The 72,089-nt window shown below is 32.7% G+C and overlaps 2 protein-coding genes and 1 long non-coding RNA gene across 4 annotated transcripts; all 3 read right to left on the bottom strand.

The window, feature by feature from the left end:
* Positions 1-33,011: 33,011 nt before the first annotated feature.
* LOC143076782 (uncharacterized) lies at positions 33,012-36,304 on the bottom strand. Its single transcript, XR_012978786.1, has 2 exons — positions 36,197-36,304; positions 33,012-33,148 (listed from the first exon to the last, which is right to left on the bottom strand). It is a non-coding gene; the product is annotated as an uncharacterized LOC143076782 (long non-coding RNA).
* Positions 36,305-42,608: 6,304 nt separating this feature from the next.
* LOC143076781 (uncharacterized) lies at positions 42,609-61,685 on the bottom strand. Its single transcript, XM_076252655.1, has 4 exons — positions 61,146-61,685; positions 45,332-45,647; positions 44,538-44,666; positions 42,609-43,267 (listed from the first exon to the last, which is right to left on the bottom strand). Exons 1-4 carry the CDS (start codon positions 61,241-61,243, stop codon positions 43,226-43,228), a joined length of 585 nt encoding a protein of 194 aa, XP_076108770.1. The 5' UTR covers positions 61,244-61,685; the 3' UTR covers positions 42,609-43,225.
* LOC143076780 (uncharacterized) lies at positions 47,613-58,644 on the bottom strand. Of its 2 annotated transcripts, XM_076252654.1 has the most exons (7): positions 57,708-58,641; positions 55,626-55,734; positions 54,376-54,498; positions 53,362-53,491; positions 50,581-50,676; positions 49,948-50,043; positions 47,613-49,111 (listed from the first exon to the last, which is right to left on the bottom strand). In XM_076252654.1, exons 5-7 carry the CDS (start codon positions 50,665-50,667, stop codon positions 48,551-48,553), a joined length of 744 nt encoding a protein of 247 aa, XP_076108769.1. In that variant the 5' UTR covers positions 50,668-50,676; positions 53,362-53,491; positions 54,376-54,498; positions 55,626-55,734; positions 57,708-58,641; the 3' UTR covers positions 47,613-48,550. The 2 variants fall into 2 exon arrangements, with proteins under 2 accessions (XP_076108769.1, XP_076108768.1); XM_076252653.1 differs by lacking the exon at positions 53,362-53,491 and having other exon boundaries at positions 57,708-58,644.
* Positions 61,686-72,089: the final 10,404 nt, after the last annotated feature.

Genomic DNA, 72,089 nt, shown 5'->3' with positions numbered 1-72,089 from the left:
ATATATATACAATTCACCAAAATTGCATACGAATTGGTTAAATCGTTTTATGAGTTATTGTCCGACATGTATACGATGGACGGACAGACTAACCACCACGGATGGACATACAGACGAACAAAGGTATAGCATAATACGTCCCAAAAACGGCCGTATAAAAACTCTCACAGTAGTAAGTTCAAGATGGCTTTAGCATGGGTTTAGCAGAATTGATGGCAAGGAATATTGATCATACTTGTTTTTTCTGTATGCCTTTTTGTGTGTTTTGGTCTATGATAATTTCTGTATTTTTGTCTTTCGTTCTTTCTAATGTGCTTTGTCCGTGTTACTTGTTGTGTCTTTTTTTTTGTAACGTGGCTCTGTACTTATTCATCCCGCCATTGTGTTATTATTTCATGGTAAATGTTTGTTTATACATCTGTTTGTTTTATAGTGATTAAGATATTAACACAAAGTTGACGGCTGTTTCCCTGTTATTGACATTTTTACCTATTATGTATGTTTGTTTTGTTCACACATGGTTGTCAATGTAATTGACTTTTATACAACTGTCATACATGTTAGAGGTTTAGCTATCTGTAAACCCATGTTAAATCCAACATTTTATACATAAGAAAAGAAAATGCCTTTATCGAGTCCGGAATGTGATAGTTCTTGTTCATTCGTTTAGTGTGTTTGAGCTTCTGAATATTGCCATTTTATTAGAGATTTTCTGTTTTGAAAATTCCTTGGAGCTCAGTATTTTTGTGTTTTACTATGCACTTTATATTCAACATAGGATTGTTGTTGGGGTTTTTGCGTTCATATATATTTACAGTTTTTTTACAAACTATATGTTTTCCTTAAAAGTCAATTTAAACATACCATTTGTTGGAAACAAAAGATTCCACTGAGTCTCGTTTAAAACTCTCCTGAATTTCAAGTTATCAAGAGTATCGAAGTTAGTATTGAGCGTTGAAGGTAGGTAGGTAGGTGGAAATGATCTGTCAAAATAAGTACGAATTGCTCTTGGTGCCACTCCTTTCAATAACAAAGCTAATCGTACATAATTCTCTTCTTCTCCCGAGAGTGGTGCCATCATTTAAAAATCTTAGTTTTTACAATTGCAATTAATTACATTCTCGAGTTATGGTCCATCCCTTCCTGTAAAACATTAATGTTTTTCTATACATAATTTGTTTAACTACACAAAATAGCCTTGAGAGTGCTTAAGGTTCATGTGGACCCTTTGTCTAAAACGCCTGCATTTTCAACTCAAATTTACTCTGAGTACAAACTGACCTGTACATAAAGGCATAGCATGCCCTAGATATATACAATACAAATGCATTTTATGGTTTATAATATATAAAACTAAACTGAATTGTGCTTTGCACTTTTATTCGTCCCTGCAGAAGAAAGTAAACTAAACAAACAGTTGCGTCTCACTTGATATAGTTCATTCAGGTACAAAGTTCAAATTATTGTCCTTCTATTGTCCCTCTCACTCAATAGAGTTCACTTAAAGTATTACTAAAGGGGAAGTTCTGAAACCTCTTCCCAAGTTTTGTTCATTTTGGCACCTTCTGGAGAAATGAAAATAATGCCATTGAATGCCCTGCAAAATCCAGTTTAGTTTTAAATTTAAAAAAAGAGAAACATTTATTTTGATTTTCTTTATATAGAGCATGCTACGCTTTAACATTTTCCAGATAATTAGGTTTGTCTGTACTCAGAGGAAATTTTGAGATGAAAATGCAGTCATTTTAGTCGAAGGGTCCAAATAAACCTTAAAGCTATGTTACCTTATTTTTATATTGGTTATTTTTTTTTACTCGTAAAGTCAAGATGTAGAAAAACGTTGTTTATTTATGTGCTTAAACCGTAGTCATACTTTTGTTAAGGTTGATAATATTGTCCCAAACCAAATCTCTTTGTTTTGATCCTGAGAATATAAGACGCGTGATGTTATTGATCAAATAATAATATATAAATTTATTGGATGGAGAGTTGTTTCATTGGCACTCACACCGCATCGTCTTGTATCTATATATGAAATCTGATATCAAATAGAAAACAAACGTTCTAGCCAAATAAACAGAAGCCAAAAAAAGACATGTTCCAATATCATTTACTGGGAGTTTTCTTTCAAGGTCAATGCTTTAGAATAGAGATATATTACTGGTATCAAAATTTTTACCTTCATACAAAGGAATATTTCAAGGGTTATTTTTAATCGAAATAAATGCTCAATATTTTTTTTCGCTACACGAATTTTATAAAATGTGTTTTTCTCATATTTAGAAACATCTTGTAGTGAACACTATTAGTAATTACTTATGTTCATGCTCTTGAAAAAATAATCAATTTCTATTGTTATGAACTCGTCATATCCTGTGGTCACAATCCATTGTTATTCGTGACCATAGATCCATGTAATTAACCCTTGTTTCAGAAATAGAAACTATGACTTTGTTCATTGTTGAAGGTCGTACGGTGACCTATAGTTGTTAATGTCAGTGTCATTTTGATCTCTTGTGGACAGTTGTCTCATTAGCAATCAAACCACATCTTCTTTTTTATATGAGTATAACAAGTAAAACTGTGGTGTAAGGATCAGAGCATCCCTGGTAGAACAAAGGAGCTGAGATGTAATAAATGTTCTCAGAAGGATTGGTGATTATTATTTCAATATATATTACGTTTATTTGAATTGAAAATTTTGTTTAATACAACTTTCTCCAACAATTAATGGTAATCTAATTTAAAACCAAAATTCGAATATTGTTTACTTGTATTCATTTTTAGTCTTATCAACATTTTTAGGGTTCTTGTGGACCTTTTTGCTAAAATAGATTTGTTTGCGCCTCAACATTTTAATGATACTGTGAGTGTAGACAAACCTGTGCATTAGGATATATTTGGATGTATTGGCTGTACTTAATATATAAAACTCAAAAGAATTTTAAATTTAAGATAATTAAAACATAAACAAGATTATACTCAGAAATTTGATGATTCGATATGACATGCTTGTGTACTTACCTCCAAAACAGGGTGCTGATTATATATATTGTGTTCTGTATGGGTTTAAAATGTCTCACAGGCAAGACAAAAACCGACAAGAATCTCCAATCGCACATGACACCATACGTACCTATTACAGCTTACAATGAAAACTTGTAGCATCCAAATATCGTGACAGAAGTCATTAGATCTATTAAGGTTTCAAGTTACCATAATCTAAACAATTCCTAGCTTTCAACATACTTATCATGTGCAGTCAACCAGAGTTTCTAAATACCGATAAAGACTCATGAGAGGGTACTAATGCTAGGATGGATCCTCTTCCATGTGTAGCTAAAAGACGGTTATTAACAAATGAAGAACTGGACCAGGTACTGGTGTTTATAATTTTTCATAGATACAATTAAAACCTGGATTACGAAACGGGTTATATTAGTTTTTTTTTAAATACAGGCGAAATAATAAGGGGTAATAAGGGTTAAATAAGTAAACAAAGAAAAAAAAGTAACAAAATTAGTGGGGCTATGGGGATATCATATCTGCTCAACACTACCTAAAATATCCTATACGAAATTCCCTTGTTTTCAGTTTAATATAGTGCATGATTTTCAGTTGTCTTAACAAGTAATACCTTGTTTGCTCTTTGATTCATTTTTTTTTTGTTTCTTGATTAATGTATATATCATTTTCTTGATACTGATTTTCATTATACTTATTTTATCACTTTTGTACTCCAGGGTTGGCTAAAACGGTTACCTTTAACTCCAGTAGCACTGATGAGTCGAGGATGTCAATAAGCCCGGTTCTGATGTCTAGTCACATTTCTTTTACAGACGACTGTATAGTCTAGGAATTTTCATTGGAATTATGTACAACATTTTTTCAATTTTCGATTATCTGCTCTTTTCCATAGAAGTGTTTTTTGTTTTACTGTTTCCATTGGTTTGAAGCTGCTGGTGATACAACGTAGACTACTGTGTCATGGTCTGATAAAACTTGTAATAGGGTAATGAAAGGCATCAATTTATGAGGTTTGACGGTTTGAAATGGACACATCTATAGTGTATTGTCGAGACGGCTGGAGAAATGTGACAATTGTTGATCATTACATATTCTATAAGGACAATGAAGGAGACCGACCAATTTTGTCTAACCCCTCCACCTTTTCCCAGGAGATTAAGAAAGAAGACATCTGGCCTGTAAATTGTGTGAAATCGAAAGTAAACTTTCTTTGTAAATAATACTTGTCATTGGGTGGGTAGGATAAATCTGATAGTTGTTGATCATTATATACTAGTACTATATAAAGACAGAAAATGTAGTTTTACTCCTACATTCCCTCTCTCCCATAATATAAAGAAAGAATACATCTTGCTTGTGAAGTCATAATAAATAATAGTAAATAATCCTTGTCATCTGTTTCGATTTTTTTTTTAGATAAAACTGTACATTAACCGCTCCTATTGTAAATATTTCAAGTGTGACTGAATATACTTTGCTAAAAATCAAACGAATTGACTGTTGACAGTCAACTTATCTCTCCAATAATACTGCGCCCTCTAGTGGCCTGCCTTCATGACAACGGGGTGTTTAAATACCTTGAATACCTGTAACGTTTTGGAATGTGTAAATCACCTGATCTATTTTTATATTTAACCTCGGTGTTGTACTAAGTTTTTTTGTTTGATTTTTCTTTTTTTTTTGTGCAGATATCTTTTCTTGAGTGATAGTACTGGATGTCCAAAATTCAATATCTAAACATCATTACGACAGTATTTCTTCAAGATTGTGAAACAGTTCGTACTTCAATCTTAGTTTATTCAAGTCCAATGTTTAATTTAGAGTAACTAATTATTTCTTTACAATTAATATATGTTAAAGTTTTCAGTTTAACATTTCTAAATGCATAGTTTCCATACAAAAAAAGTATCTTTGATAAACATATCCGATTCCTTCTGGTGTGTGTGTGTCTTTTTGCAATACATCAATTATTTTAATATCGTTTTTATCCTTATTTCAATGTCATCACTACAAAATCTAGTGTATTGTTGAAACATCTTGGGAAATGTGACAGTTGTTGGTCATTATATACTATATGGAGACAGCAGAACTCATCTTAACGCCTCCCCCGTTTCACAGGAGATAAAGGAAGGGATGTACATGCAATATATGTTGGGGTTTGCATTTCTTATTATTCAGCATGTTTAAACATATGAAATTAGTGATGAGGTAGAGATATCAGCTGTTAATTTCTCTCTTTGCAATATCTTTACCCTAGTACAAAGTTCATCAGCTCATGACACAGTCTATATACGTTGATTCACCAGCGGCTTCAAAGCGATTGAAACAACAAAGCGAAAACTACTATGAAAAAGAGAGGTAATAAAAAACTGATACAAAAGGTGTATTTCAACAAAAATTACTAGACTATACATATGTCGTCTATAAATGAAATGTTGCTACCAAGGCTACAAGTAACCGCTTTGCCCGATCCTGGTGTACAAACAACATCTAAAATCACTATCATGACGAAAGAAAAGGATTTCTAAATACATCAAGGGACAACACGATGAAAATCTGATAATTATAAATATTATATTTAAACTCTGTGCTTTCCTGATTTTTTTTTGCGGAGACAGTTTTTCTCGCTTGATAGGCTCAATGTCCAGACTTCGATATTTTTAAATGGAACCTTCGTAATTGAATGTTATTGTCTGAAATACCTCATAACCGGGTTATTAGGAACAGCATATATTAATGAGGCTTTGAAATTTGAAAGGAACAGATATAGTGTATTGTCTATATGGGTGTGGTGATGTGACAGTTGATGATCATTATACAAAATGGACGATGAAAATTTCGGTCTAACCCCTTTGCCAAGGCGATTAAGAAAGAGGACATCTGACCTGTGAGTCTGTGAATTATATTGAAATTCAGTGTTGTCCAAATTTATTTTCTGTTTTAGTATTTCTCATGAAAAAGAGACTCAATGTACAGACTGCGATACTTAAACATCCTCCATATGGGTCATGGTTTCCTTACAAAAGAAAACATAGTATCTTTAATAGATATATCCGAGCTCTACGGTGTTAGCCTTTTTGCAATACCCAAATTCTTTTAATTTTTTTTTATCCTTATTTACATGCCATTTCTATTACGTTGAAAATCTGAAAAGTATGAAAAATGAACAAACGCACTTTTTTCTCACAAATATATTATAAATACCGTAAATTATTACCTTATGGTGTTTAGAGCACTTTCTCAGAGACAAGTGCTTAAGAAAACTAAACTTAAATATCATGAATACAATGAAACACATAACAACTTGAACAAAACAATACCGATTTAGGAACATGGAAGATATATCAATGATCACTATACACGCAGGAATTTAACACTATGAGACAAAACCCTTTCGGTGTGTATAATAGAGGAACGCCGAATTTAGATGATCAACATAATAGAGATAAGAAGATGTGGTATAAATGACAATGATATAACTCTCCATCTAAGTCACAATGTGTAAAAAGTAAACCATTACAGGCCAAAGTACAGTCTTCAACACGGACCCTTAGCTAACACCAAACAGAAAGCGTTACAAGAACACTAAAATGACTAGTAAAAACCATGCTAACGTGAAAACCCAACATTCTAAACTATGAAAATACGAGAAAAGAGAAACACTTATAAACCACAACCTGTATGACCATATTAAGATATACATTTATAAATAGATATATTTCAAATTTAGTAATTGTTTGATTGGATAAAGTTTCATTTTTATCTTTTGTTTACCAGTTCAGTTATGTCCTGTCAGAAAGTTCAATCAAATAAAAATATGATTGTTCATAACTTTAGATTTGAAGTTAAAATCGTTTAATATATAAAATATAGAATAACTCTTGTTTGTGGTGAAAATTTACATAATTGAAGTTAATGTAAAATTAGGTTAGTGTCAGTTGATTAATGTCAAACATACATGTACTCATTAAAAACACTTTAAAAGCAAATTTATATAAACGTTACTAAGCAATAAATCCAAATCAAGAAAATATTGTCAATATTGGCAGTCTTTGACAGGATGAGGAACGATTTTCGTGTTTCGAACGATTCAACATTTATCATCAAATTTACTTACATTAACATATCAGATAATATTTCACATTTTTACAAATATTTTCTGTTCAATCAAACCAGCATTACAGTCCAATCCTTTAACAAAGACAAAGACATTACACATAACACTTATAATCACTGTTTTGCCTAAGTATTTAAAGTTACAATGGATATGCAAATGTATAAATAAAGGCAACAATAGTAAACCGCTGTTCAAAATTCATAAATCGATTGAGAAAAAATCAAATCTTGGTAAGAAACTAAAACTGAGGGAACACATCAAAATATAAGAGGAGAACTACGACACAACAGAAACACAACACTGAAATGTAACATACACAGAAACGTACTATAATATAACAACCACCTAAATGGGATAAAATATTGATTATTTGAAAAATCAAATATTCCAAAAATGTATCATTTACTATATAAGAGTTTCTTAAATGCTGATTAATGTATTATTTCTTTCAAGTTGTTAGCTACTGAAAATTTTAAGGATCCTTCAATCATTAGGTTCTTCTAAAAACTTGACTTTCCTTTTGGAGAACACTGTCTATACTTAAACGATCATCAATTCTGTCAGTTCGAACTGTCTATTGAAGGTGTTTTATGACAGATTAGCCATGTTGTGGTTTAAGTAGTTTCTGGAAATACATGGTAGTACGATTCTGACACAATAAGATATGTCGATGGTCAACAAATTGGTGTAAATTGGTGCCTGATAGCATCATTGAGACTAAAAGTACAACAGTAGCAATGTTATTACGAGAGGCGTAATTGATATATTTGTTTTTTATTATATGTATTTAAATCAAACTATATAGTGTAAGTACAATTGAATTCTAGCTTTTATTTGTATGAACAATGTCATTGTTAACCAAAACCAAAAGGCTTAAGCGTGTTACACTACTTAACATATGAAATATGTTTATTGACTAAATAATAGTATCCTTTTGGGTTTATTGAATTATTTAATCATATTTATATATGCATTCATAAAATGTAATGCAATAGAAAATACGTCAACTATACACTTTGATATGTTGACAAATTTTGAAACAAAATACAAAGGTCAGAGCTGATCTTTTCTTTGTAATTGACGTCTCTGTTAGTTTTAGACATTTAAAACCATATTTTAAAAGTTAAAATCACACTCGAATAGCGTGAATTCAACTCTATAGGTACCAAGAATGTCAAAGCTTTCAATCTCATTAGTCCACTACAATGAAACAATGGCTGAAGTTATATATCGCTCCGTTGCATTCCAACTGTAACGATCTACATTAAGATATAAAGTTATCAAAAGTACCAGGATTTTAATTTTATACGCCACACGCACGTTTCGTCTACATAAGACTCATCAGTGACGCTCAGATCAAAATAGTTAAAAAGCAAAACAAATACAAAGTTGAAGAGCATTGAGGACCCAAAATTCCAAAAAGTTGTGCCAAATACGGCTAAGGTAATCATCTACTTCTGGGGTAAGAACATCCTTAGTTTTTCGAAAATTCAAAGTTTTGTAAACAGTAAATTTATAAAAATGACCATATAATTAATTGTTTAGATTTCAAAGTTATTGTAAAGATTATTTGTAAATATTTGTTCAGTAATTGGAGCATATTTTATACATTATATACTTTGTTATTTCTTATCACCAAACAATCGAAATAAATTATTGTTAATATTTCATACTGAAGATTGTTTTAAAACGAAACGTTAGGGGTTATTTTTATATTACATTTTATATTAGACCGCCTAACAAAATAGAACAGAATAATCTAAAACGCATATATTCATATGTCATCTAGTTTTGTATGCATAACCATTTTAATAGTAACAAAAATTAGTTCATAGTACACGTATGCCCCACTTGCACTTACATTGTCTATGTTCATTGGACGCGAAATTGTGGCACATGCTCTGTATTTTAATCATGCAAAATGCCTACATTTAATTGTCAAATTTACAACAATTGCAATAATTTGCGATTTATATATTCTCGTCTAATAAAATTTCTTGCTTTTATTTCAGTTGATTTATTACAAATATGTTGAGAATTCTGATTAACAACTAAAATATTTTTTGATAATAGTATATCGGACAAATGGCTGTATATAACTATTATAACGCTAACACATAACAGTTTTAGTTCAACTAAAGCTACAAATGTATTGAGGACAAGTAAGAAACAAAGATTTATTCATATTGTTGTCTACGTTTAACCGGTTTACCGTTGTAAGGACCGATTATAATACACCAAAATCATTAGCTTTTTCATTGAACCTTGTTTTGAACAAATGTATATCCAAATAATAGATTGATTGATTGTTGGTTGCATTACGCCGCATTAACAAAATAATAGAAAATAACAATATTAATATCAGAGATATGTTATATATGTCTCTGCTAGTATTTTAACTTGTGAACAAGGTACAATATGATGTCAATTATTTATAACATATGAAGCTTCATTAACAATTAAAAAAAATACTATCAAATTTCAGCTTAATCAGTTAGAACGAAGACACTTTGTCAATCGGCATGGGACACAATATATGGTAAACATAAGTTATAAACGTGTGTAAAACATTCTTGACTGAATAGTTTCTACATGATCAAATTTCAGTTGTTCAATTCATTTTAACTAAGTATTAACATGAATAAGGGAATGTAAATGTAAACATGCAAATCATCACTTTCACAAACTATACCATGCTTCAAACAAAATACTGATTCAAAAATGGTGAAATGCTAAAAAGATGTATTCTGGTCGTTCTAATATCATATGCATGCAGACTTGAACTATGACATGGGTCGACTGGCATGTAGGTTTGGACATTTGTAATTTTAATGTAAAATGGGGTATATTTGATATGAATAACTGGCAACAGTCCAACTACAGACACCATTAAATTAATTTATTTGAAAACAAGTTGAGTGATGATAAAAGTTCCACAAATCGAACATTGCATATGTAAAAAATTAAACAGTAAAGTTAACACACGATCAGAACACTATCATCTAGCTCACCTTTCTTGACAGTATTGCCAGTTTATCCTACATGACGGATCATAAAAGGTTTAAATTCTATCCAATTATCTGCTGATCTATTCTGTCGAAAAAAACGTTTAAAAGTCAAAATTACAACCAGACCATTTAGTTGTTATCGGTTGAATGTGCAAAAGAATAATTAAAAGGTTTACATTTAAACTGTCACAGCACAAATGATTTAAAAATCAGTCTTATGATTTTAGAATATTAAAATCTTTTGTTATATTATTATATATAAATCAATAGCACATTTCTCGTAACCGGCGTAAAATCATTTCGATTTAAGTTTCATTGCAACAGACTTAGTAACAAAATATTTTTTCTCAATTTAGCATTTTCTTGCTGGCACTTTACATATCAAGTCATTATGTAAAGTTTACGAAGATTCTGATGTGCCAAAAAGACATTCTTACTCATAACATAAAACAAAGGGGACCAAGTTATAGTAAAAGAAGGAAAACATCAAAACACGAACAGTCTACAAAACGCGAATGTTAAGAAAAAAATGATTGTCATTCAACTTAACAGATATTCAGATGCTTTAAATATGTGTTTTCCAACTCTTTTTTGAAAGTACATGTACATGCATCTGCAAAAACGGGTATAGGGAAACAATAAATCGAAATGAATATATAAAATGGACATCGCAGTAACTAATTCGTAACATCCATCTGGAAATTTTGTGATTGAAAAAAAGTATCTTTGTTATAGCAACGTTTTCCAATGTAATTATTGAACAAGTCACAAAAAAGATTGACAGAGAATATTAGATGTTAGATCATCCCATGAAAAACCTATACACAATGTCACGTGGATTTTTTAGGAATATCTGTTTACAGATGATATGGGATTTTATCAAATTGTTCTGATTACAACCCCTTCCTTCTTTTTCTCCCGATTTTGACCTTTCGAATTAGACTTATCACCAAGTTTGAATTTATATTATCACCATGACTGGTTGTGCATATTGAGCTAGACCTACATACCATTCTGAAGTACCTGGTTTTTTTTTAATGCGGTTCGTGTTTCTTTAGTTTTAACTTGTTCTCTGTGTGCTTTTTATTTTTAAATGTGTGTGTTGTTTATACCGGTAATAGTCTCGTACATCCATTGTCATGCAAACACTCTTTGAATTCTTTAATTTTACATTCGGTCAAGTATCAGAAAGGAAAATTTAGCATGACCGATGATGTAGACTTTGGTCGTGTACTATATGCCTACGGTTAGATAAGAGTCGATCAACGATCGGCTATTGCATGCTGTCTAGTCACATGAGTCACCTGATGTAACCTATCAACAAATTTTGAAGTTATAACACGAGAGATGAAAGATACCAGAAAAATTTAACCTCATGATAACCGATAAAGTAAAATGACTAATGGTAAAACGACAGTACATAATACTGTAAAGCTCTAAGAATCGGACTTTCAAAAAAATAGAAGATGTGGTAAGATTGCTACTAAAACAACTCTCCACAAGAACCCAAATGGCTTAGTGATTAACTACAATAGGTCACGGTACGGACTCCAACAATGAGAAAAGCCCATGTCGCATAGTCGTTTTTAAAAGGCCCCAAAATGACAAATCTAACTCATGTACACAATAATGCACGAAAAAAGACATATGTAACGCAGCACTAAACGACAACCAATGCATTACAGATTCCTGATTATTGGCAGGGACATGCAGAATATGGCGTGTTATATAAATAGTTTGAAGGCGCTAATCCTACCCTAACATTGGGAAATGGCGTAATAGTACAAACTATAAAAATCAGTTTAAACGTTTTTAACATAAATGTGTATACATTGGCTAGAGGTATAGGGGGAGGGTTGATCTCATGTTTAACCCCTCCGCACTTTTGCGCCTGTCCCAAGTCAGGAGCCTCTGGCCTTTGTTAGTCTTGTATTATTTTAATTTTAGTTTCTTGTGTACAATTTGGAAATTAGTATGGCGTTCATTATCACTGAATTAGTATATATTTGTTTAGGGGCCAGCTGAAGGACGCCTCCGGGTGCAGGAATTTCTCGCTACATTGAAGACTTGTTGGTGACCTTCTGCTGTTGTTTTTTTTTCTATGGTCGGGTTGTTGTCCCTTTGGCACATTCCCCATTTCCATTTTCAATTTTTTTATACATATTTTTCAAAAATTAAATAGAGTAAAAAATAAACTTTAATGAAGACACGTGTAAGATAATTTAGAATTTTGTGTTAGACCTGCATTTTTTCAGCTGGCATTTCGGATAAAAATATAATCTATTTCTCTTTCAAATGTTATATTTTCACAGTTTCTTTAATTTTAGAATTTGCTTTGTTAATATCAATAAGAACCAAGCTTTGTTTACTAACATATAGAACACTGCTTATTGTAACAGTAACATAGCTATATTTTGTATAATGTCAATTTCATTATGGAACACTTTCTTCACAATCACTGGTCCATTAAGGGATGAAAATAAGTTTGACATTTGTGTCACGATTTAAAAAGCTATCAAAGTATTAATTTAAGTTGCAGTATAAAAACAATGTAAGATCTCAATGTCATGAAAATATAAACTTTGTGTAATCGGCGCAAAACTGGGGAAGAGCTCGATAGAACCTAGCCCTACCCCAATTTCTCAGCCTCATACAAAAAAGTTTATATTTTCCTGACATTGACCTAACATTGTATATGAGTGTAGACTTTCATATGACTTTCATATGACTTACTACAAAAATTAGGCGAGGAAAATTTTCTTGGCATGTTTGTTTTGTTAGATTTTGTAAAAGCTCTCGGATCTCTGGAAAGGAACTTTGTACGCGAACTTTTTAAATTTTCAGGTTTTTGGGGACGGGATGTTGAAATGGTTCACAACCCTAAACTATAACTCAAAAATTGATTTCAAAATAATGACTTTTTATCTTATTTGTAATAGAGAGGGAAAACATTGTTAACCTACCTTTTTATTTTCTGTTTGGAACTGCTTAGTGCATGAATTAGATATGACGACAAAATGACATACCATGAATGGTATAAACTTTTACTCAGCCAGTATGTAAATGATTCAAGCTTATTCGTGGACAATGTTAAAGAATCTCTAAATATATATATATATACATTTAATGCTTTTAATAAGATTTATAGGCTGGTTTCACTCCTGATCTACTCTGGGTGAAAGACTTATTTAAAAAATAAGAAAGAGGCTGTGGCGAGGAACTTACATGTAACACAGATAAAAAAAAATACTATGGAACCATTCAGGAAGTTTCAAACTCCTCTGTATTCAATATTGTTTGTCAATAATCAACAAATATGTGTTGACAATTTTGTGAGAAGAAATCCAAAAAGTAAAGAAATTCTTTCGTAATAGACAACTTCAAAGTTCGATGCATTTTCGTCAAAAACTTTGGTTTTAGTGAACATCACTTGTGCTTTATGGAATTGTCACTACAATTCACATGTTGAGCGAGTGGTTTGAAAACTTTGATGCTATATTGCACGAATTTTTCGGCAAATTGAATTCTCGTAATTGACAACCGGCACTGCTATAAATAAGGAATTGTCCTTAAGTACCTACAAAACAAACATTATTTCTAATTTATCCTGCACAATGACGATCACCGAGACGCTTGATGAACGTTAATAGAGCGGGGATACAGGCAATGACCCCTATCTGGGAAATGACGTCACAACGGTGCGCATGATTGACAAGTTTTTTTCCGCTGACGGACAAACTCGAAAGTGGTCTATTCGTCATTTAAAAATATTACTAGCTACAAACAATGTACTTGTATATATGGAAAAATTTAGTTTTCAAGACCAATTTAATTTAATGTTTAACTGTTTTACCAGATCCATCCACAGATTTAAGGAGGGAGATATAAGCTATGCTATACCAATTTGTGTGGAAGAGTAAAAGAGACAAAATCAAAAGAATTGATATACTTATCTCACATTATGAGGATGGCGGTGTAAAACCGAAACATATAAAATATTCCATGAAATCACTTATATGCTGTTCTGGATAAAACAAAAAAAATCGTCAAATTATGCATCATTGAAGAAGGTGTCATTGGCAGATCATCTTGAAATTCATAGTGGAGAAAATATTTGATATTTACCCAATTAGCGCTCAACAAAGTTATCAATCGGATTTAATCCTTTTTTGGCAAAATATTAAGCAAGTTTGTCATGATCAAATTTTTGTGAACCTCTGTCTACAGCCCAAATGATATCGTGTCTCAACCATGGTTTTTAAAAGATAATGTTATGATCGGTTGGAGAACAGATTTTCATAATAGAGGATAAAGAAACATTTAGTTTCGCAACTGATCTCATAAAGGGAAATGGTTTTCTGAAATGTGATTTTTCAAAGTCCTACAGATTACAGAACCCTAACACATCTATTGGAACCATAATTTCAAAATAATTATGAATTCCATTGAGGACTACGCTAGATCATTGGCTAAACGAGAGAAGTTGAGCTGAATAGGTCAAACCATCAGGTCTCTGATAAAAAGTTGCTTCATAAGTTGAATAACGGTGTGTATGATCGACCAAAGTTCGTTTTCAGATAAAAAGAGGCCGTGAAATGTCTATTATCTCTTCATGATATATATGATGTTGTTTCTGCGGATAAATTATCAAATAATATTATATTTGTATGTAAATCGTATTATTACGAATGTATTATAAAAGAATAAGGAATAAATGAGCACTCAGGTAACTCCACATACAAATACGTATCAGTTAAAGGGACACTAGCTGTCAAATTCATGGTCACCGATTTTACATGTTTGCTCAAATTCTCATATTTGATGTATATCAATGTAAAACATTTATCCAAACTATCAAAAGTCTAAAATAAACAGTTTACAGAGCATGGGGTCGATAATATGTAGGTTCGTTTCGTGTGTATTTTAGTTCAGACGCCATCTAATTGATTATTTATTTGACCTCAGAAGACCATATAAGCGATGTAAACATAAATAAAGATATGAATATATAAAGCCAATACGTGCAATTGGATTTTTAGAGGTCTGTTTAAATTTATTGTATAGATTAAAAATATATTTTTCTCATTGTATAAAAATGAATTTATGTGGATCGAATCAGTTATCAAATGATTTACCTTTGTTTCTCTTTCATTGTTGACATTCTTTTACTTTAAATAACCAGTACACTCAAATGCATGCGTTGTCAATCTTAAGCTAGGGGGTAAAATTGAAGTTCACATCAATACGGATTTAATGATGTTGAATTATTCATTTGCAAGTAAATGATTAATAATCAATGTTTCTCAGCATAATTTAACAAAATTGAACCATTTTGGCTGCTAACAGCGAAATATTATTTTACTATTTCACTTTCATTATTGATTGAACCAAAACAATCTTCCTATATATTTTTTATAGATCTCGTAGCTAGTGCCCCTTTAATAAAGATGAAATTTTGGCAAATCATAAGACCTTCATGACTTCAATGAAAATTACATTGAACAACACATCAGAGGACTTCTTACCTTGTTTGTTTTGGATACTTATGCTTCACAAAATTCCGTACAAACAACGTTACATTGCCGGCTCATCTGCATGTTCCACTAAATAATTGTCCATTAGATTGACTAACATTCTGTTCGCAGTGAAAGAGGGCCTTCAGAAATACTATGTAAACTGTTTACTCGCGTAGTGGACATTATCATATAAGGATTCTAAACATTCCAAAGAACTTTTAGATAATTTTCAATCTCGGTCTTTTTCTGAAATTAGTTTTATCAAAACTTTTGATTTTTCAACCTTGTATTCTACCATTCCCCATGTAAAATTGAAAAATCGCTTAAAGTAGATTCATGGTATACCGCAATCTTTGATTGTATAATTACAGTACAAAATCGGTCTAGTTATTTGCCCAAATCTGCAAATTTGGAGACAGATTTGCAATTTAATGGTTAAACTGTTTCTTTATATAAAGAAAACCTTGCGAGTCACTGTATTATTTAAATTATTTAAACAAATGAATCATTTACTCTTTCAGACACTTGTCAATAACAAGAAGAACAAAGAAGCCAAATTGTTTAATTTCACTTTCAGATATATATTGATTATTTTCTTTCCATTAACAATCCGAACTTTTCTGATTGTGTTCCATTGATATATTCCCCAGGACTAGAAATCAAAGAAACAACGAACACGGCTTCTTCCGTTTCATTTTTAAATTCATACCTCAAAATTGACATACACAATCATCTCAGTACCAGAATATATGACAAACGAGACGTTTTTTAATTTTGAAATTATTAATTTCCCCACCTTAGTAGCAATATATACCAACTTCACCTGCATATTGGATAGACATTCCCAACTTATTCGATATTCAAGAGCTTGCAGCTCCTATTTAGACTTTGTAAAACGTTACTAGTGTCTTTGCAGAATATTACTGTTGATGAACTAGGAGTATGTCAAAGAACGGCAAGTCCTTTTCCATAAAAAGTTCATCGGACGATACCAATACCTTGTTGATAAATATTCCGTATCAACTTCAAAATTAATACAAGTAGTCCATTAAAACTAAGGTTTAACCTCAAACTAATTGCAACAGAAAATATTTTAGTTCTATTCTATAGCATTTATCCCCGTATATATGGAAAAAAGTCCCATAAAATATAACTTGAGAAAAACTCAAAATGAGCATTCTTAAATTCCTGTGGAAATTAACATTGGAAAGGGAAGATTACTCCGCCAAAATGAGTCCTTTTTGTCAGTTATTGGTTGATTCTTTTTTTTAAATTCATGTAAAGCCTGATACTCTAATGGGACTATAAGTTCTTATATTTTATCATTTTCTGCTCATGAAATGTACAAAACCGAGGTGTTTTTTATACGTATTTTTCAATAAAGAAACTGCTAATTTGTGGCTTGGTGATTATTTTGAAAAAATAATATGAAAATTTGGTATTGTTTATATCTGTAAATTATATTTTTTCAGCATCTATCTTGTTTAAGGAAATTTTAAACCACAAAAAGAAGAATATATGCTTAATTATGTTTATTTTATTTGAGATTCTTTACCTTGGCATGTTGAAAAATTAAATAAATGAATTACACAATTTAGGTTGTCGTTTAAAAAACGAAATGAATACACCTTAAGAGTTGTGTGTTATACTCTTAAGACGGCTAAATATCAAGTACTCTGCTGAATAGAAGCTTTAAAGTTATATAATTTTTATCACTTTTTTTGGATATTTCATACTTTTACTGTATGGTCTGTTTTCTGTAACGTGGCTCGGTACTTATACATCCCGTTAATGTGTTGTAAGTATCTTTTTGTGTTTCATCTTTTACTGTACTTTTAACATCCCTCCATTATGTTATTATTTTATTATAGTGTCATATGTTCTTGTTCTTTTATAATTTTGAAAGTACTTTGAACAACACAATTTGTGTATGTCTCTTCCAGTGTGACGTATATAAACTCAGCATAGATATCCGGATTAAATTTTGCATATACGTCAGACGCGTGTTTCATCTACAAAAGACTCATCAGTGACGTAACATTCTAACGTCAAACTCGCGACTCTAGGCTAAAGTTAATGTGATTCTTGCCATGCTATCATACACAGGACTTCAAATATTTGAGTTGACTATACATATATAAGTAAACAATGAAAGTGGTTGTTAAATTCTATATGTCCCTTTTTGTGCCTCTTTGTTAAATATTTGGTTATTTTGGTTCTTATTGGGATTTGACACGGTGATGATTAATGCATCCCTAATTCGACAATTTTACCTATTATGTCTGTCTTGTTCACGCAATGTTATACATATGATGGAATTTGATCATACAAGTGAGAGTTAGCGATATAAAACCAGGTTAAATCCATCATTTTCTAGATTTGAAAATTCCGGTACTTAGTCAGGAATATGACAGTTGTTGTCCATTAGTTTGATGAGTTTTATAATTTAATTTTGCTCTTTGATTAGGGACTTTCCGTTTTAAATTTTCCTCGGATTTTAGTATTTTTTTTTATTTTACTTTTTATTATAGAAACTTATATATTTGAACAAAGTTCTGATAGTTCTACGGACTTATCTTTTCACTTCAAAATAAACTCATCATAGATACTAGAATTGAACTTTTATATTTGCGCAAGACGCGCGTTTCAAAACAAATGACTGATCAGTTGTGCTCGAACAAAACAGAAAGATTAAAAAGCTAAATAAAGTACGAAGTTGAAGAGCATTGAAGAGCCCAAATTCCTCCATGAATTGCCAAAAAAAGCTAAGGTAATATATTACTGAGGTAGAAAAGCATTAAGTATTTAAAAAATTTTAATGGAATGTAAAATGTTATTTAGCTTCAAGTCATTTGAAAATAAAACATGTAAAACACAGTCTGTTAAAAAAAATTGTAACCTCCATTGAAGATTGATTTTCGGGTTGATATGACTGTTGAAACATAATTTGTGAAGGAACATCATATGATGGTGCACTTTTTTTTTGCTATAGCGCTTTGAAAGTACCCTATTGTGATGACATTTCCATTTTTCATCAATTTTAACCTGTTATTGGACGATTTTCGTGAGAGAAAAAAAAACACAGTTCTATTATTAAACTGTTTTTCATACTTTTAATAAAGATAAGGTGGACCAATCTAAAAAAACAATATAACTTACAAAAATTATAGGAAGGTGTAACAAAAGAAAGTTTTATCATGTTTTGATGCTTTTTGTTTTGTCAACTTAACAATGCTGTCAAATATGTTTTTGTGAGTTTTCCATGTTTTAAGATCACAATGTATGATTGTCATTTAATTGGTGACTTTTGTTACATTATCTGACATCGGACTCTGTCTTCTTTTTAACTGAATTTTACTGTGCGTGAGTCTGTGTGTTGTTAATCCTATATTTGCTAGTGTTGAGATCTCACAAAACATGTTTAACATGAAAATAATGGTATAAATTATGAAAATAATGGTATTAACATGAAAATAATGGTATAAATTATTTTTGGAGTGTTAAAAATTCTTTAGAGGTTTTAGATAAAATACATGCTTTCGATGGTTCCTACAATTCTGTTGACAGTTATGACTTTTCTACTCTGTACACTACACTTCCATACATTCTTATAAAGAAAAGGTTTTTGTATTTGATAAAATAGTCTTTCAAAAAATCTCATTGTAATTTTAGTTTATTTGCTGTAACTCGTTTAAAGCCTTTTTCTGTAACGTAAAAAGAAAAGTATGCTAGATACACTAACTTGAAATGTGAGGATATGATTGAAGATTTAAATTGTCTGCTAGATAACATTTATGTACGTTTCGACGATAAAGTGTTTCGTCAGGTAGTAGGTAGGTATTCCTATGGGCACTATCTGTGCCCCTTTAATAGCAGATTTATTTCTATATTGCTGTGAATATCAGTTTATGACCAAACTCAGTAAAGACCCATCATTGTTATATTTCGTTGATACATGTTAACGAACGTAATCAATGCATCACTGGGAAATTGTTGTGTCAGGGATTTCGATACCATAAATTACTTAAAACTATTACTAAATTCTTTCATAGATACAAAGATTTGATTAGTAAATTTGGCTATACCTGTAGAAAACTTGGTATTTCACATCCTAAATTTTATGGTAATATTGTATTTAAAGCGAGGAAATCACTTTGTGATCCGTGTTAACTCATCGAACCTTTAAACAAACTTATAAGTAAGGGTTATCGTACCAATATTGTAATTAGATCTCTGAATATAGTTTAATCAACTTTACTAATATCAATTTTGTCATTAGCAAATTAAAATATAACTAAATTGTATCTTCTTTTGAGGCGGGATGTATAGAGACACAGACACGTTAATTTTTTTCTCTATAGAAGTCAATCGTCACTATCATACTACCTGTCGATACATTAATTTTCGGCATTGCACAAGTCATGTCTTCTCTGACTGTTCATGACGTTAAATACAAAATCCCTGGGATGTGTTTTAGTTGATTTTAGTCTCTGATGCATGATTTTTTATTATTAATTGTTTTTGGCTTTTAACTAGCTGTCAGTAAATGCGAGTACTCTCAAATCGTATTTTCTTGTTAATTCTACCTGTTGATACTGTTTATAATGCTTTTTTGTTATTTTATATTTATATGGATCTTGTCTATATACCAGCTTTGATTATTTGGAATATCTCAAAATTTCACTTTTTCTTACTACATTTGTATAAACTTCAAGATTTACCTGTACTATGAAAACCGTTTTTTTTTCTAAAGTGAATATTTTCGAAGGGTTAAATATTTCGCAATGGTGTTTTGCCATGGCTTTGTTTGGACTCGTTTGTTTGCTTTTTGGCCTTGAATGTTTGTCCCTAATATTTTATTAACTGTGCATTTGCATTCAGATATCGCCGATCAAATTTATTCGTTCATTCAATGTAGTGTATTAATTTACGTTTTTTGATTGAGTTGAGCCTGCCAATTGATATTTTATCGTGTGGTTTTCTATCTTGTGATGTTATGCTATTGTTTCAGAAAAAGGGAGAAGGTTTAGATCCATTAAAACGTTTAATCCCGCTGCAAATGTTTGCACCTGTCCTAAGTCAGGAATCTGATGTACAGTAGTTGTCGTTATTTTATGTAATTTATACGTGTTTCTCTTTTCTCGTTTTTTTTTTTATATAGATAGACCGTTGGTTTTCCCGTTTGAACGGTTTTACACTAGTAATTTTGGGGCCCTTTATAGCCTGTTGTTTGGTGTGAGCCAAGGCTCTGTGTTGAAGGCCGTACATTGACCTATAATGATTTACTTTTTTTTAAACTGTTATTTGGATGGAGAGTTGTCTCATTGGCACTCACACCACATCTTCCTATATCTATTAACCTATTTACATATTGCGCTTGTCCTAAGTCAGAAACCTCTGGCATATGATCGTCATTTATGTTTAATAAAATTGAGAATGGAAATGGGGAATGTGTCAAAGAGACAACAACCCGACCAAATAAAAAACAACAGCAGAGGGTCACCAACAGGTCTTCAATGTAGCGAGAAATTCCCGCACCCGGAGGCGTCCTTCAGCTGGCCCCTAAACAAATATATACTAGTCCAGTGATAATGAACGCCATACTAATTTCCAAATTGTACACAAGAAACTAAAATTAAAATAATACAAGACTAACAAAGGCCAGAGGCTCCTGACTTGGGACAGGCGCAAAAATGCGGCGGGGTTAAGTTCATTTATATTTTTGGAGTATGACATCAAGTTTCACTGAACCAGTGCACATTTTTATTTCAGGACCAGCTGAATCCCGCCTCCAGGTGCGGGACTTTCCTGCTGTATTGAAGACCTATTTGGGGAATTCGGATGGTTTATGCTTTTTGGTCGGGTACGTTGTTGTCTTTTTGACACATTCCTCAATTTCAGTATAAGTTTTATGGACATTTTAAAATCGTTCCGTTTTTGTAAGCAGCCACAGCCTCACAAATTGTCAGGCAAAATGAACATATGACAGCCAGGAAGTGTGTTGCATAACACATCATTATCCGGAGAGAGACCAAAGACATACATGGAAGTAAGTAGAAGACTAATTGACAATATCATGGTAACACAACAATCTTAAAAAAATCCAAACAAATTAATGACAGAGCTAGACAAATTCTACTAAAACCTGGGTTTCTAAAAATTTATGTTCATGTAGTTAGGTAGGCACACCAATTAAGTCCATTGATATTATTTGTTAATTTGTTTTGTTTTGTTTTATAAACTGGAAACATAAAAAATAAGAACATGTGGTATGCTTCCCATTGTGAGACATATCTGTGCAAAAGACCAAGTGACTTACAAATTGAGAACTACATGTATATGTCCCATACGGCCTTCTACAATGAGCAAAGGAAAACACTTAATGTCTAATTTACCCAAAAAGTTAACTAAAAACGAATATGTAACACAACAACAACCAACAACCACTGAATTACATGCTCCACATGATAGGCATGCAGAGTGTGTACAGGTTAGACAAGTTTGACGACACCAAATTGTTTAATAGTGAATGTAATTAGATAAAGTAGGGTTTACACAAAAATGTGATAACTGAGACACCTTTCTTACTTTGAAATTGGATTTTCTTAACTAAGGAAAAGATTACCTTAGCTGTATTTGGCACAACTTTTGGGAATTTTTATTGTTCAAAACAAATGGATTAGACACAAGTTTTTAAACTTAGTTCCGTCTTCTCCATAATATACATGAATATACATTATATTTATATAGCACATTACATAAATTTAAAATTTTCTAATAAGCATGAAGGTGTAACGTGCAGGGGGTCCTACACGCCAGATGGTACTTTATGTACCCGTAGATCCGTACCAAGGTTACTTCCCTGGATTTGTTGTGTATCGTTGGCTAACCTTTACAAATGGTAACGTGTTTCCTGAACTAATTCAACCTTAGATATAAAAGCCTAACAACAAGAAACAAAAGAGTACTTCCGGTAAGTATACAAAATGGAACCCTTAACCTAACAGTGGAGTATAACACAAAGGACGCTTAATTGGAGCTGTGACTTAACCTGACTTAAAATTAGATATATGACTGTTAACCTATTTGCCTTACAGTACTTTAGTTCTTTGATTCAAAGGTAATATGGAATTATGGTTTCCAGTGCGCCCCTGGTCCTTATTCAGGGCCAAGGTGTCACTGGTCCAAAGGGACAGTATCACGTTGTCACCTTAATTATATACCACAGGACAATATGTCACCACCTTATTCAGATAGTACAATTGGCTCTTGCTAATAAAAGTTTAACCAAAGGTCCTTGGTAAGCTACTTCTTATTCAGAAATAGTTATAATTACCTTTTCTTAAGTCTTCACTCTAGGAGCTCTGACGACCGAACTGATTGACATTGCGAGAAACTCTACTTACATACTAGAATAATCTCTAACCAAAATGCATATAATCTCTAAACAGAAATACATATATTCCGTATTACTGTTACGTTTTAATATAACGCCTATAGTAATTTAATATCAAGCACTTACTTTTCAACTAGAAAGGATCGGAACCAGTACCAAACTTCGTTTTCCGTAATACAACCGTAATTAACGTACTTCATTAAGAAACGAAAGTGAAAGTATTTAAACATTTGCCGACTTCCTAACAGATAAACCTAGAACTTCTTAACATAATTAAGGTAACTGAATCATATTCGTCACATTACCCACGCCTCAACAGAAATGCGCCCCGTATTTACAATACTCGAGCTAAATCATCGACCTCTGGCCCTTTTTCAGACCCAAACTCTATCAACTATCTATTCGACAGTAACCACTGAGCATGTTCTCGAAATGCAAAGTACTCTCCATGGTACTAGAGAAAATTAACCGAACAAAATAAATGTCTATCTTATCAGCTCGTAGACATATTATCTACCATATGCTCAGATTTCAACCAGCTCCTACCAATACTACTACCAATGGGTAATGGATTCCTAACAAAACTACTTAACTCAATAACCTACCCTTTCTATATGAAATCTAAATACCGAAGGTATACACCAATTTAAACTGTCACTGGAAACTTAATCTTCTGAAATAATCCAGGTTGCAAAATTTAGACTATGTAGCGGCCCCTAGGAGCCTACTCTTAACGAACTCTACAAAGGGATCTTTAACGTGTACAGAATGTGACATTTCCTGTTCACGGGGCGTCGGATTTTACGTCCCCAGTCCGACCGGACGGTCATACCATAAAATTAAAACAAAAACACAATAATAATATCGGGTATCTTTTACCATATTTCAAATTTAGATCTAAAATAATAGAACATATTTTATATCAAAAATACATATTTACACTGTCTATTTACAACTCAAAACACACAATTTACCGTTCGTAGTCCTTCATCCACGATGGAGGTTTTCTAAACCTCCTTGGCCGATCATTGTCTACATCCTCATGATCATCTAGATCTAATAAGGGCAAAGAGTCAATGATAACTTCTTCGTCATGAATCTCTGATTCTAGCTCTCCTGTTTTCTCAGGACTTTGTTCGTCAATAAGGTTTTCCCCTCTTAGTATTTGTTGGGGGCAAGGGCGCATCCTATCAACATGTTTTACTTGACCCACTCCCTTACGCCCACAATTGACGGTGTATGTGACACTTGAGTTTATCTTAATCACCTTATATGGTCCACGCCACTGGTTATTGAACTTTGGTGACAAACCCGGGGTTCTAAGGGGAAAGTATACATAAACCATGTTGCCAGGTTCAAATTTAGCCCAACTGACATATTTGTCATGGTTTTTCTTTTGTCTTAACATTTGACCAGAGACATGTCTCTGAACAATCTGATGTGCCTCTTCCATGTGTTCTTGTAATTCCCATGCCTACTGATTCTGGGGTATTGCCTTAACTTGGGATGGTAACTTATATATTAAGTCTAGAGGGGTAGACACTTCCCTTCCTAACATTAATCTATTTGGAGTGTAACCAGTGGTCTCATGTTGATAGGACATATAAGCCATCATGACACAAGGTAGTTATACGTCCCAATTGGAGTGATATTCATTTACATACCCCGTGAGCATGGTAGCAAGAGTTTTATTGAATCGTTCAACCATCCCGTCAGATTTCGGGTGATAAGGAGTCGTCCTGGTCTTTTCTACCTGAAGCAACTTGCACATTTCCTTAAACAAGTGGCTCTCGAATTGACTACCTTGATCGGAATGGATAATAGTTGGTACCCCAAACCTAGAAATAACCTCAGTCATAAGAATGTTTGCAACTGTAGTTGCCTCCATGTTGGGCATGGGATGACTCTCTGTCCACTTAGTATAATAGTCACTTATAACTAAGATATATTTGTTGCCTTTTTCACTTACTGGGAGTTCCCCAAGGATATCCATAGCAATTATCTCCATAGGATAACCTGACTCTTTAACTTGCATTGGGGCCTTTCTCTTAGAAATTGGTTTCTTTCTCTTATAACATATTGAACAACCAGCAATGTAACTCCAAGTATCACCTCTAACACCTGGCCAATAAAATCTTTCCTTAATCCTAGATAAAGTTTTCTTAATGCCCAAATGAGCAGCTGTCCTATTATCATGAGCAAACTCAAGAATTTTATGCCTTTCCTTCATTGGTATGACAACTTGTTTCAAGTTTGTTTCCGGGTCTTTCCTAAACAATATACCATCTTGAACCTTCATTGGAACCAAAGGGACTTAACAACATAACTGTGTTTGCCGGTTTGTGAGTATGAAGGTTTTAAACCAGTAGTCAACCATCCAATGACAGTCTGCAAGTCCTTGTCTGTTTTTTGCAATTGTCTTATATCTAGCTCAAGATCATCATCCTGGCCCCCTGAAATTGTACCGTATTGACTAAGCCAGCTGCTTCCCATTTCTCAACAAAGCCACACTGCTTATAAGGGATACGACTCAAAGCATCGGCATTGCGATGTTGGGTACCTGGTCTATGTTTAATAACCATATCGTATGAACTTTTAACTTCCAGCCAACGGGCTAGTTGACCCTCTGGATTTTTTAATCTAATGAGCCATTGTAATGAGCTGTGATCTGTCCTTATAATAAACCGCCTACCGTACAAGAAATGCCGAAAATGTTTAACAAAATGGACCACAGCTAGCAGTTCCTGTGCTGTAACACAATACCGGCGCTCTGTTTTTGAAAGGGTCCGACTCCCATATGCAATAACATGTTCCTCACCATCAATAACCTGTGATAAAACACCACCTATCGCTCTGTTACTTGCATCCGTATCAAGAATAAATGTTTTGGAGAAGTCGGGATGGCTGAGGACTGGAGCACTGACTAATTTGCCTTTCAGGTTTTCAAAGGCTTCCTGACTATCATTTGTCCACAGAAATTCGCGACCCTTTTTAGGTCATTTGGTGTAAGCTCTTAGCCGTATCTGAGAAATTTATTATGTACCGGCGATAATAACCACACAAACCCAAGAAGGATCTGAGTTCTGTCACGTTCTGGGGTACTGGCCATTCCTTTATACACTTAATTTTATCGAGGTCGGTAGCAACACCCGATTCTGAAACAATATATCCGAGAAAAGTAACCTTTTGAGCAAACAAATGACACTTTTTGGGTTTGAGTTTAAGTCCTACCCCTTGTAACTTTACAAAAACCTTGCGTAAATTATGTATCATTTCGTCAAAATTCTTAGCCATAACTATGATGTCATCTAGATATATTAGACAAATGTCCCATTAGAGCCCTGCCATAACATTCTCCATTAGACGCTCAAAGGTGGCAGGGGCGTTTACCAGACCAAATGGCATACAACGAAATTGATAAAGACCCTTCCGTGTGGCAAAGGCTGTTTTAGGGCGATCTGATGGCTCTACTTCTACCTGCCAATATCCAGAACATAAATCCAAAGTTGAAAACCACTTGTTTCCTGACAACTGCTCCAGCGAATCATCAATTCGTGGTAAAGGATATGCGTCTTTGATAGTACATGCAAAACCTAGTGGTCCCATCTTTCTTTCTTACCAAAACTATTCCGGAGGACCATGGTCCTTCCGAGGGCTCAATAATGTTTCTTTCCAACATATCGTTAATATGTTGATCTACCTCTTCCCTAAGACCTATTGGGGTGCGCCGTGATGGCTGCTTGATTGACCCCCAGCACCAGTGTCAATCCTGTGTTTAACAATATTTGTTTGTCCAAGATCCGAATCTGAAGCGGCAAAAAGATGCTTAAATTCCAATAAAAACTCTGTGACCTTGTCTGTTTGTCCATGTCCAAGATTCTCACTAGACCTATCTAATAATTTTTCCAATTTATTATTAAGAGCATAATCCTTGTGATTGTCTACCTGACTAACCACTTCCGCTCCACTGAGATTTCCGACCACAGTACCGACATTTAATACTTGGACACTGTCACTTATATTCAACAGCCTAACAGGAACTGATTTATCAGACATTACAATAGACTTCCCTACAAGAGCCTTTCCTCTATCAAGAAATTCTTCACTGGGTTCAATAATGCCAGTCACCTGAACAGCTGAATCATAGTTCAGTACTTCACCCTGGATTACTACCTCGGACCTTGGGGCTATGCTAACTTTATTTTTGACTGCCACCAGATAAACGCCTAACTTTCCCTGTAGTAACAAAGGTATATATTGATTATCCCTTTCCATTACTTTATTTCCTAAATCAACTTTAAAACCGTTTGTTTGCAGAAAATCTAGTCCAAGAATACCTTCCACTGACAAACCTGCTATAACACCTTCAATGACAGTGTGAAAACTACCAAGCTTAAGAGAAAACAGTGCCGTACCAATGATTTTTAAAGACTCTCCATTAGCTGCTATTATTTCCTTGACCTGCCGTACACTTGGCCTATCACGGGACTTCAATTTCTCAAAAAGGATATCCGACACCAAACTAACTGTAGCTCCTGTATCAATAAGAAACTTGGCAGGGATTCCATTTATAAATAACTCTACAAAGAGCCCTGCCTCATTGTTAAGAGTATTAGAGCCGAGGTACAAAGATTTACGTTTCCGTTTACCACTACGGTTGTTCGTATGCCTAACCTAAGGTCCTTGTGATCCTTGGTTGTTCTGTCTCCTATTTCTAGGAGCATTACAATTTCTAGCCATATGGCCGGGTTAACCACAATTATAGCAAAGAAATTTTGACCTATCAACAGGCCCAGACATGTTGGCTTTATTCTTAAATTCATCTAACTCTTTACGCATATTTGCCAATTGGTCATTAAATGCTGCTAACATACCCTCTATTTTGTCCGACAACCTATCATGAGACTCCTACTCTCTAACCACCTGTTCATTATTGTCTACAACTCTTAAATGGGCTTTCCCTAATTCAAATTGCTTTTCTGCCTTGTAAAACGTTTCTAACTCTACAGCTAAACATATAGCGGAATTAAGGTCAGGGGCCGTGATTGTTTTATTTCTATACGCATTTCCGTATTAATCAATGCATCCAAAAAGAGTTCTTTAGCCAATGTTTCTTTGACTTCTCCTGGGGCAGTGGGGTACGCCTTATTCACCTGCCGGCGTATCGTTTGTCCTAACTCAAGAAGCGTCTCTGAGCCCTCTGCTTCCTTTCTTTCAATTGTACCCGGTACAACTCTGACTAATTTGGGGGAGCAAACCTCTCTTCTAGAGATCGAACCAACTGGTCAAAATGATTTTCTTGTCATCTCATAAATCCCCAAGAACACCTTGAGCTTGACTTCTAAGGGAAGCCGCTAAGTACAACCCTTTCGCTAGGTTATCTCAACCGTTAATAGAGGAACAAGCCTCAAAATGTGATCGGTAGTCATTCCAATCACCTGACCCATCGTACGTTGCAACCTTAATATCTCTACGCTTACTCAGGCTTGTATCTGGGGCTTTCCCTGGTGACTTCTTATTGGAAAAGTTGACGGGGTTTTGCCTAACAATTTTAATGTCATGAGGTTTCAACTAGGGATGGCAACGAGTACTCGAGTACTCGGGTACTCAGTCGGAAGGCCGAGTACTCGACTACAGTTTTAGTACTCTGATACTCGTTTGCCTGTTATACATCTTGAGATATTTCTCATCATATTTCCACTTACTTTAGTTCCGTTTAGATATCCCCTTCGTAATACTAAATAAAGTCAATCATGAAACAAATTAAATATGTTTATCATGAGGCTACTATTTGTTAAAGTAGTACCCGCGACGTCCTTCTCTTCCGAGGGAGTGTTTCATGTGCACTACTTGTAACAAAAAATAGCAAGTCAAACCGTCTTTCGTCTGAAATTGTTGACCAGATCATATTTCTAAACAAGAACAAAGTCAAAGTGACCTGTTGTGAACCCTATGCAACTGATTAAAGATGTTTTAAACAGTGTTTGTACATGGATCAACACTTTTATGGATTAATAATTAACTCATCACAAGCCTTAAAAAGTTACCTTTGTTTGTTAATCAAGACTTCTATATAAACGTGATTGGTTTGAGATGTGCATTTAAATTAATAGTTGTTTAATTTACAATTTAAAGATAGACGAAAGTACTAGAGCGACATTCAAACCCAAAAGTCGAAAATACACAGACAACGCCATGGCAAAAAAAAAGAAAATCAGACAAAAATAGGGCAATAAAACAAAGCACAGAAAAAGTAAGACCGATCAACACGGAAAAGCACAAGCAATTTAGAGTCCACTATTGTTTTTGACAAATTAATTGACAAGTCGTATTATAAAAATACCAACTCATCAGGAACAGAATGAGATGATACATATATTGTTTACTTTGTCGGACTTTATATTGAAATCTTTTTGATTTTATTGGAATTTGGTTCATGAACACGTACACACACAATAATTGCTATTAACGAAAGGTAATAACAAACATACTGCATCCCACCTAAAATCTAAACCTTTCAATATACATTTAAAATTCATCCGAGTACTCGCGAGTACTCGAGTATCATGACCGAGTATCAAATTTCAGATCTTTTGACATCCCTAGTTTCAACGGATTCGAGACTTCTATATCTTTGAAGACCTTTGGTCTTGCGCCAATGCCTATATGATGTGGACCAACTGGGGTACTATGAATCGGAGTTGTTTTGTCAACATACGTTTTGTCATTACGTTGTGTAGTAATAATCTCTGAGTCACTTGCAAACCCAGGAATTGGTGTAGAATATGCATGACAACTCCTTGACAAGGTGTCCTGAAGATCTTTGACAAGAAATAAATTTTCGGCTTTATCCATATTTATCAAACAAAATGATGTCCGACTATACTGACTGGTATATCCAACTAACCAACTATACAAGCGAACAAATCCCACCGCTGCCACCAAATTCTGTAACGTGCAGGGAGGTCCTAAACGCCAGATGGTACTTTATGTACCCGTAGATCCGTACCAGGGTTACTTCCCTGGATTTGTTGTGTATCGTTGGCTAACCTTTACAAATGGTAACGTGTTTCCTGAACTAATTCAACCTTAGCTATAAAAGCCTAACAACAAGAAACAAAAGAGTACTTCCGGTAAGTATACAAAATGGAACCCTTAACCTAACAATGGAGTATAACACAAAGGTCGCTTAATTGGAGCTGTGACTTAACCTTACTTAAAATTAGATATATGACTGTTAACCTATTTGCCTTACAGTACTTTAGTTCTTTGATTCAAAGGTAATATGGAATTATGGTTTCCAGTGCGCCCGTGGTCCTTATTCAGAGCCAAGGTGTCACTGGTCCAAAGGGACAGTATCACGTTGTCACCTTAATCATATACCACAGGACAATATGTCAGAAATAGTTATAATTATCTTTTCTTTAGTCTTCACTCTAGGAGCTCTGACGACCGAACTGATTAACGTTGCGAGAAACTCTACTTATATACTAGAATAATCTCTAACCAAAATGCATATAATCTCTGAACAGAAATACATATATTCCGTATTACTGTTACGTTTTAATATAACGCCTATAGTAATTTAATATCAAGCACTTACTTTTCAACTAGAACGGATCGGAACCAGTACCAAAACTTCGGAAATCGTTTTCCGTAATACAACCGTAATTAACGTACTTCATTAAGAAACGAAAGTGAAAGGATTTAAACATTTGCCGACTTCCTAACAGATAAACCTAGAACTTCTTAACATAATTAAGGTAACTGAATAATATTCGTCACATTGGCATGAAAAATAATCAAATAAATCACAACTATTGTTATTATAATATTTATACACCAAACAAATAATAGAAACGGCTCAATGGATATCAAACGTTCTTATTTTGAATAATCAAACATACCCAAACGATCGGTATGAAGGGAAAACACCTACTGTTTCTAGTGTGTTTTATAATGACTTTTTATAATATTTCCCTGTATAAATTGTAAAAAGTAACGTGCAATATTGTAAATATATAATTGTGATACGGACATTAAATTCTGACGTTAAAAATACGGATAAAGGGATGACAAGAACATATCGTTTTTGTATTAAAGTCATAAGAAACCTCGAATTAAAAAAAATAATGCATATGTTTTTTATAACTCAATGGATAGTTTTCATTTTAAAACTTATGTACATATACTTAGAATATTTAGAAGTAGTTTACTTTATTTTAATTGCTTCCTTCCCTCGACAAATTTCCCGTATGCAAGGTGACTTCAGTGTGCCCCGTCTCGTAAAAATCCGATGATCGCAATACGCATGGATGTTCTTACAATAAACTATTATCTGAATTTATATGTTAAACACGTGCTCAATTGCCATGTTTTTTGTTGATTTTTTGTTGATTGTTAACAAACAGATGACTTCGTTAAGTTTCGGCTTCAAAACACGAACTTTAATTACCTGCTATATTTTTACAACAACATTGACCGATTGATAAAAAAATTGACGATTATTCGAAGTTTATGCGAAGAAAAAAATTAAAAATTCTTGAACAGAAGACTAAGTTTATGATGTTTGAATGCATTGGTTCAATAATTGGAAAAACATTATTTTTCACCGGTCACTCGTTTCTTATAACTTTAACTTCAATAATTGAAATCCATTGAGGCGAAACATTATGTTAACCGTTATGAACAAAAAATCGATCATTCGAACAATGCATCGTCTGTACCGTAGACTAGTAAATAAAACAATAACCAGCAAGGCTGTTATCAGAGTGAGAAACGTTGAGTTACTTTTATATATTAATGTACTGCAGAAAATATTACAAAATTATCTTTTGTATCTAAGTTGTCATTATAGTAGATTTGCCCAATCAACAAATATTATCGATTTGCCTTAACGGAATAACACACGGCTATATTTTATGTCATTGGAAAGAGGAGAACAAGCCTCATCGAAATGGTTGTATGAACTACACATGAAAAATTGCAACATATGTTTTCATATGTTTTTCATGTGTTTTTCATATGTTCAAAAACATATGTCAAACGTATGTTGAGAACCACTCATGAAAAACATATGTTTTTACTACATGAGAAACATATGTTTAACATATGATAAACACATGTTTTTAAAAAATCATATGATAAACATATGTTAAACATATGTTTTTCATGCCATCAAATCATATGATTTCATATGAGGATCTCAACATATGTTTTTCATATGTTGGTTTTTTTTTTCTAATTTGATACTCATAATGATATAAATATGAATTTCATGTGAGAGTAAATATGAAATTACATATCTATTCAATAGAAAGCATACTTTTAAAGTACAAGTTAAGTTTTAGACACTGTATATAGCATGCCATGAACTTGAACAACACATGGAAAATATGAGATATAATTTCTAAAGCACTGACAATCATTTTAACTGTCAGACATTATGGCGACCTTGAAATTTCTTGAAAGCTGACTTTCATTTGACTTACTCATAGCCATGTCCAAGCAACTTTTGAGAAGCAAAATTTCTCACAAAATCATTATCAACAGAATTATAATCAAGCATGCAAGAAATACATCTAGCTGTCTATGTACCTTGAACTTGTAAGTCGAATAACAAAATGATTAATAAGGTTGAAAGAATTTATAAATTCTATAAACTGGTCCATCATAGCTTGCTAATAAGTTGGTTTTTACTCCCATTTCAAGGCCATAGAATTACTAATAATCACTTGAGTTGTATCATTGGCAATCATCTGTACCAGTTATCTTATATAACTCTACACTTCGTATTGAGGACTGTATCTTGAACTATATTGTGACTTGGATAGAGAGTTGTCTCATTGGCACTCATAGCACATCTTCTTATATGTCCTAAATGTGAATATCTAATATCACTATCAAATGTCATATTGGTTGATCTGTGCTAATTAAAAACATACAAATTTATGTATTAACAAATGTATTTATTTATTTTTATTTCAGTATCTTTTTGGCTATGTTCCTTCTTTCATCATGTTCATTCTTTATAATTCATTCCTTAACTCCATCTCATTGTTTCTTCTTTACTACATCTCATTACCTATAATAGAAAATGTAAAAAAATATACTTATGTGAATGCTTTTAATTAAATGAATGAAAAACTCTGTTTATTTTTGTATCTTTAGTTGCTAACATCAGTCATTTTGACCTGATGAATAGTTGTCTCATTGGCAATGATACTACATATTTTCCTCTTTTTTTAAATAATGAAAACTAACTCTATTCATGCATGTGTACTACACATTACCTGTGTATATAATATGTATGGCATTTGGACCTAAATGGCGACCAATTTAACCAGATACTCCACAGGGTGCATCTTTATACGACTGCAGAGGTCGAACCCTGAAGGTTGAGGCAAGTATGGACACAACATTCAAGCTGAATACAGCTCTGAATTTGGATTGTGATTAAACAGTTGACACATCATAGGTTTCTGACACAGAATAAATGTGGTCTAATGAACTTAATTTTATTTTTTTTTTGCTTTTGAGCAATTTACTTTGCTGTTGAATATTAATCCTCTTAAAGAAAAAATATTTGAAGAAATTTTCTTTTTAAATTCTGAAATCTAAAATGACCCCCACCCCAATTTTTTTTCCACGTCCCCCTTTCTCTTATTCCAAAAATGATCTCAATTCAAAATTCTAATGGAGTTTGCAACAATAACTACTCATTTAAATACATCATAAACTAATTTTTGACTCTTCACATTGAATAATCTGCGAAGCGGATTATGTAAAATGTCAAGAGTCAAAAATTAGTTTTATGGTTCAATAAAATCAAAATAAGTTATTGCCATTCATTATAAATAAATTTTTATCAAAAATAAGGCTCAACGAACTTTTTATATTATATATATTAACAATAACAACGTACACACATATGTTGGCGTATGAATACACAACACCAGAGTGGGCGTGTCTCCATCAAAATTGACAACATTGAAAATAAAACTAATAATTTTAACCAATCAGAAGACAGTAAATACACCAAATTTATTTATACAGTCATGGTTAGAATTAATAGTAACTTCTAAAAAAATAAATAGGGAATGTGTCCAAAAGGACACAGATGATGCCCCTGCTAGCATATAACGTTATAAAGGGACATAACTCAAGAACTGTAAAAGTGAAGTTGCCAAAAATTAAACTTAAACTGAGTTTAGAGGTAATAAGCACACATTTCATTAAATTTAGTTGAGACAAACTTAAGTTAAGAGAACAGAAACTTAAAAAATTCTTCAATTTTTCCACTTGTAAAGGGGCATAACCCTAGAATGGTAATCAGAGTGCTTGTAATCACTGAATGGTGAAGATTGCTTTAATTTATCAGTTGGTAGAAGTGAATATTGCATTGTATATATTGTACATTTTATATAGCCGACAACGTGATACCAATATAAGAACGCAAATATTTATAAAAACGGGGACCAAATTAAAAAAAACTTAATACAGGGTTTGATTCAGCATATTAAAGAACCCCAAGAATTCAAGAATAAAACCCCATTGAAATTGGTCTAGAAATAAGCAACTTATACAAAGTATTTGAGAAGTATTGTTTTTGGCCCCTAATTCATAAACAGTTTGTGCCATAACCATGATAACCCCCAAAATCAATCCCAACCTTCTCTTTTTTTTTGGTATGGAACCTTCAAGTCCTTGTGGTACAATTTCAGAAAGATCCATACACTTATACACAAGTAATTGTCTGGAACCTAGGAAAATACTTATTTTGACCCCTTTTGGGCTCCTTGTTCCTAAACTGTTGGGACCATAACCCCAAAATCAATCCCAATCTTCCTTTTGTGGGTTCAAACCTTGTATTTAAATTTCATAGAGATAGAGATCCATTTACTTAAACTAAAGTTATTGTACGGAAACTATGTCCAGTGGCATATATTTTATGTATTCAAAACAAGAACAAAAAATTTGTCAATTCATAATATATACATTGTATAGGCCAGTCTGACTAGGTAGGTTTGTAATATACAATGTAAATGCTGATTAATTGAACTTCTGAGTGTGTGTGTATGGAGCAGGAGGGGATCAGGGTAAGGATGCCTTGAAGCATACTTCAAGCAGGGGTTTAAAAATCCACTAGCCCGACGCCCGGGACTACAGCGTTTGGGCCTCGGGCAACCAAAACTTGTAACTTAATATGCCCGACGGACTAGAAACAAAAAATTCTTGGCGTTTTCAAAATAGAAAGTGGAAAATACCCTCATCACCATTCTACATGTTCTATCTTAGCGATTATCTTCATTGATATTCAAATGAATTCGATTTTAAAGAAATAAAATTTCTAACAAATACTATTTCAGTTTAGAGACTCATGCCCAGTTTGTAGTCAATTTATAGCCCACAATTAGCTTACCCGTGATAAATGTATACGTTTTATATATAAATATTACTGTACTTCCTTTATTAAACAATTATAAAAGACACAAACTATGGATGGTGATATTTATTCACATAAATATTTGAGGTCATTTGATTTATTTTAATAAAGAGAATTTTTAAAACTGAAAACAAATATGAGCATTTCATAATTCTTTTTAATACACAAACGTAATGATGTATTTGATAAAAATCACCCCAATCCTTTTATATACCAATATACTATAGCAGTGGTCAAGAGTTGTACCATATCGGAATTTGGTCAACTCATTATTACAGAATAGTCAAGGAATATTCAATTATCACATGTATCAACGAATTGAATATATCTGCTAATGGGATATTTTTTTGCTGACATAGTTTTGATTATCCAATTAGCTAAAAATTACTGTACAACGGATAAAAATTGTAAAGTTTATAGAATTCATTGTATTTTGCAGCAAACTTTGAATTTGTAAGTCATACTCGGGCCAGCAGGTCAGTTTTGTTGGGCTAGCAGCTCTTCCAACAGGGCTAGTAAAATCCTGCTACCAATTAGCCCTGGTCTAGTGAGCTATAACAAAATTTCTTAACCCCCGACTTGACATTGGAAAGAGAGAAAAATAAGCAAGTGTACATGTACAATTATACTTGAGAACAGAGTGCATCAAATTATTTATATTTACTGCAATTCTGGAGATGAACATACTTTGATATCAGTTCTTTTTGCAGGACATTCACACCTACATGTACAGTACATGTTCACCAGTGGTTTTAATACTGTACTTTCCATTCTTTTGGTAACAAGCTAAAATTGAATAAAATCTAAATTATTTAATCTCAAGAAGTCCATGAAGTCCAGACAAAAACTAGATGTAGTAATTAGTATGAACATATTGAACTGATGCTCACTAATTTATACCTTTACAGAACTGTATGTACTTTTACTTTTGAGTGAATGCAAAGAACATGTAAGCAAACAACAGAAAGAAGATCAAAAGCTTAGCTAATAAATATATGTACAGTATGAACTTTCTGGTTTTAATTTATCTATTCTACTGTATACAGTTAAAAAAATGATTCTAGGCATTAATTACTGTCAGATGTTTATTAGATTTTGTTTTGCTGTTTTAAATTAATAGGCAAACATGTTAAAATACACCATTTTGATATAGGAAAGACTAAACTCGTGAACATTAGAGCTGGTAGAAGTTTCTATAATTTTGATATTATTTGTCTCACTGGTAGTACACTACACTGTAAAAATCTTTTTGAGAAAGAGCAGGTGCGATTTTTTTAAATTTGAATTTAATGCACTACGAAAGAACTGTGTTCTCGGTCCTGTTGTCATTTGTGTTATAATTTGTACTTCAGGCATTTAACAAACAGAACAACCTTTCAATGTACATGTATCTTGCCAATGTCAATGTGTGAATAAATTTACTGTCAAAAAACATGTCTTGTGTGAGTTTTTGTTAGATGCATTTCTTTTTTGTATACTGTATATAGATCTGGTGAGTTAAGCCCTTTTCACATCAATATACATGTACCAAGTTAGGTGGGTTTGGCACCACAAACTGCTAGCTATATAGTCTAGCCCCCAATAGCCCCATCACATCCTTCAATTAGTATGTGCCTGACCCATGTCAGAAGCCTGTAATTCAGTTTGAATTGTTTTACAAATTTTTCGTTTTCATTTAGGGTTTTTTTTATATACCAGACTACTGTAAATTCAGAAATTGTTGTGAGGTTTTTATTAGCATGATTATTGCTAAAAATTTGTAAGGATTCCGTGGAACCCAGTGTCTCGCCTACTTTTGCTGTAAATTGCAAGATCAACAAAAATGAGGGAAAAAATCAATAAAAATATTCCGCTTGATACCATATTTGGATTGTAGGAAACTTCTGTCCAAGTTTGGTAAAAAAATCCTGGATAGTTTATGAATCTAATAAATGTTTTAAAAACTTTAACTGCAGACTGGATGTAATGTTAACTGGAAGAAAAACTAAGTCCATTTATAAGTAAAATACAGATACACAGGTACAAAATATTAACAAAATTTCCTTCTAGATACTAGCTTTTGATCATAAACAAGATTCTGTCTTAGTTTGGTACAAATAAAAAATAGTATAAGAAAGTTATTAAAATTTTTAAAAATTTAACCAGAGTGAATGTGTTGTTTCCTGGCAGAAAAAAAGTCCATTTAAAGTAAAATATGGAAAAAATGGATTTGTCATTTTACAAAATTTACTTCTGGATACTATCTTATGATCATAAACAAGCTTCTGTCTAAGTTTGGTACAAACCATGGATAGTTTAAGAGAGTTATTAAAATTTTTAAAACTACAACCACAGAGTGATGTAATATTTTCCCGCAGAAAAACTAAGTGCATTTATAAGTAAAATACGGAAAAAATTGAATTTTATTTTCACAAAATTTACTTCTGGATACTATCTTATGATGATAAATAAGCTTCTGTCCAAGTTTGGTAGAAATCCAGGATAGTTTAAGAAAGTTATTTAAATTTTAAAAACATTAACCACAGAGTGTATGTAATGTTTTCCCGCAGAAAAACTAAGTCCATTTATCATGTTTATAGGTAAAATACGGAAAAAAATGGAATTTTATTTTCACAAAATTTACTTCTGGATACTATCTTATGATCATAAACAAGCTTCTGTCAAGTTTGGTAGAAATCCAGTATGGTTTAAGAAAGTTATTAAAATTTCAAAAACTTTAACCACAAGAGTGAATATTTGTGTGGACATCTGAGTGGATATGTACTTATGTACTTTCACCTTACCTACTTTTGCTTTTTTATTGACAAATAACCTTAGGTTATGAATTTGCAAGTTAGTCATTTCATCTTATGGAAAAAAAACCATACTTTGAATCAAATAAATTAAGGATACCTCTTGTTTGCATAGAAACAGAATTTCATTTTTTTTATAAACTATTTCTATATATTAATAATAAGGAAGCAATAGTAAAAATATTTGATCTTCTACCCACCTACCCTATTATTTGGTATGTAGCAGTAAACTCAATTTTTGGTCTAAATACTTGGCAGTTTTTAGCAGTTTCTTTTGACATACCACCACATGCATGAATGCTTGGTCATAACATAAACAGATATATTGTAGTGTGCTTGCTCGTCAACAATTTTAAATATTGTAGGACGACTGTCTTCCATAATAATCTGTAATAGACTAGTGATAAGAAGATGGGCCTGTGTCCATGATCATTCAAAACTTTTTAACTAATCACCAGATTAGATTTTTATTGGGTATTCTGTTTACTAGTTTAAATTACCAGTTTATAAATATAATTAACAGCTGCAAGTATACAAGATATCTTTCGGGTAAACTCAACTCAAACCAATGTATTAGATTAAATAATCTGCCTTTTGACCACAATTGTAGCTTAGTTCTCGTATGAAGCATGCATGCAACAATTCTTGTGAACTATACAAATAGTCAAAACATACAATATTTCTGCGACCTTGTTAGAAGACCAAACCTTTGAATTACTTACCAGATTATATTTATTCACCAAGATATAAAGCATAATATAAATAAAATGTTGACATATGTCTATGACCATGTATGCAGAATGACTTTCATAAAGTATCACACCATTCATGTAACAATATATGGTGTACACTACAAATCAAGGGTTGACCTATCAGTGGCAGATCTAGAACTTTTCATAAGGGGGGGGGGGCCGCTGACTGACCTAAGGGGGAGCCCGCTCCAGTCATGCTTCAGTGATTCCCTATATAATCAACCAAATTTTTCCCACGAAAGGGGGGGCCCCCCTGGATCCGCCTATGCCTATGACCTTGTATATAGACCAACTTTTTAATTATGAGGCTTTCTATACCAATATCAAAATAGAATAAGATTTGAAAGCCTATAAATATAAATAGCACCACTGGTATAAGAGTCAATGCAAATTATCTACATGTCTCTCATTAATAGCATACCACAAAAATAATCTTGAGAGTATAATCTGTAAGTTTTTTAAACCAAAACCAATATGAATCTCCTGCAACTCTGTTACAAGCAAGATTTAGAAAAGGCCACTATTGAAAATGGACCAAATCTTAAATTCTGTAGTCTCAACACTGAAAATGGTCAACAGACAGACTGACCACTGCAATAACCAGAGAACCTGTTATTTTCAATTCAAATAGAGGACACACTTAATTGAATTATTAATCTCTGTATGGAATAAGCTTATATGCAAAGGGTCTGTAAGCAGAAAAAAAATGAAATACATATCTATCCATGTTTATGTAAGTTTCCTTTCTACATTCAAGTTTGATTGTCCCTTTCAAGTCGGTTTTACCTTTCTTTTATCATTATAAAATTATGTACTTAATATCAATTGAAAACTGCATGAAACTGAAAAAAATAACTATTTTCATCATGTTGGTTGATGGCGTCATGGGGTATAATTTTAACAGAAACTTAACTCTGTGGTGAAGGCTGAAGGCTGTACTTTGACCTATAATTATCAACTTTTTATATATTGTGACTTTGATGGAGCGTTGTCTCATTGGCACTCATACCACATCTTCTTATTTATACGATTAGATGTTCTAAATACGATTCTGATCAGTCTATAGAAGGGAAGATTTTTAAAGCAACTTATGTGGATAGCAATATGTCAGTCAAAATGGTTGTCTGTTTTCAATTACAAACTACACTACAGTGGAAGGAAATTACAGTAGCAGTTAAATTAAGGGTTACCAGCAATCAAACAATAAGTAATTGATGGATGGATGGATGGATGGTTGTTTAACGTCCAGTGGCAAGTCAGATGCATATTCAGGATGAGAACATGATAATGATTAATGAATATTAACCCTGCTTTGTACTCGACCGACACACTGACCTGGATTTTTAACATGCTAGCTCACAAGGTAACAGTTCGCAGGAATATATGTCACTTACCCAGACACATTATTCTGACTGAACAGTCCGGGCCGAACAGTCTTTGCTCTAACTCCTTATTGCCGCGTGCTTGGCGAAGAAGCAGCAAATACCAATTTTCAAGTCTTTGGTTTGACCCCGCCGAGGGTGGAACCCACAACCTACTGCACTCGAGGCGACCACACTAACCATTACATCACCGAGGCGGTGTAAAGAATTGAATATAAATCTTCTCATTCTAAAGGTCAAATACAAAAGCTTGAAATGAAATTGGAAGCAATTTTTTTTTATTTAGAATATCAATAAACTGCATGTCCCACTTGTTTCTATAGATGTCCCAGTGTTCATGTGATGAAATATTGAAACGTCTCACTGAAATAATAAGAAAACTATATATTGTCAAATGAATAATTAGAAAAAAAATTGTAAAACTGTTTGCTTTTATCATTTAAAACTATAACAGCTACGTATGATGAATAATGCAGATCCGGAAATTTATAATTAATTTACTGTGTGGACACAGACATGCATGGATAGTATCCAGCATTCAAGACCAATACTGGTCTGGACCTGCGTCACTGCATATATTTGCTCTACAGAAAATCTAAAACAATTCCTTCAATAGAAACCAAAAAATTTTGTCTAAAAATTTTCCTTGTACAATAAGTGGCTAAATTTCAAACTTTCGGCAAACAGGAAGTGGCTGCACCACAGATCTTTAAATTTCTTACACCCTACAACTCAACATAGTCAAGCTCTGTTCCAAATATAAAATCATTCCCTTTCATAGAAACCAAGAAAACTTTGACGAAAAATTTTCCTTGTACACTGAGTAGCTAAATTTCAAACTATCAGCAAACAGGAAGTGGCTGCATCGCAGATCTAAAAATTGCTTACACACTACAACTCAACATGATCAAGCTCTGGACCAAATATAAAATCATTCCCTTTCATAGAAACCAAGAAAACTTTGACGAAAAATTTTCCTTGTACACTGAGTAGCTAAATTTCAAACTATCAGCAAACAGGAAGTGGCTGCATCGCAGATCTAAAAATTGCTTACACTTTACAACTCAACATGATCAAGCTCTGTTCCAAATATAAAATCATTCCCTTTCATAGAAGCCAAGAAAACTTTGACGAAAAATTTTCCTTGTACATTGAGTAGCTAAATTTCAAACTATCGGCAAACAGGAAGTGGCTGCACCGCAAATCTTAAAATTGCTTACACACTACAACTCAACATGATCAAGCTCTGGACCAAATATAAAATCATTCCCTTTCATAGAAACCAAGAAAACTTTGACGAAAAATTTTCCTTGTACACTGAGTAGCTAAATTTCAAACTATCAGCAAACAGGAAGTGGCTGCATCGCAGATCTAAAAATTGCTTACACTTTACAACTCAACATGATCAAGCTCTGGACCAAATATAAAATCATTCCCTTTCATAGAAGCCAAGAAATCTTTGACTAAAGTTGATATGCAAGTCTTTCGGACGGACGGAATGACGGACGGAGTCGAGCGGTTACTAGACCTGCTTTCACCGTTGGTGACGCAGGTAAAAGAAACACCCCTTTTAATCCAAATAATTACATTACAGTACTAGTATATTTCAACATATAAATCTGTTATTTTGATTGGCTAACAACAATCTCACGTCATTCTTCATAGCACACTGATATGTAACACCCATGATAGCACATGCTTTATATGTACAGGTAAATATATACAAAAAAATGATAGAGATTGTTTTTTCCTTCATCCTAGCAAAAATATGTAATTATAAGAATTGAATGGTCTTTGAGCAATATAATAGGCTTGTCAAACCGTTGATCGTGCACGCAATCCAAGAATGGCTTCATACAAAATGTATAGCTTTGTCATCATGTCTCAATTGTTTTTTTTTTAATGTTTTTATCACTATTTTTTTTTTAAAGGTGACTTTTTCAATAAAAGTTTGATGAAAGTATTCAAATATGAATAAGATGTGGTATGCGTGCCAATGAGACACTTCTCCATCCAAATCACAATGTATAAAAAGTTAACATGCAAAAAAATACATGAACAAGATCACTTTTATCTAGTTAAATTGTTACCTGTTGCTTTAAACTATTTTTTTCAGCCAAAGTGATTTGAGATGTAAACATTAAATCACTTATTATAACATTTTTCTCAATAATTTACCCACAATCTAGATTTACATAGGGTTAAAAAAACTATTCTATTGAAAATACAACTGAATACATGCAAAAATGCTCTTTTGCTAAATTATTTTGTCAGTTTTTAAAATTTATTTGGATTATGCTTAAACTGGGATAATTTGTAGATACGGTCAAAACCTTGAAGTAAATCATACTAATTATAAAGAAAACAAAGCAGATTACATAAATGTGTTGACCTTTATGTTATTGGTAGAGTAGTAAACTCTAGAAATATAGTATATAGAAGACAGAAATAGTCCCAAGGGTTCTTTTAAAAGCTTCAGCGCACTAACTTGCTGCCCAAGCGCACTGATAAAATTGATATATCAAGATAAAGAGATAATTGATCTATGTAGACAAATTTCAGAAAAAATTGCCATTTCATGGAAAATTAGTGAAATCAGCATTTGAAGATCAAAGAAAACACCAAAATCACTTAAATAGGTGATTACTGAAATTTGAAAATCACTGAAATAAGCGATAATGAAATCACTTGTTTGAGTCATACCCCTGACTGTTAAATCTGGGGCATTTTTGATTTTCTATTTTAGTTACTGATTAATATATATATATACTTAACTGAAAAAAAATCCAGTTAACATCCTGTGTTCTTGTGATGAAAATATTTCACTTCTTCCTGTAATAGTTAGTTATGAAAATAATTATGTTATACATATTTTATAGTTTTTGGATAGTTTTTCAGTGTACTGTAAATGATACCAAGGTTTTTGTTGACATCCCTGGACGTTGTCTTGTGAGGTTGTCCATGGGTTTTCAAACAATACTGATTTTTATAGTTCGTTCGTATGTTGTACTGTTACCACTGTCTCAAGTTAGGGGAGGGTTAGGATGCCGCTAACATGGTTAAGCCGCCACATTATGTATGTTTGTGCCTGTCCCAAGTTAGGAGCCTGTAATTCGTTGTTGAGTTACATATTTGTTTTTTGTTAATTTTTTTGTAAATTAATCAGGCCATTATTTTTTGTGTCATTTGGTCTCTGGTGAAGAGTTGTCTCATTGGCAATCACACCACATCCTCTTTTTTATACATACATAAATTTGCAGTGACATCACAACTTATAACTGACCAATCAATCTCAACTGTTAACTAAGCTTTTGACTTTGATCTTTTTACATATAAAAGGACACACCCTCTGATGTCAATTGATATACATGTCAAGTAAGAACTTTGAAATCATAATGCTTTTTAAGATATAGAGCCGACACAATCTTTTCAATAGACCATGGCCATGGGGTTCTATACTGAAACCTAAGTTTTTTACCTAGAACTTTGACCTACAAAATTTTGAAATGATAATGGTTCTCAAGATATAGAGCAGACACAGTTTGTTACAGACGGACAGACTGTTCATATATATGTCGACCTGCCACTAGACAGGGCCCTAATTATATACTACTTTGAAGGACAAATAAAAGCTTTTACAATATACTAATTTTTTCCTTGTTTAAATATACAGTTTTCCATGGGTACAAGATTTATTTCAATCAAGTAATAGATACTCAAGATATCATCAGGAAATCAATGACCAAGGAACAGACAGGCATAGCAATAAATGTTTGCTCCCTATATTTTATGAGTCTTGTCCTCAGTCATGCTTATGTATCAAATTTGTGCCTCTTGCACTATCATATGTTCAGTGGACCTTGAAATTGGGTTAAAAACTATAATTTGGCATTAAAATGGAAATATCATATCATAGGGAACATGTGTACTGAGTTTCAAGTTGATTGGACTTCAACTTCATCAAAAACTACCCTGACCGGTCATGGGCATAATTAAAATAGCATACACAATAACCTGAATAAAAGGGAGAAAAATCTGATTCAAAAATATGTACCGGTATATATACTTGATAGGGTTTTAGCATGAATTGAACATATTTTACCTCTATTAAATTGGTGTGATGAGGAAATGACAAATTGAATTTATCACTTTCAAAGCAGTATGCACCGTGATCATCATATCGGCGATTTGGTACTGGTGGCAACTGTTTAAAATCACCACATCCTATCACCTGTGGGAAAAAAACATGAATTACATTTTCTATGATCTTGGTGATATATAAATCAATAATTTATGCGACAAAAATTTCATGGGACTGACTGAGTGATGGACAGACATTTGTAAAAAAGTACACCCCCTTTTTTAAAGTGGGAGTATAATAAACCTAAATTGCTGCCCCTTATAGCTTACTATTCAATATGAACTAATGTTCCATGTTGAAGGCTGTACTTTGACCTATAATTGTTGAACTTTTTATACATTGTGACTTAGATAGAGTTATCTCATTGACACTCATATCACATGTTATCATTTGTAATTATTTGGTTTCTAAGTTATGAAGACACAGATAGAATTTTTATATTAATATAAATAATTATGAATTTAATTGCACAAATCCATTTTAAATCATGCATGAAAGACCATAATTCTTTAACTCATATAGAACAAGACAATTAAGAAAAATCATAGTGAGCTGAACATCTAAATAGTGGTATATATTTGTATCTATTGTTTGGCTGATGTTCTTAAAAAGTTAAATGTCCTTAATTTAGCTACTTTATTCTGAAAAATTAAAAAAATATATACATGTATAATTGTTTGCTTTGTGCATAGCTGATGTACCTTTGTCAGTCATTTCATACACATTATCAAACACATTATAATAGCAAATAATACCTGTATACCACCAAAAATTTTGGTATTCTTTTTGACATGCCTGCACACAAATTCAACCATTTCAAACACTTTTAATGACAGCATTGATATTTCATCAATTATCAGTGTATCAGCTTCTTCAATTCTCTTCTTGGCATTAGAAAACTGGTCATCATTGTCAAATAATTCTGCCAACTTTTCATATGTATGACGACCATCAAGTATCCCGGCCCAATGGTGCAAAGTAGTTGCACCATGGCCAATCTGCAGACTTGCCATTCCAGTAGTTGCAGTAACTGCCACATTAAGATTTAATTTTAACGATTGCACAATTTTTCTATAAAGAAAATATTACAATTAGTTCTGAAATATAAACCAATTCTTAGAGCTAATTAAAAAGCATCATGTTGTCAATATTTGTATGTAAGCTTATCTAATCTGATCATTCTTATAATATATATAAACTCGAGACTTGACTATACTTTTAAAAATTAATTCTTAGTCTGTATTTTTTTGGTGTGTCATATTGTTACACCACTTCTCTTATATATAAATAAAAAGGAAAGGGTTGTTGAACATTAAGCTATACATGGCTCTATGTTGAAGGCCCTACTTTAAGCTATACATGGTTCTATGTTATAGGCCCTACATTAAGCTATACAGGGCTCTACATTGAAGGCCCTACTGTAAGCTATACATGGCTCTATGTTAAAGGCCCTACATAAAGCTATACATGGCTCTATGTTGAAGGCCCTACTTTAAGTTATACATGGTTCTAAGTTGAAGGCCCTACTTTCAGCTATACCGATCTATGTTGAAGGCCCTACTGAAAGCTATATGGCTCTACTTAAGGTCCTATTGTAAGCTATAAGTGCGAAAATATAATTTATAAAACTACATTGTGTCTTTGATAGTATTGTCTGGTTGGCACTCATACCACATTAACACATCATCTTATTTTTATACTGTAAAAATATATCATAATTAAAACCATATATTTTATTTGGGTTATATTGCTAGATGTTAACATGAGCACTTACATTATTTTTTATATTGCAGGTTGGCAGTTAATTATGTAAATGTAGAGGAGGAGGAGTGCGAGACAAAATTGCTGGACATATATGAAGCTTGCTTGGCATTCTACTCATTGAAGAAACAAGCACCTCCTAGTAAAGACTTAGTAGGTAAGCTGATACCAAGAATTTTTGGTGTCAGTTCTACCAATAAATTCTTTAAAAGTGATTACAAAAAAAAAATTGTATACGAACAGTTAAAATTGAGGCCTCAGAATAGCAGCCCTGTAGTTATTCCAGCTTATTGTTCAGCTCTTGAGGAAGAAAATCATTATAAAATAAGATGTCCTTTAACAACTCTGCTTAATAATGAACAACAATTTTGTGATGTAACATTTATACTATATTAAAATACATTCTGACAGCCATAGAATTGAAAAGGCTAAAATAAAAATATCTAGAAAACACAAATTTGTAAAGTGAAATTTTTGTCATTTAAGAGGCTGTCCAAGGAAAACTCAGGCAATGGTTGGCACATCATGGGACTCAGATTTCAATGAAACTTTACATGAAGTCTATTAAAGACATGAAATGAAAAAAAAAAATGTCGGGGAAAAAAATTGTGCACGGTTGCCATGGCAACACGAGCATCATCATTTTGGCCTTTGAAACAGCCAAGAAAAACTGATTTTTACTACATTTTCAATTCAACATTTCTTCTTAATCACAATTTGAAGAGCTTAACTATATTGATACAAGATAATATCCACCTTAGTGTCTTTATTCCATAAATTACTTGTTATAATCAATATATTGACAAAGGAAAAAAAAACACCTAATAAGGACATCCAAAACGCCAATTGTTCATTTTGCCAAAATCAGCCATTTTTGAAGTCTTCTGGAATTCCATCCATGGTAAATATTGGAAATGTACCATATAGAGCTAACAGATTATCATATTCTTTAATAAAAAGAACAAAAAATTTGGTGGGATCACATTCCTGTAAGGCTAAAAAAAACCGGAACAGCATACCCCTCTCAGCTCAAAAAACAGCTTCAAACTGTATTATTGCCAGATCAAACTTTTACACATGCATGCATATTTTTCTTTTAATAAAGTCAAATCTCATTATTCTTAATGAAAGGGGTATCAGTAACTTAAAAATTAATAACTGCTTTTCATGTTTAATATATTTTAACATGGGTGCAGCCTCAATTTCTACATGGATAAGATCACGATACAAGATGATCATGTATTTAAATTACACACAAACTCACAAATAAGCAAATAGTGATGGCAAAGATTTATTTTTATTCCATAGATCAATCTTATATTTAAACAAGGTTCAAGATAAGTTGAAAAAAACACAATATTGCAAAAATTACAGAATAAAATAGGCAAGGAAAGTATCGGTGAACTTCACATGCATACCCATTTCTAAGACCAATCGCAACAAATTCTATTTTCTTTAGCAATGATTATTGTATGTACATGCACTACAAATCTATAAACTAAGAATTTAACAATGACCTCCTTAAACTTGCAGTCAGGTGCAAGTATTTATTCCATGTTTCTTGTCTCTCAATTTACAGCAATAAAAGTCTAAATGGTACCATAGTGCACAAGCAAACTTCCATTCAAAAACTAATTTCTGAAATATTTTTATCATGTTTAGTAATTGAAACCTTGACCTTTAACAAGCAAAGTAAGTGTAAATTATAACAATTCTTACATACTAGACATTTTAACCATATCATCAAGTTTCTTTTGATAAAATGTAAAGTTTTTGAGATTTATAGTCTGAAACCCACGTGTAATTTCATTTTTTGTGCCTGTGACCTTTTGACGAAATTTACCCTAACTAGCATTGCTTGCTTACTTCATAAGAAACAGAATTTCTTAGGGTTTGACAGGGATATAAACTTTTTGAGTTATTTTCTTGAAAACAATTTTTAACACCTTTAACCCTATCCGCCATCCCCAATAGTCTGGTAGCACCTCAGCTAAAACCCTGATGCATTGCTATGATTCATGCAAATACATAAATATATATATATTAGAATTTTGTGTCATGAATATTTACACTTCATCCCTACTTTTTAATCTTGTACTATGATGGCTAGATAAAAATTATGAAGCAGATACAAAATATAAATCTAAAGGAATATCACAATAGGTTGGTCAAAACATTGCAATACATATTTTAGTTCCAGCATAAAAGAAAAATCATTGACAAATGGAATGAATTAGTTCAAGTTCATTTTCCTGACGAGTAATTTCTATAATAGCATCATTTAATTCATCATCAGATTCCTCTTTAGGAATTTTTCCAGATTGATTGACAAATCTGGAAAATAAACCCTGTACTTGTTGTGAGCTCAGCCATTCTTCTGGTGAAAAAAGCCTATTCCCATTTTCATCCCTGACTGCTCTTATTTTTTTGGAAGCCTCTGTTGGAGTATATTTTCGGCCAGTTTGTTCACCTTCCATAAATAAATTAAGTAAATAGTCTTTTACAGCTATGCTAAATCTCTTATTCATTCTTCTTCCTTTCAATGACCATCCTGAATGTAGTGAACATTGTGTTTTAGTCTGTGGTGTCTGATCATCAGTTGCTTTTGAAAAAACACTTGTCATTGACTCTTTTATATTAGTGCATTTACTACTCCAAAAAGTTTTTACTCGATCAGCGTGCCTGATATTATGATTTCCAATGTCCTGGTGAATGTTATATTCATGTAGACTAACAAATGTTAGACCACATTCACCACAAGTATAGTCATCAGTCTGCAAAAGAAAAATTACAGTTGTATAAAAGAAGTGAAAAACAGCAGAATTGAATCACTATATCATGCATACATGTATACTGTGAACGAATTTGTGGGTATTAAAACTTAAGTAATTTCAATCATCTCCCTTGAAAAAAATCAGACCAGAAATATCCTCCTTCGTGCATATCTACAGGTTGTGTACAACAACTGGGTAAAGTTTCATCAGTATTAACCTTTTTAGGAGTAGTTGCGCTAACAAGACTTGTTGCCATTTATTGCTAGATGTATATTAACTAAGTACATGTAAATTCAATTATCTCCCTTGAAATAGTTCCATCCAGAAATATTTTCCTTTTTCCACATCCTTTGGTTGTGTACTACAACTGTTTGAAGTTTCATCAATATTAAGGAAGAGTTGCACTTATGAGACATGATGGACAGACGGATGGAGGGACGACAGGGTGATTCCTATATATATCCCTAAAAACTTGGTTTTTTTGGGGTATAAAGACACTAACAACACAGGACATTAACAAAACCTAAACAAACATTAGACCTTTGGTTTTCCCGTTTGAATGGTTTTACACTAGTAATTTTGGGGCCCTTTATAACTTGTTGTTCGATGTGAGCCAAGGCTTCATGTTGAAGGCCGTACATTGACCTATAATGGTTTACTTTTTAAATTGTTATTTGGATGGAGAGTTGTCTTATTGGCACTCACATCACATCTTCTTATATCTATGAACAATATTGTCAAAGTCTAGAAAGATTGGTCCATCCTTAATTTCTTTTGCAAGATGAAAGGATAGTGATTTTAACAATAAAAGAATATACATTGTATGTATCTGTTACCTCATTCATCTGGTCATGACTAGCAGCATTTTCCTCTGTGTTCTGCTCATTTATTTCCTCTATATTGTCTTCAGCATCTTCTGTTTCATTTCTTTCCTGTAAAAATATACTAATCATAAACACATATTTCCAATGTTGTTATCTAAAATTAATATAGGTGATAACAGATAAGAAAGTCAATTTTACATAACTCAGTTTTAAACATGTAAAATTTAACTTAGTAAGTTTAAGGATCTTTGAGCAAGCTTTGGACTTTTAAAGCTTATATATTATTACTTAGTTCAACATTCATGTAAAATGTACATTTGAGGAGTCCAAAAGGGAGATGAACTTAAAACATACAAATTTGCTGCATTTTATATAAACCTTTTCTAATTCAGTCTGTTGTTTTCGTGTGTTGGTGTAGTTTTCATTTATATTTTGTATACGTTATAATAAGGTTGTTGTTTTTCTGGCTTGAAAAGTTTTTTACTGGCCATTTTGGGGCCCTTTACAGCTGATTTGGTAAAACTCCTAGCTTACTTCACCTACATTGTGTATTAAATGGAGAGTTGTCTCATTGGCATTCATACCACATCTTCTTATTCATTTATTCATATTGTACATCATAAAATTAAGAAAAAAAATGAAAACCTTTTCATTATTCGTTTCACTGTGCTTCCTCTTAAGGCTCTTTCTTGGTCTTATTTTACTCTTTCCTTTTCTAGTAACTTTTGGCATTTCCAGTATCTACAATATAGTCAAGTAAAAAAATATTAATAATACAAACTTAAGTTGTAGTAATTTTAAAGTTATAACATTGTACACTTCTTATCCAATATGAATTCATTAGTGTGTTCTTCGACAAAAAGAAAAAGTTTCTGTGCTTCCTTTTACATCCATTCAAAAATTAGGGTCAGGTTTTTTTTTCTTTAAAATTTTTTTTTTTTTTGTGAATTTATTTCAAGGGTAAAAAATAACAGGCATGACAGTGTAATACCATGTTAAACTTGAGAATGTTTCTAGAAAAGGAGAAGACAGTGCACCTAGGGCAAAAAATTTGCCTCAAAGTTGTCATAACTATATTTTGTTTTTATACAATTTTTTACTTGGGCCTTTCAATTTACCATCAGCCTTGCCAATTGTATATTTGATATTTTAAAAAAAAAACAGTTATTTACATTTGTACTTGGTTTTTATACGACCGCAAAAATTAAAAATTTTTTGGTGGTATATTGGTATCACGTTGGTGTCGTCGTCTGCGTCGTCGTCCGAATACTTTTAGTTTTCGCACTCTAACTTTGGTAAAAGTGAATAGAAATCTATGAAATTTTAACACAAGGTTTATGACTACAAAAGGAAGGTTGGGATTGATTTTGGGAGTTTTGGTCCCAATATTTTAGGAATTAGGGGCCAAAAAAGGGCCCAAATAAGCATTATTCTTGGTTTTCGCACAATAACTTTAGTATAAGTAAATAGAAATCAATGAAATCTAAACACAAGGTTTATGACCACAAAAGGAAGATTGGGATTTTTTTTTTTTGGAGCTGAGGTCCCAACAGTTTAGGAATTAGGGGCCAAAAAGGGGCCCAAATAAGCATTATTCTTGGTTTTTGCACCATAACTTTAGTACAAGTAAATAGAAATCTATGAAATTTAAACACAAGGTTTATGACCATAAAAGGAAGGTTGGGTTTGATTTTGGGAGTTTTGGTCCCAACAGTTTAGGAATAAGGGGCTCAAAGGGTCCAAAATTGAACTTTGTTTGATTTCATAAAAAATTGAATAATTGGGGTTCTTTGATATGCCGAATCTAACTGTGTATGTAGATTCTTAAGTTTTGGTCCCATTTTCAAATTCACTCATGTCATGTTTTGTTTCAATCGATAAAGTGGTTTTCTAAAAGAAGACATTTGTATGTATTTCCTATAGGGTCCTAAGTTAAATTAAGTCCCCTGCTGGCAGCCATCTTGGATGATGAATCAAGTTACAAAGTAACAACACTTGGTCATCATCTCATAAGGATCAATCATACCATGTTTGGTTTCATTCCATTTAGTGGTTTTCTAAAAGAAGAAATTTGCATGTATTTCCTATAGGGTCCTATATGTTAAACTAAGTCCCCTGCTGGCAGCCATATTGGATGATGGATCGGATAAAAATAAACAATACTTAGTCAGCACCCCATAAGGAACATTCATGCCATGTTTTGTTTCAATCCATTCAGTGGTTCTCTAAAAGGAGACATTTGTATGTAATTCCTATAGGGTCCTAAGTTAAAATAAGCAGCCATCTTGGATGATGAACTAAGCTACAAAGTTTAAAAATTTGTTTTTAAACATCATTCTTCTGTTATTTTCAAGCATACATGTATAATATTGACAAAAACTGCAGGAACAGTTAACATTGTCAGGTCAGGGGCCATAAATCTAAATAGGGTTGCTATATTAATCTTTTGCATTTTAAATTAATAAATGCCCATTGAAATTGGTAAAAAGATTTGTACCGTTTTATTTTCAATTGAAGATTTCTTGCTGTTGTGCAATACTGTGCTGATGCGAATACTGAGTTTTGTTTTCAGACAATTTTTGACACCTTATTTATACACAGTTGGGACAATAACCCACAAAATCAATCTCAAGCCTAATTTTGTGGTACTGAACCTCTTGGTAAAATTTCATAGAGATTCATTTATAAATACTAAAGTTATTGTCTAGAAACCAAATGTCTACTGACAATGACACTAACATGATAGACTGATAGCAATATAAAATTACAAATACATTTTTGTGCAGTCATGTAAAACCAGATGCTCCGCAGGGCGCAGCTTTATACGACTGCAGAGGGAGAACCCTGAACAGTTGGGGCAAGTATGGACACAACATTTAAGCTTGATACAGCTCTGAATTTGGATTGCGATTAAATAGTTGACCCTTTTGACTCCTAATTCATTGGGACCAAAACTCCCAAAATCAATCCAAACCTTCCTTTTGTGGTCATAAACCTTGTGTTAAAATTTCATAGATTTCTATATACTTACACTAAATTTATTGTGCAAAAAACAAGAAAAATGCTTCTTTGGGAAATGTTTTTGGCCCCTAATTCCTAAACTGTTGGGACTAAAACTCCCAAAATCAATCCCAACCTTCCTTTTGTAGTCATAGACCTTGTATTAAAATTCTATAGATTTCTGTTTACTTATACTAAAGTTATTGTGCGAAAACAAAGAAAACTGCTTATTTGGGCCCTTTTTGGCCCCTAATTTCTAAACTGTTGGGACCAAAACACCCAAAATCAATCCCAACCTTTCTTTTCATAGATTTTTATTTTCTTTTACTAAAGTTAGAATGCGAAAACCAAATGTCTTCAGAAGACAACGACTATGACGACGTGATACCAATGTACGACCAAAAAATTTTCAAAAAATAACATTACCTCAATAGTGGAAAAGAGCCATCAGAAACAAGTTTGATGACAGCATTGACTTTCTCTAAGCAAGACATTTCAGGTTCCCATTCTTCATGGCTGCTCAACGTGGCAGTACTTTGAGTTGGAAAAAAATAAGCTGAAAAATAAATACATGTATATGAATATTTTATTTTGTTGGGTATTTTACCAGTTATTTCTGCAATAAATATTAATCAGGGGCGGATCCAGTCATTTTAAAAAGGGGGGTTCCCAACCAAGGACAAAGGGGGGGGGGGGGGGGGGGCAACTATATGTCCCCATTTAAATGCATTGATCGCCCCCAAATAAGGGGGGGGGGGGGTTCCAACCCCCAGAACCCTCCCCCTGGATCCACCAATATTAATAGAGGCTCTATAATGCCTGAATTGCGTACCTGGAAAAATTAGAAATCTCATTAACATTTTTTTACCCAAGAGTGAAACAAAAAGTTTTTAATTATCTATTATGATTTACACTGCAAATTATATAATTAGCTAAACATCTAGAGAAAATGTCATTTTTTACTTTTTTAAGGACAATACATGTAGCTCTTATATATAGATTAATACATGGTCTTTTCTATATCGGCCATGGTATCATCCAGTGACCCCCATATCACCCTGAGACTTTAGTTGAGTGCCAATATGGGTCAAGGGATGATACCCAGGCTGATATGGAAAAGGTCATGTATTAATCTCTTTATCATATACTTCCGACAAATTGTTTCAATAGTGCTTTTGTTAGTAATTCAGTGAAGAGAGGTAACAATTTAAAATCAGAGAGATATTTAAAAAAAAAAATGCTGACTCAAAATAACAATATCAGTCTTTTTTTTTTTAAACAATTTGGTAGCCCTTGAAAGGACTGTTTGGTCTCTTGGAGTTTTCATCTCCGGTAAATGTATCATACTGTGCTATTTGGACCATAATCATTTATTCATAGTGTCCCCAAACTTTCTCATAAACAAACTTTTTGGTGTTCTGTATTACTTAATTTACTTACATGCACAATCAGAAGTCTGACTGGCACTTGTGAAATTTTCCTCTTTTTCTGCGGCATATTCATAATCTTTAGTACTTGTATGGTTATTGCATGAATCATCCTTATCATCTTCATGATAAATATCTGTTAAAAAAAAATATATACATTTAGTTTAAATTTAAAATTAAAAATCAAGAAAAAGACTGGCATTAAAATTATTCATGAAGAAAGTGAATTATAAAAAAGTTTCTTAAAAAACACCAAAACAATTCATAAAATAAAAGTATCATGCTGCAGAAATAAAAAAAAATAAGTGAAAGCTGCATTAGCAAAGCGTGGCCAAAATTTAATCTAAATGTTTATTGTAGAGTTAATACATATAACTTCTAGTCCGAACTTTAAATTTTGATTAACAAGTGAAACTGCGAGCTACTGCTCACTGATGATACCCCCGCCGCAAGTGGATAATATTAATAGTGTAAAAATATGCAAGTGTTCGGTAAACAGGAAGTTGTCGAGTGATGAATCTGAAAACGCATCACACGGTATAGCTGACTTATATAAATCCTAAAACCAAATTTCAGAAATCCTTGTATTGTAGTTCCTGAGAAAAATGTGACGAAAATTTTCAACTTGGCTATCATGTGTAAAATCAGACAAGTGTTCGGTAAACAGGAAGTTGTCAAGTGATGAATCTGAAAACGCATCACATGGTATGGCTGACATATATAAATGTTGATACCAAAGTACAGAAAGGGTGGATATGTAGTTCCTGAGAAAAATGTGACGAAAGTTTCATGGGACGGACTGACGGAAGGACGGACAGACAGAGGTAAAACAGTATACCCCCCCTTTTTTAAAGCGGGGGTATAAAAATCTTATCATTAGCTATACATGCTATAGGGACGTGTGTACTAGCATGACTAGGTTTCAAGTTAGTGTGACTTTTACTTCATAATAAACTTCCTTGACTAAATAATTCAAACTGATCCGGTACAGACGGACAAACTGACAGACGGATGCAAGAACCAGAAAAGATAGATGATAACGCAGCTTTGCTCTTTGTACTTTTAGATTTGAACTTCGAGTTGACTTCAATTTCGAATGTAAGATTTACGTAGGATTGCATAAATTTACAGATACACTGGATAACAGAAATTATGACGTAGACCATAAGCTTTTCTTAAAGCTTTTCATAAATTTACAGATTCACTATGTTCACTGGATAACAGAAATTATATAGAGTAGACAACAACTTATATATATCATACCTAAATTTGCAAGTTCTATTGATTCTGTATCATCCCCACATGAAGTTGTCCGGTACATTTGACTCCTTGTAGAAATCACATGAGGGTGAGAAGTTCGGCTTACATATTCCTGAAAAATGTTTTTAAAAAAGATAAACAAATTTTACAAGGCCAATATAAACAAAGGAAAAATTTCTATCGGAAGTAAATACAATAAAAAAAAAACGCCCTGGTAAAATCCAGATTAAAATATTCGGAATTTTACTTAAGGGAAAGAAAACAGGTCTGACAGATGGGAAATTTCAAGTCAGTCAAGATATTCATGTAATCAGAATATGGAATAATCATAAACAGACAAAAAGATCGAGTTCATTTATCTACAACTTGTTCATTTTTTCTTTGATAAACAAATTTGACCTCCTATGGCTATTAAGTATTTTTTTTATTTCTTCAAAATATTGACCTAGTCATCGTTTTTGTTTTTTTTGTGTCATTTTAAAACTGCTATGATTTTTTACATATAATAAACTCATCATAGATAATAATATGCAGGGGCGGATCCAGCCCTTTTAAAAAGGGGGGGTTCCTAACCCAGGACAAAGTGGGGGGGTTCCAACTATATGTCCCCATTCAAATGCATTGATTGTCCAAAAAAAAAGGGGGGGTTCCGACCCCCAGAACCCCCATCTGGATCCGCGCCTGATATATTATGTGTCAATGTGCTAAGTGCCTTCTATCATTTTTGTTTCGTTTTATATGTATTGGTCTTTTGTTGGGAAATATATGACTGTAATTGACAAATACAATGTATGTGTAAGGCCAAATAAAAAATATGTGTGTTTTCTACTTCCCTATATTTAAGCTTAAAAATAGCCTACATGTACCTTAAAGTTTGTTTTGCCATTTTTCAATAAGCACTGTTTTTAAAAGTAAGGATTTCCCTACTAGAATCACTACCTACATGTACCTACCCTATTTCTTTCAAAGATGTAATAGGAAACACACACATTATTTTATTTGGCATCAGCAAACCTGCCCGTAATTAAAAGTTTTGAAATTCATTGAGTGCTTCCAACATTTGTAGCTTCAAAGCTTGTTTTTGGGGTAATTTCTTTTAAAATCACTGCATTTTTTCTTGTATCCCTGGTGCATTTGACTTGAAAAATGCAGTACACACATATCATCCTAGTAGGCACGCCACAGTGGGGAGAGAGCAAGAACCTGAACATGGTTATGTTTATCAATAGTACTGTTTCAGCGGACCCTATTCATTCTAGTGGCCATCTTGTAGGGTACAATGATTCTTTCAATGTTGAAGACCGTGGGGTGAATATCAAGATGGAGAACAGGAATAAAGGCCCTATTGATTGAAAACTTGTATATTTTATATGTATTGTGTGGGATTTTGTCCTTTGCACATTTGCTACAAAAACATTTATAGGTACATGTAGGATAGGAATTCTGGGTAAAAACAGACAGGACAGGAGTTTTGAGTAAAAAAAGGCAAGATGAGCAACTGGGTGGCAAAAAAATTAAGATAAACTTGTAAAAATGCAGGACCAATGCAAATATAGTGAAAAATAAAAAGGCAGGACTGAGATTACAACTAAACAAAAATGCAGGACAAAATTTTTCATCCTAAACCCCCCCCCCCTAAAAACCAAATGGTAGCTCCCTTACTGCATATAATATATAGGCTATAACTAGTGTCTTTAAAAATCAGCTGTATTTGTACGATGCTAGGAAACTAGGTGTATGCGAGCTTTTAGCAGTTATTGTCTTTATCCTGCAATTATTTCTGTATTTTATTTATATTTCGAAAGACACAAAAAAGCCATAAATAAAGTCATTGGCTGCAAAATGTCATGCAGCAGTTCCTCGAAAATGGACGTCGATTTGAGGAGCCAAAAATCAGACGTTCATTTGGATGCTTGTTTTATATTATGACATATAAAATTAAATTGGGCTTCGATTTGAGTCTACCATATATACTACATGTGTACATGTACCTGTTCTGTAGGCTTGGCAGCCTACCGGTAATGGACACATATTAGGGAAAGGGAACAACCTGAATTAAATGTACATGTACAAAATGTAACTTACCATGGCCACTTCCAACAGGTATCAAGGATTGATAAAGGAAAAATAGTTCTTTCGATGTTTTAAAATCAATAGCCCTATCTCCTTTACACTTTGTTGTATGGACTGGATAGGCACACTTCAAACTGTTTGTTTTCCAATAAGTCCCAAGTGAATCTCTATGGGCTTTGCAAATAAGTAGTAATTGCCTGCAGGCTGCATCAACATCAAATAATCCGGCGCGATACAGTATTAGATCCTGCTCATTTACGTTTGCACCTATAGTGCACACTTTGAGATATCTAAGGTGGGCAACAACATCTTTTTGGCAGTCACGAAAATGGATGATATGGCCAGAACAGTCTCCTAACCTGCTGAAACTGCAGAAGTCATTTGTTCCCTCCATTTTTCTTGTATACAAATGCAGTAAATGAATCCGCAGCAAATATATTTTTTTTAATTCATTTTTTCAATAAAAAGAGTTTTATCACAATCTTTGTGTGTTTTCCCCAATATTGTAATTTATTATCATTGATAGAATATTCATTGTAATATTTTATTGACAAAATAACGTATTCATTGAAAATATTCCCACTGGTATTCAAAGGGAGGTAATCCAGATACTAGTTTTATGATATGGTTCAAACAAAGAAATAAGCACTAATAATGTAGATCCCAATATTTTTTTAGCTTAAGAGTATTAATTACACATCTAAGTAAATATTTAAACGATTTTTACATTTCAAATAAATGTGGAACAAAAAAAAAACAATTTTAAAAATTGCACTTTTACAATGGACATAAAGGGGAAAACAAGGTACTAAAACCTCCCAAATTTTTAGACTATATCAAACTTTCATCCAAAAAACAAATACACACTATTTGTTGCATCTAATAACAAGGGCATTTAATGCAAGAAAACTAATTTTAAGAAAATTTAATGTGCCAACATTTATGCATCCCTTGCCTGGTTTTCAAATGGACAGCCTCTTAATTGTTCAAATCAGGGGACCTCATATGCATATTTCAGTTCATTCAATTAACAAACATTGAGCCATTCTGTTTTTGTTAGATGTATTTCTATCCATCTGATGAGTTGAGCCTTTTTCAACTGATTTTTATAGTTCGTTCTTATATGTTGTATTGTTACACCACTGTCCCAGTGTTGGGATCCCGCTTACATGTTTAACCCGCCACATTATTTATGTATGTGCCTGTCCCAAGTCAGGAGCCTGTAATTTAGTGGTTGTCGTTTGTTACTGTGTCACATATTTTTTTCTTTCATTTATTTGTACATTAATAAGGCAGTTAGTTTTCTCGTTAGAATTGTTTTACATTTTTCATTCCAGGGCCTTTTATAGCTGACTATGCGGTATGGGCTTTGCTCAATATTGAAGACCGTACAGTGACCTATAGTTGTTAATTTCTGTGTCCTTTGGTCTCTTGTGTAGAGTTGTCTCATTGGCAATTACACCACATCTTCTTTTTTATTATGTATTTTGTTCAATTGCCATTTTAAGTAAAGCCATTTTCAATTATCATTTTACAGTGTGCCTTTTCGTGTTGTAGTTTTATACTGCTGTATTGGCAATTGGTAAAATATTCAAACCAACTGCATATCATATGCACCTGTCATAACCCAGGAACCTGTTGTTCAGTGTTTGTCATTGGTAGTTTGTTAGGTGTTTCTTGTTTCTAGTTTTGTAAATACAATGTAGATTAGACAATTTATTTTCCTGTTTGAATTGAGTTACACTGGTCATTTTGGGGCCCTTTATAGCTTGCTGTTCTGTCTTATGTAAGGCTCTGTGTTGAAGGCTGTACTGTGACCTATAATTGTTCACTTTTAATACATTGTGATTTGGATGGAAAGTTGTCTCATTGGCACACACACACACCAGATCTTATTCATGTAGAAATAAAAATAAAAGTGTGAACCCACAAATGCCTTTGACTATGCTCCTGTAAGATTGTGGATATTTCATTATTCTTTCCCATGTAACTTAGTAGCCCGGGGTGTGATGCCTTGAATATACAATGTATGACTGAAGATTATGCTAATAGATTTGGAGGTGAATGAAATGTTGGGTGACCAGGGTCATGGTGACAAATTCTTCAATGAACTTTATTTTTCAGGATGCTATCAAAAATGAGATATCCGCTCTGAATGGTTATCAGTGTTCGAGTAAAGTTGAGATTGACGACCACTTGCCACATGTATACTCTGCTGATCAAGGCAAAAGGATAATAAAAGATAAAAGCCAAGCTGGGTACTGAACACAATATAAAGGACACATTTCTATCATATAGTTTGTAAAACAAATTTATAATTTTTAGGGTGCATTGGGTGATTATATGTGTGATATCAAGTTTTTAAAAAGGCACCAACCATTCATCTTTAGAGGGGTGGGAAACCTTTATTTTCTCAGAACAAACTTTTTTATGTTTTAAAGGAACAAACTAATGTTTTATAGCATACAGAAACAACAAATATTTTTCTGAAACATAATGTATTTTTTTTGTACTTCTAACTGTTTAAGTGACCGGTCAAAATTTCTCAATGCATAAGACCAATGAAAATATGCATGGGACATAGATTTTTTTTATTGAAACAAATCATTTTCTTGACTTGCAAGACACAAGACAAGTCACACATACTTAGAAGTTACAGTTTGTTTGGTATTTTGGTTATGGCTGTTTATAGTTTAGAATTAGGCTATGATTTAATTTTGGTAGGGGGGAGGGGGGGGGGGACTATATTTTGGGCTGCCTTTTTCTAGTTGCAATCTCTGTCTAACATTTTTATTTTTTTTCACTATATGTGTGATATTTGGTCCCGTCTCTTTTTTATAACTTAATCCTGGATTGATTTGTCCAGCTGCTCCTCCTGCTTTTCACTCAAAACTTTGATCCTGTCCTGCCTTTTTTTAAATTGTATCCTAGCACGGGTTCAATGTCTTGATAAATTTGTACCGGGTTTAATGTTCAGTTTTTATATCCCCTCCCGTAAAACTTTTTTTTTTAACAAATTTCAGAAATTATCAAACATTTTTTCAAAAAAAAAAAAACACCCAACTTTCATTCAAAAGATGAATGATCAGTGCCTTAATTTAATTCACAATCTTTATAATAAGAGGACCACCATGCCAAGAATACATCCAATCCTCATTCATGGCATACTATCAGAAAAATGCGCCAATTTTTTTTCATCAAATTTTATCAATAATTTTAATTCATACGTGAATAAAATAGAATAAAACTCGAGATATTATATTTTTTCTGTTTTATTTATGCTTTTTCATGTTGAGATGAAGTAACAATCTCTCGAACAATCTTTATGCCTCAAGGACCCCGAGGCAAACAGGGCATACGACCAAAAATAACTTGCGCCAAATTTTCAGAGCTTTTATGTTTTACTTTTATCACGCATTTTTACTAATTGCTGATGAAATATACTCATACTTTACAATACTTGTCTTCCCTGTTCCACACATGCCTGTAATTAGCAAATTATGGCCCTCTCTTGCTTTGGCGAACGAAAATTCTCGTCTATTGTCCATTTTGACAGCTCTGGTAGAAAGAAATAATTTTGCGGGAAAGAAACCGGAAGTTCATGATGGTTCAAAAGTTCAAAAGTTCAATGTTCTAATGTTTATTCATGAGATAGTCGATCGATATTCACTGCTGATTGGAATTTCCTCGACTTCCTCCCATGGCCAAAAATAATGACAAGGATTCTGTCAGGACGTAAAAAGAAGCTGTAAATTAATAATTAGTGACCTGCAAAGTAGTTTAAGTGGTTAATTGAAGTAACAATATGTTTATTAGTTGACGCATAGCGTTTATTCCGATCAAAAAGTCCCAGATTCAAAAAAGTTAAAAAAAATTGAAAAACGCGTTGCATTCCTGTCGCTTCTCTCTACGAGAGAAGCTCTACTGTGATAGTCGAGTTGACATATTTATAGACCCTCATTGATAGGATTTCAACCTCCTGTGAAAAAAGTTATCCGGATACACTTTTGTTGCGATGACTTTTTTAAATGTATGTTTCGTTCTCCGGTTTCTTCCAGTTAATCGGTAATGTAACTCATTTCAGTATATCTGTTTACAATAGCTTTTTTAACCATCTGTTTGAAAAACCAAAGTTCTTTGTGTCAACGTCTGACCATTTCAAACATCAGCAGACGAGCGTCCTTTCGCGTCATATTACACAAAAACGACCACGGTGAAAAGATTTCCGGTTTTCCGTATTCGAGGATCCAAGCTTTCGTACATTTACGTATAATATCATATCATTTATGTGAGAGCTAACTTAGTCTGGAATCGAGAATGGGGAATTAAATAAGGACAAAAAACCAACAAAGTTAGTTAAAAAGCAAAAATATAGAATAAAGAATCATTATTCTCAGAGCATATATAGTGTCTCTGGAAGAATCATGAGAATAAAGAAAAACTAAATAACAGATATTCAATCAATTATCTATTATTTATTACTCATTCACATTTTGTTCCATTCATTATTAAATAACTGTGCTGAAGGGGGCATGATGGTGAAGTTTGGAAAATTGACAAACGAGAATTATTCTAAATCAGAGAATAATTAAATGTAACTGTTAGACAGTTAGAGTGTAATAAATAAAATATCATGTACATATATTTTACAAAATGAGGTCACAGAAAACACAGATTTTTGTTATTACTAATAAGAGTCTGCAATTTGAGTATCACTGTCAGTGGCGGTTCCAGAGGGTGGGGGCAAAAAAGGGGGGCGTAGAGGGGCATACGCCCCCTTTGCTTGGACATTTTTTTTTGTAAACTGATTAATCAGACAAGACTTCGAGAACTTTGCCATTTCCCGTGTATTTTTTTTCATGCGACAATTCTTTACCTTAAATGATGTTTTTTGCTGGTATTTACTGATTATGTTAAAGTCGTGTGATTCGCTATAGTGGAGTTGACCAGTTCGCCGTAAAAACGTCACTCAGTCATTTTGAAATTCAAATTACAGTAACACATGGATGAAAAAGCGACACAGGATTGAGCAAGAATGTATTGCCTTCTATTTCACAATTCCACGAGACAGAAACGTATATACTCTATCAAGTTACACTTTCATAAAAAAAAAAAAAGCAATCATGATTATTAACCTACGAAAACATGTGTTACCCAAAACGCCTCAGCCTATTTTAACTAGAAATAACATAGCTGAATGATGATCCTCAGTCAACATAAGCTCTAGATACGAACAATTTGTTTGAGAAGGCAGTCTGAGATATTTGAAAGAAAAAATCGGACTCTGGTTTTTGCCTTTTAAAAACAAAATTAATTAATTATGGCCGTATCTGGATTGAAAACAATAATCTTGTCCACTTTTTTGCTTTAAGAAACGAAAATTTCGAACAGAATTAATTAGCATTAAATAAAACTGCATTTGCGACCGTCAAATCTACAATTGACGGTGGCAATTACTCTTCAACTACAGTACTGTTATTCCTTAATTATAAACCTAGAGAGTTAACTATAATTTGGTTTTGCTGTATCTGATTTCATTGATATAAATATATATATATATATATATATATATATATATATATAAATAATTTAATTTTGGATGTAATGCGTCTTATGATTGGCTGACATAATTTTGTTATCTGCTCATAGACATAATTTAGTCATGTGACTGTGATCATCAACTTTTTTCATGTTTTTATACAGTTTAAAATGGAATTTAGAATTAAGTTATAAGAAATGACTGTAATATTTTTTCTGTCCATTTGGAATAACATACAAAATGTGGTGCACACTGATAAATAACCCACTACGTGCCTTATTCAGTGTGCATTAAACTTTTTTTGTTATTTCTTCCTAGACAGAAAAAATATTACAGTCATTCCTTGAATAAAATTGCAATATTTTGTATTAGCCAGAATCAGATATAGTAAGAATCATATTTTTTGACACATCAAACACTTATTGAGGATCACTGAAATTTTCAGTTACATGTTTTATATATATATTTAAGTCTCTGGAAAATAGTTTATATTAATAATAAACTGTTTCAACTGTTCAATTGTAGATTTACTTTTATTTTGTCATAGATAGTTTGTGCAGATTCAATTTCCAACTGCCTAATATTATCTATATTTCAAGTAAAATTGGAAAAACTTTCACAATGAGAAATGACCAACATATTTCTGTACCAAACACTAACTCGTACTATAAAGAGTGTACCTATGCTTGAGTTGAATTGTGTAGATTTCATGTTGTTATTTCTTGGACACATTCACCATGTCTAATCACACATATTACAATGGTGTCTTGTTTAATCAATATATAAAAAAAAAAATCCTTCTTTTCTGGTTTTTGTGTCACCTTGAATCAAAAAGCAGGACTAAGGAATACTGTTTCTGACGTAGGCACATCTCATTTCCAATGAGCTTTTCTCATCACTTGGCATCAGGCGGTGTAAACTTTTTACATTTTGAACTTCTTCTGGAGAACCACTGAATGGAATCAAACCAAACATAGCATGAATGTTCCTTATGAGGTGCTAACCAAACATAGCATAAATGTTCCTTATGAGGTGCTGACGAAGTGCTGTTACTTTGTAGCCATCATCCAAAATGGCCACCAGCAGGGGACTTACTTTAACATAGGACCCTATGGGAAATACATACAAATGACTTCTTTTAGAAAATAATAGTATTGAAACTCATCATTTCAATGAAGATAACTTGGTCCAAGCCCCTTCAGTCATGGTCTATTGACTTTGAAGTTTTCTATAGCTTACATGTTAAAGTTTCTGATGAATTGGTTTACGAGGGATCACCTAATGTATGGTAAGTCTATGGTATTTGACATGTTATTATATAAGCGTCTGCACATCTCATTTCTGTGGAAATTTTTTACTACAACCCCTATGCGTTGTTGATTGACTTTATTGACTTTGCAATATTTTCATAACTTAAGTTTATGATTATATTGTGACTGAAACAAGTACTTTTAAGTTAATAATATTAAGTATGCATTTTCCTTAGCATTGGCATATACCATTTCTTTAAAGATTCATGCATTATCTTATGCATTTGTTGTAATATCATAGTTATACATAGGCAAAACATATGTATGTTTACACATTTATTCAACATCTTCGATCTAAGATCACTAATGAGATTTGTGAACCATGCAAAACTATCAGGGTTTATCACTAATATATGGTGTTAGATTATAGATTAATATGCTGAATCTGGGAGTATAATAGGCTAAATATGCTCTTCAAATACCACAAAAATACCTTTTTCACGTAATTTTCAACATAAAGAAAAACATATGTTTATCATATGATTCATAAAAAACATATGTTTTTCATAAGATTTTCAACAGCTGTTTTTCATATGTTTCGTGAAAAACATATGTTTTTCATAAGATTTATGAAACATATGTTTTTCATATGAATATGTTTTTCATATGTTTCAAAACAGACAGAAAACATATGTTATAAAACATATGATTATCATATGTTGAACAAAACATATGAAAATCATATGTTGCAATTTTTCCTGTGTACAAAACGATTCACGACACGAGGTAATGCGTGTTTGAATCAAGGCAGAAATTTGGACTAAATTTATGTTTTAAATTGCTATTTTCTTCGAATCGATTAACATTACACGAAAGATATTTAGCACAAATGTGAACCCTGTCTTATTGCTTCAATCCGAATAAAAATCCCGTGATAGTAACACGTAATAAACTTGCTTTCGTTGAAAATGTTGTTAATTTCAGCTATAAAAATAGACCTACTAAAATCATGAAATACTTAAACTTCAATTATATAAATATTTTTTAGCTTTCGTTATATGAATAATTTGATATTTAAGCTAAATGCTAAGTACAATTTGAACAAATAAAACAAAGAGGAATAATTTTATTTTATGTGTTGAAGATGACCTGTACTGTACAGTATCTTTGGGTACCCTAAGAAACAACGAAAATTTGAAAAACGTGAACACGACAGCATACGACGACATTCATGATTGGAAAATATAATGATTTTTCAACAGTTTGCATCAATTTAGTCGTGTGTTCTTCGTTAACTTAAACTCGTTAACTAGACGTCTTTTTCGATACTGGGCACCCTACTATTACCAAACAAACACAAATCAATTGTAACAGGAATGTCTAAGTGGGTCAGTTCAGTAAGCATAACATTTCTTTGCGATGCAAAGTTATTACAATATAATAAATAGTGTTCAACACTTTCACTAGTGTAACCACATGCACAATATGCATTATGTACTAAATTGGCCTTGTTTAAATCTGCGCTAAGTGCACTGCACTTGTTGCTTAGCCTTGTAATATAGATAGCAGTCTATCGCCATAAAAAATAGTACCTAGGAGGTTTTACATTATGAAAATACAGTTGTTGCAATTGTAGCTTGAAAAAAGAAAAAGTAGGAATTTGTCGAATATGCAAATCTAATTCATTCCACAATGTAATAGAAGATGAGAAAAAAAGACTGTTGATAAACTGATAGACGATTCAATGGTATATTAATGTTATGTCTATTTCGCAGGTTATAATTATTAGCATCTGATACGGAGGAACCAATACTTGTAAATAATCCGGTGTTTGGTTATTTACAATTTTATAAAACATGGTAAGTTAACTTCTCTTCTGACACTTATTTTCTCCAATCCCGTCTCCCTGTAAATAGAGTTGATACTAGCATAACATTGTAAACCGGTAACTATACGTGTAGCTTCAATCTGAATCTTTTCTAACCTTTCGGAATTAATTTGCCCACAGTTGTCCCAAACTTCAGACATTTATTCCAAAATAGGACGAATAAAAATCTATAAATCTTTTCAAGATATTCCCTTTTTAGCCTAAATTTTAGTTTCCTCAGTACATTTACTTGTTTTGACGTCTTCTCTATCAGTTTATCAACATGCTCATTCCATTTACAGTCACTACTAAAAATAATACATAAATGCTTATGTGTATCTACAGGAGCTATTGAGACTCCACAAAAGTCAAAAGTAAGGACGTTCTGCATATTCCTAGTATTAAAAATCATGATATCTGTTTCATTAGGATTAAATTTTAGCATCCACTTTTCACACCAATTTTGCAAATTATCTAAATCAATATATATTAAAGTGTTGAAACTTGTAACATCGGCCAATAGATGTGTCATCGGCAAAAAGTCCACGGAACCCACTTAGATCAGCTGTAATGTCATTTATGTAAATCAAAAATAATAATGGACCAAGTACCGACCCCTGGGGCACAGAAGCTCTTGAACAGCCCAATGTGGATAGTGAATCTTTCATAACCACTCTTTGTGACCGTCCCGATAAGTAACTTTTTTTAAAACCAACATAATAAATCCCCTTTAATGTCATATTTTTCGAGCTTATATAAAAGACCTTTGATCCAAACTGTATCAAAAGCTTTACTTATGTCCACAATTGTTATACTAGTAAGTTGTTTGTCGTGTAGTGACTTTATAATATGATTATACAACTCAATCGATTGATGGGTAGTAGAATATCCAGGAATGAATCCTGATTAAAACTTGTATAATAGATTATGTGAATGCAAATGATTAAAAATATTTTTAAAAACTATTTTTTCCAGAAGTTTGCTCACACAAGATAATAAAGAGACAGGTCTATAATGTGATGGCAAAGATTTATCACCACTTTTAAATAATGAAATAACATGTGCAATTTTCCACTGGTTTGGGAATATTTTATCCCGTAATGACCTATTGAATAATAAACATAATTGTTTTGAAATTTGATTTCTGACAGCAAGTAACATTCTGTTGCTTATAATATCAGGCCCCACCGCTTTATCAACATCAAGTGTGGAAATCATATCTTGCACGTCTTGTTCACTAACTACAATCGATGACAGGAAATCAGCACAACGATCGTTAAAGGCTGGTAAATCCTTATCTGGATTTTCTAGAAAAGAGGGACGAAAGATACCAAAGGGACAGTCAAACTCATAAATCTAAAACAAACTGACAACGCCATGGTTAAAAATGAAAACGACAAACAAACAACAACACACGACACAACATAGAAAACTAAAGAATATACAACACGAACCCCACTGCTATAGAACAAAAATATTTATTCAAAATTTCAGACTTTTCAGAGCTCTCATCTGCCAAATTATAACTTTTATTCGGATCCTTCAAAGGTAGTACGTCATGAACAGGCCTGTCGCTTTTAATATGCATATTAATAATTTTCCAATACTGTTTCGGATTCGCTTGTTTGATTTCATTTAAAATGGCGTAAAAGTGTTTTTTAGCCTGCTTTTTCATGTTATTTACTTTGTTTCGCTGTTGTTTAAACTTAAGTTCAGCGAAAGATGATTTCAAACGTAGATATAATTTACGAAATCTGTCGCGCTTTCGCATTTCATGACGCAAGTTGAATTATACCGAATTTTGTCATCACATTGCACTACAACTTATCGTGTAGGTATACACTCTGATGCTATGTCAAGGAGTGAATTAGTGAAATTAGTGCAAGCAACATTCATGTCATCTGCGTCAGAAATCAAATGCTCCCAGTTGGTTCTTGACACCTTTTGATTCATGAGATCAAAATCCTCATTTTTATAATCCCAAATCTTCAACTTTGTACTTGTTTGGCTTTACAACTATTTTGATCTGAGCGTCACTGATGAGTCTTTTTTAGACGAAACGCGCGTCTGACGTATTAAATTACAATCCTGGTACCTTTGATAACTTTACTTATCTGAGAAACTGTCGATAACTTACTTATAATAATAATCCGAACCTAATAACTTACCCTTAATATGCTCTGAGACAGTGGAACCTAAGAAAAATATTTCTTTTATGATTTTTTTTTGTTTTAGATATGGAATTTATCAAATATTAAACCTTTTCTTATTTCAGTGGACCAAATACTGCTCAAAATCAGTGTGTGTGCTTATAACGAACATGTATAAGCAAGTCAGACAGTAGACGTTTATTTGTATACTAGATATTGATTATGTCTACCGTTTGAAATGTAAAACATCCTCATATAAAGTTAACGTGAATCCTTTGCAACAAGCAATATACAGAAGTGATTCTCCTGATATCGTGCACTTATTAATGTCAGACTTATTGTTTATTAACATCATAACTACTTCAGCATGTCCATTTTGACAAACAATGTACAGAGCAGGCAGGGATGGGGTTGATTACTTTAAAATGTAATCGATTAAATTACAATTACTTTGCTAATAAAGTGTAATCGATTACATTGCAATTACACCCTGTTTCATATGTAATCGATTACATTAGATTACTTTTCTTTAAAGTAATCATGATTACTTTAGATTACTTATGATTACATTGTATATTGCAATATCAAAGTTTTTTTATAACATTTTATCCTCACAAAAAAGCAAATTTTGGTGATTTTATTAAAAGCCTAATTTATTCATCTTATTTAAAAGAAGTCATAGACAAGTACAGTGTAACATGTGATTTGATAAAATAGCTGTAAACAAGTGTCCTTTCTCTACGTAAAAGATATAACTTTATTTTTTTCTACGAATTTTAACCAACTGCCTAATTAACCAAAAAATCTGAACAAATAAGGAAAAATGAATAAAGTATAGTTTTATAGGGGTTCGTGTTGTTTATTCTTTAGTTTTCTATGTTGTGTCGTGTGTACTATTGTTTTTCTGTTTGTCTTTTTCATTTTTAGCCATGGAGTTGTCAGTTTGTTTTAGATTTATGAGTTTGACTGTCCCTTTGGTATCTTTCGTCCCTCTTTTATTGCCTGTTGGGGACATAATTGACACATCCATTAATGTTTTTACAGGTGTTCATCTTTTTTTTATTGATCTTTTTGGTGTTCAAACTACAGTGCACACATACATTTTTACAAGACATAAGTGAATGACATGACATGTATTATATGGCATTGTTATACTATTGACATTATGCAAATAAGTAAAAATAACATAGTAAAAAGTACAAGTTAATGGTGTGAATACTCAGTATATGATACATCTTAAGAATGCTTTGGAATACATTAAAATATAACCATATTAAAAAATAAATTTAATTAAATAGCTTTCATAAATCCCCCCATCTGTTGACAAATAACTCGTGTTTGTTTTTAGAAATATATAAATATTCTAATATCTCCAGACGTCTTTTCAAATATTTAAGAAAAGCTTGCACAGATATGAACAGTCTGTCTAATTGTGTGTTCTTTACATAATAAATGTAATATTTTGTCTGTAGAATGCAATAATTTAAAACTAAGTAATCAGAATTCAATACACCAAAAATGACGCTCGTCTTTATTCAAAAATAGATTTATTGCAAAAACTGAATACCACCAATTTGAAAAATCTCTCCAAAATTGTTTTATTTCTGTACATTCAAAAAACTCTATAGTTTCTATTTCTTTACAACTGGCACATTCATTAGTTAAGGAATGTTTATATTTTTCAAGAAGATAATTATGTGAGACTATTCTGTGTAACATTTTATATTGGAAAGCTTGTAGTTTGCTTTTTATGGTACATTTGAAAGCTAATGAATAAATATTTTTCCATTGTTCGTCACTAATTTCTATATTAAAACTTTCTTCCCATCTTTGTTGTGAAATTGGAGAAACACTTCCCCGATCGATAAAAAGTGAATATTCATCTTTAGCAAATAATTTACTGATAGGCATTTTTTTATTCTCATGTTCAAAAACGAATCCAAATGCGTTGCTGTTAGGTGACATGTGTTGTTGTAATAACAAATCTTTCCAGTCACGTGGTATAGCAAGCTTAATAGATAGAATGTCTTCAAAAGTGACATTCAGGTTATATTTTTTGTTAATAGCGTCATAAGACCAAAATTCGCCTTTATCATCTACAATATCGATGATGAATCTTATGCCTTTCATGTACCAAGATCTGTACAAATTACTCTTTTGATCAATTTTGATAAACGGATTGAACCAAATAAATTCTTTTCTAACATGAAATTCATTTAACGGGATGAAAATACCCTTGAAACGTTTCCAAGCAGATAGCACTTCTATATAAAAAAGAGGTACTTTTAAATTCAAAAACTAAAATTCACATCTGCTCATAAACAAGTCCTCTAAATCAAAAAGGGAGAAAAATGCTTTGGAAACATGTTTCCATTTGGAGTCATGTTCTGACAGAAATCTTTTAACCCACATAATACGAAAGGATAACAGCTGTATTTCAAAATTTGGAGCGTTCAGTCCCCCCTCGCTAGGAGACTTTTGAATAACTTCCGATTTGATTTTCGGAGTACTACCATTCCATAAAAAACTATTGATATCACGTTGTATTTTAATTACATAAGATTTTGGTACATGTATAGATGAAATGACAGAAATAAGCTTCGATATTGCAAGTAATTTAAGAATTACAATTTTACCGATCAAGGAAAGGTTTTAGATCCTCCATAGTTTAATTATTGATTCCATTTTTTCTATGCATGTATCTAATTAGTTATCAAATGTACCAGGATTATAATTTAGTACGCCAGAAACGCGTTTCGTCTACATAAGACTCATCAGTGACGCTCATATCAAATTATTTATTAAGCCAAATAAGTAGAAAGTTGAAGAGCATTGAGGATCCAAAATGCCGAAAAAGTTGTGCAAAATACGGCTAAGGAGATCTATGCCTGGGATAAGAAAATCCTTAGTTTTCGAAAAATTAAAAGTTTTGTAAACAGGAAATTTATAAAAATGACCACATTATTGATATTCATGTCAACTCCGAAGTGTTGACTACTGGGCTGGTGATACCCTCGGGGACGAAACGTCCACCAGCAGTGACATAGACCCAGTGGTGTAAATAATTATCAAAGGTACCAGGATTATAATTTAGTACGCCAGACACGCGTTTCGTCTACATAAGACTCATCAGTGACGCTCATATCAAAATATTTATAAAGCTAAATAAGTACAAAGTTGAAGAGCATTGAGGATCCAAAATTCCAAAAAGTTGTGCCAAATACGGCTAAAGAAATTTATGCCTGGGATAAGAAAATCCTTAGGTTTCGAAAAAATTCAAAGTTTTGTAAACAGGAAATTTAGAAAAATGACCACATTATTGATATTCATGTCAACTCCGAAGTGTTAACTACTGGGCTGGTGATACCCTCGGGGACGAAACGTCCACCAGCAGTGGCATCGATTTGTTCTAAATTAGAACAAACCATTTCTTCAAAAGCATTAAATTTTAAACCTAAGGTTTTAAAACCATCCTTCTTTGTTAAATCTATTTCTTCCAATCCATGTTGCTTCGGTTTTAGAAAAATTTACTTTTAATTCAGAACACTTCTCAGAATCTAATCAAATTTGCGCGGAAAATATATCTTT

The sequence above is a fragment of the Mytilus galloprovincialis genome, chromosome 5 (assembly GCF_965363235.1).
Source record: "Mytilus galloprovincialis chromosome 5, xbMytGall1.hap1.1, whole genome shotgun sequence".
Lineage (NCBI taxonomy): Eukaryota > Metazoa > Mollusca > Bivalvia > Mytilida > Mytilidae > Mytilus > Mytilus galloprovincialis.
This window is presented reverse-complemented; position numbering and strand designations above follow the sequence as displayed.

Bases quoted from the DNA above. Each gene is read 5' to 3' on its own strand.
- LOC143076780 (XM_076252653.1), bottom strand. From the start codon at position 54,489: ATGAAGATGATAAGGATGATTCATGCAATAACCATACAAGTACTAAAG. The intron at 50,677-54,375 runs GTAAGTAAATTA...ACTATATTGTAG, and splicing joins TCAGACTTCTGATTGTGCAT to ATACTGGAAATGCCAAAAGT. The intron at 49,112-49,947 runs GTAACAGATACA...TTTCTTTTGCAG, and splicing joins GTCATGACCAGATGAATGAG to ACTGATGACTATACTTGTGG.
- LOC143076781 (XM_076252655.1), bottom strand. From the start codon at position 61,243: ATGGACAATAGACGAGAATTTTCGTTCGCCAAAGCAAGAGAGGGCCAT. The intron at 44,667-45,331 runs GTATTATTTGCT...TTTTTCCCACAG, and splicing joins AAATTTTTGGTGGTATACAG to GTGATAGGATGTGGTGATTT. The intron at 43,268-44,537 runs GTAAAATATGTT...TAACTATTACAG, and splicing joins ATCACACCAATTTAATAGAG to GAAGAAGTGAAATATTTTCA.